At 35.3% G+C, this 72,089-nt stretch overlaps 1 protein-coding gene, 1 long non-coding RNA gene and 1 pseudogene across 2 annotated transcripts; 2 read left to right on the top strand and 1 right to left on the bottom strand.

Moving 5' to 3' along the window:
• Nucleotides 1–41,004: 41,004 nt before the first annotated feature.
• Nucleotides 41,005–43,218, top strand: LOC143637763 (uncharacterized). The gene is made up of 3 exons (XR_013154884.1): nt 41,005–41,091; nt 42,239–42,331; nt 43,079–43,218. It is a non-coding gene; the product is annotated as an uncharacterized LOC143637763 (long non-coding RNA).
• Nucleotides 43,219–45,130: 1,912 nt separating this feature from the next.
• LOC143640136 (transport and Golgi organization protein 1 homolog) lies at nt 45,131–60,213 on the top strand (annotated as a pseudogene).
• Nucleotides 60,214–64,435: 4,222 nt separating this feature from the next.
• On the bottom strand, nt 64,436–67,606 carry LOC143640139 (axin interactor, dorsalization-associated protein-like). Its single transcript, XM_077108052.1, has 4 exons — nt 67,519–67,606; nt 65,724–65,846; nt 64,792–64,909; nt 64,436–64,647 (listed from the first exon to the last, which is right to left on the bottom strand). The coding sequence occupies exons 1-4, from the start codon at nt 67,604–67,606 to the stop codon at nt 64,605–64,607; spliced, it is 372 nt and encodes a 123-aa protein (XP_076964167.1). The 3' UTR covers nt 64,436–64,604.
• Nucleotides 67,607–72,089: the final 4,483 nt, after the last annotated feature.

The raw sequence follows: 72,089 nt of genomic DNA, 5'->3' as shown, positions 1-72,089 counted from the left end.
TCCATAAAGATAGCAAGGAGTTTTGTAAATTGCCTACTTTGCTTAAAGTACTTCAAGCTGGGATTCTGTTTTGGATCATTAAAATTTGAAGTATAATTTCATCATCTTTCTTTGGTGTTCTATATTTACAGTGAGACATAAAAGTCACATCCACCATGAAAGTCGAGAAGATTTTTCCCTTATGACTTTGATTGTAACCAGCTCTATTTATTCATTGGCTTTTCAGTTCTGTTGTTGTTGTGTGTGTGTGTGTGTGTGTTTAAGTATTGTGGTTTTCAAGAACATTACCCTTATAGTTGAGAAAGAAAGAACCTTTCAGAGTCGCTGATAAGTTAGTTATTGATGTGTAGCTGATAAGAAAGGAAGACAATTATGAAGTTATCCCATATCTGAAATTAGTCCTCAAGAAAATAATTGCGACTTTAGAGTTTGCCTGTCATGTCATACAGTTTACCTCTGGCTTTGAACAAACTTATTTGATTGAGAGGAAGTACCATTTTGGAATAAGAAAAATTGAAGTCTGAGCAATACCAGAAATATCAAGTAATAAACCATCTAATTTATACACTCTTTATTTGTAATCAGGCTTTGTGCCATCAAAGATGGTAGTCCAGGAGAATAAATTTTAATCTAAATTTTGACAGTGATATGTATATGCAGTTTAATAAAATATTAAACACTACATGTTACTAAGAAATTATCTTTAATTTTGATCTTCTTTGATCTCTTTCATTAAAATTTTGCAATTTTTATCCTATAGATCCTCACACATTGTTAAGTTTTTGCCAAAATATTTTATTTTCCTTGACTAGAATTTAAAGGATATTATGTTTTAAATATTGCTTTCCATATGCTTATTGTAAGTATGCAGAATTGTGACTGGTTTTTAATGTGAGGTGAAGAGATCCTAATCTTAAAAGTAGCACTGTTTGTTCCCATATAAAATAACAAAACATAAAAGCGTATTTTTATTCAGTAAAAATCTTTAATTTTTTTGGTTACTTCTTTGGGTTTTATACAGTGTTCAAACATGTCATATAAATCATTATGGTTTGGATATGAGATTTTCCTCAAAAGCTCTTGTTGGGCAATGGAGCAATAATATCCATAGGTAAAATGCTTAGATTACGGGAGCTATAAGTTAATGAAAATAGACAAGTGGGTGGTGACAGTAGGCAGATGGGAATGCTGGTGGCAGTAGATCACTAGATCACTTTCACTAAAATTTTATAATTTGGGATTTATATTTTGTCTTGGCTCCTCACTCCCTTTTTCTTTTTTTCCTTTGTTGTCTGCTATGAACTGAGAAGCTTCTTCCACCTTGACCTTGGGCCTAGAGTAGTGGAGTTGTCTTACCATGGACTGAACCTTTGAAACTATGACTCAAAATACACTTTTCCTCCTCCAAGTTGTTTTTGTTGGGTATTTTAGATGCAGTGATGAAAGCTGACTAACACATAAATCATTTTAAATAAAGCACTATTTTGGAGAAAATTTTAGGAAGAAATATATCCATCCAGAGAAAATACTTTTCTGAAGGAATGCATGATCCATGATATGTAATAATTTTGGAATATTTGTAGTATAATGTATGCAGAAAGAATCATTTATGTTTAATTTTCCTTTGCTTTTTGTTTTGGCTAAATTTGTTTTGATTATCTGCTTGGTTTTCAGAAGTCAGCTTGATAAGTGTTGCTGCTAAAATTACTCAGTGTATTTACTTCTGAGTAGACACATATTCAACATAATGATTGGAAATCTAGTTAATGAAATTTAAATGAATTATACATATTGACTTTGCTTCTTCAATCATTTATTTAAAAATATATATCAGGTAAATTCAGTAGTCAGTACACACAGATATCGGAAGCCTTAAAGGGATTTACCTGTTGTTTTCTCAGTAGCCTAAGATTTGCAATTAGCATTGTGACTCTGTTATCAGACCAGCCTTTATTAGTTAATGTTGACTTTGCTGCCTTCACACAATATTCACTGCTACTCCTCATGGTTTGCAGAGTTATGACCACCAAAAATAAAGAAAGCATGATGAATAGGAAGAGATAGAATAGACAATTAATTTTTGTGTATTTTTGACTCTCATCTAAATCACAATTGTCAGAAGACAGTGGAATTTAACGGTCATCCTTAACAAGTTTAGTGGGGAAATGTGCATATTTTCTTCTTCCATGTTGTGTTTTGCGGCTGTATCACGTTTGGTTCAGAATAATGATGGTTCAGTAATGACATTTTATTATTCAGGCTTGATGAATTGGACTGGGAAGAGTAGTTTATTTTACCCTTCCAATTCACTTAGCTAACAGTTTGACAAGAGTGAGAGACACTGACTGATGCAGACAGAGACTGGGTTTAATGTTTTTTAATGAAGCGCTAGAGTTAAGATGGAAACATCACTAGTTCAATTCAGATCCTGGCAGGAAGGACTGTTCCTTCTACTGCTGATTGGAGATATGTTCTCATTTCACTTGTGTGTCCAGGATGATAAATGCCAATACATACAATTATATGTATACACACACACACACACACACACACACACACGCACCATATATTATATATTCAGTATTTTTTAAAGTTCTTTAATTTTGTTTTACATGCAGAAGTCTTCCTAAAGTGAAAATGTGTGAAATGTAGGACTTCCTGGCACACACATAGATGAAGATAGGCTGCTTGGATTGAGGTGGCCTGTGCAGGTCTATCCACTCGGGTGCCTCCCTCCTTTGGTCTCTTACAGTGGATATACATGGCAGGGGTTCATGCCAATTCTTCCCTCACTGTACCTTAGGCTTATTTCTTTTATACATGGTAGGTAAATCAATAAGTACCTTTGATTATAAAGAGGTTTAAAAGTGGTTCGATGATGTATCATAGCTGCCTCATTTTGTTTAATTCATGAACTTACACCACTGTAGGCAAGATGACTGTTTACATTATTTTTCAAGAAGTGAAATTTTTAACCTCTTTATTGGAAATGGAATCAAGCCAAGGAAAATGTATGGAATTCCATTATACCGATTATTTTGGTATTTGTTAACCAGCTTGTGTGGATTGTATGTTTCTTGTGTAGGTGGGGTAAAAAGGAAAGATAGATGTTCAACATGAATAGCATATAAATTTAACATTCATGTTTTAGACACCATTGTTCTATTTTTTATAGAAAAGTCAAATATTATAGGAATCAAAAAATGCAACACAACAAGTAGCATTTCCTTTTTCAATAAGGGGAGGTAGGAACAGATATTCTTTACTTGAAGTTTTAAACTGTTTTTTATATAGATAAAATTAAGATTGTGATCATTTCTTTTGACAGTTGGAGTAAAACTTTTAGCAGTTGGAGTGGGAGGCTAATGTGGCTTGTCTTGTGGCCAAGATGGGCTATAAGAAAATAGGCATTGTTTCTTCAGCAGTGGGTATGTGGACAACTGGCTTTTGACCAGTACAACATCCTTCTGAACGGTCACTCACAGTGACTTAAAGTACATTAACAGTAAATGTATTTGATATGTAATTTTAAATTATTTGAACAAAACTTTTATTCTGGAGTAATAAGATCATTACTATCATTTAAAGTGTTATATAAAGAAATTATATTTATAACTTAATGTAAGTGGAATTTCCAGACATGGCATTAATATGTAATTTGGTCTAAAAATTGAGTTTATGATAGAAATAAATATATAATCACAGTTGTGCCTTAGTGTCTGTGGGGATTGGTTTCAGGACTCCCTGTGGGATACCAAAGTCTGCAGATGCTCAGGTCCCTTATATAAAATAGCCGAGCCTTTGCATATAACCTCTGTGCATGCTCTCTAGTACTTTAAACCTTCTCTAAGTTACTTATGATACCTAATGCAATGCTGTGCTGTGTAAATGTTGCCCTCCTGTATTGTTAAAGCACCATGACAAGAAGAAATGTCTGTACATGTTCAGCACAGATGCTATAGTTTTTCTGAATATTTTCTGGGGTGTGTTGAATTCATTGATGTGGAACCTGCAAATAACAAAGGCTGACTTTCACAAAGCAGTTTAAAGTTCAAAAAGAAGCTAAGCAATTGTTTTTGTAATGTAATCTTTCAGACATTTAGAGAATAACATATCTCACCAAAAATTTAAGGAGTGAATGAATGTGTGAGTGTGCCTGCGTGAGCCTCCCACTTGTTTACAAGGGAATCCCTATATTTTCCTATGTAATAAATGGAAATAATAAAAATATCTATTAGATTACTATGAGGATGAAGTGAGATAATATCTAAACTGGAAGGTCATAATTACCCAATAAATAGTAGCCACTACTGGAGTTGCTCTTCTTACAAACAATGCACAGTTTCTATCTTTCCAGCATCGTAGGGAATTTCATGAATGTGGTCTAGTTATGGTTCAAACACCAGTGCTGACCATAGGCTTGTTCTCCTTGTTCTGTTTAAGGACTATAATTAGATTGTTGCTTTAACTGGATTCAGTACTTCATTTATTTTTTTTTCCTTAGGAGCAATACGGAAAGAAAAAAAAATGCTTATGGAAAACTGAAGGCAAACCACCTTCCCAGCCCCAGTATTTTTATCCCAATTGCAGATGTGACTTACAGGTTTACACAGAGGAACAAAAAGCACCAAGTAAAAATAATGATTTCTGAAATTATACTATCTAGAAAAATCCCCTGTTCACAATATTGAGTATTTCTTTTAATTTTATGTGGGCACATGATTCTATTTACTGTAATGGGATTCATAGTGTAGATGTAGTATAGTTCCCTTTAGAAATACTTGTGAATTATGTTTTTTATGTCATGTCATGTTCTTTGAAAATTAATTCTCTGCTTAAATGATGTAAAATAATTAATTTAAGCAGTCTTTTGCTCTGTTCTGCCGTTTCAATGGCAAGTTGCATTTTTTTATCTTATTAGAAACTCTACTTTAGCAGAGCTGCTACTTCCCAGTTTCTTCTTGACTGTTTATTTCACTTTGAACCAATTTTATTCCCTCATTTCTTCTTTTTTAATATGCTAACATGATTGATGAACAAGAAAGATTTATTTTAGGTTTATTATTATCTTTTGGCTCTAAATTTAACATACATATTTTGACAGGTGATAGATCTCAGTCTCTTCAGAACAACAACAACAAAAAAATCCCATTCTCATAAGATGTTGAATCTGAAAGATATTTGCAGGTAATAATAGCTTCATGATTACAAGGAATAGCATCATGAGTGGAGGCCATCCTTTAACTCAGGTGCTTTGAAAACCTTAAGAAAATGAAATTTGAAGTTCAACATTAAAATATTTCTTAAACAAATATTTAGCTGGATGCTGTTATGCACAACTTAGTTGCCTGCTGCATTTTCAAAGCTGAGGATGCACTCCTGGATAAGGCATGATCTGTGTGCTCATGGTTGATTGGTGGGGGATGAGTGAGACAAAGGCAGATCTTAAAGTAAACAACTGGAGCAGTGTATCTGGTGGCAGTAAAATCAAAATCAAATACAAAGATAAGGTGGTCCCTGAGAAGAAAGTGAGGTTGGTGTGTTGGAGGAAGAGAAGGGAGGGTGTGGTGTAGTGAATGATCAGGATACGCAGTTTCTCAGTAGAGTCATAGGAAGAAGAAAATTTTTGTTTATAAAATTGTATACATGATTTTTAAAGATTCTCATGCCAATTGTGTGGGCACACAGTTAACCACTTCTTCAATAAAAGCACAAGATCTGAGCTGCTGGATTTTTAGACTGCACTTCAGCTTTGCTATTTGGGCTGCTTTCATTGATGAAGGCTGGGAAGGACTCCTAGTTCCAGACTGGCCATTACTAACCATGGGAGAAATTGAGACGAATGCAGATGTGCATTTGTGTAGATGAAGGAGGAGAGTTCAAACTCTGATGATGCTGATTGTGACAGTGGCATGTGTCGGTCACTGTCTTCACTGTCTTGAGATCTGTCCTTAGATGGCTTCTTCAACTCTTACCTGAGAAGTAGGTCCTCTGTTCCCTGTCTGTGATGGATGAAGAAACAGGTACACAGAGATTGAGTGGCTTGCTCAAGGTCATCTGGTTGGTCACACTTGCTCCTTGCATGGCAAATGGCAGATCTGAGATTCAATCCCCAATCTGTAGTTGCTCAAAATAAAGCAAAAATCTCTATTAAGTCATTAATGATTTATTTCTTCTAATAATATGCAGAATTAAGGATTACAAGGTCTAAGTTTAGTGGTTTATTTTTATTTTAAAAATATATATACTTCAAACACTCTTAGTACATAAAACCTGTTTTTAGACTTGTAGCAAAACTTTCCAGGGAAAAAAAAGCGAGACCATAAACTTTTGTCACATTATGTTGTTCTTTTTAATGTAGTAAAATGCTTTTCATGTTTTAGAGTCTTGGATCCTATAATGTTTAAATTTACAGTGCTTGGGATCTAACATCTTCAGCATTAAATACATAATCCAAAACACAGTTCTGCAGAGGCAAATGCATTGAAGGTTTGCTGTGTTTCAGGTTATCTCAACATCACAGTTAACCGTTTACCTTTTATTACGAACAATTTCCTGAATCCAAACTAGTTTAAGATGAATAAGTAATACTTCATGTTCATAAACTCCACTATATGTCCATTTTTATTAAAATGCAATGACAAAAAGTAAACATGTGTACCAGTTAATAGTTGGAGATATATTATAGTGACCCAAGCTTATGTAAACTTTCCCAGGTATATTTTTTCTTAAGTACTACACAGTGTATGTAATGCTTTCCAAGCACTGCCAGTGTTTGCTATTTATCTGCCTTAGTGATGTTAATCTATAAATATGTTTTGAAAGCAGTATTTGGATAATATTTTTTCCTCTTTAACTGAAACTTCACAGTTTTATGGAGGGGAAGTGTAGAATGGGTTACAGGCTTTCAGGTTTTTTTTTAATGTGTTTTCTTGTAGTTTAGTGATGACTGTAATGTGTTAGATAGGCCTTTTCAAGTGAAAATTATTTACGAATTATATTGTCAGACTTTACAGTCATTTTCTCCAGAAGGCGTTCTCAGTGAATGATTAGATTTGTGGAATAAGTGGAAGTGGGGAGGGAACGGTTCCTACAGGCACCCTCCCTCCTCAGGACTCTCCAGCTCAGGGCCAGTTCTCCTGAATATCTGCTCATCTCACACTGTTATTTGAAAGCAAATGTAATATATTATTTTCATTCATAAGTAAGGAACATTATTAAAAATTTATTGCTAGTCTTAGTGTTTGCACTTAAGATCAGTGTAATGTATATTGCGCTGCTTCTTTTGAAGAGCGCTGGGGGGCTTCATTTGGCATGCATGAATTAAGCCAGACACCCAGGAAAGACGTGAAAACAGATGGGATTTTTATGTATTTTAGATGTGATCAAACGTGCCGCCAATCCTTCATTCTGTTCTTCTGGATGGAAGGTTATGTAATATTTGAAGTTTCCTTTTCCTCTTCCTTCTTTCTGATGTGTTTTCAACTACTGCTGCCACCTTACTTCCCTAATTATTATATGTCCCATAAGCCATTTTCTCTGATCCATTTTCCTCTCTGTTGCAGTTCATCTCCCAGACTGCCCTTCTAACTCTTGACATATCCCTTTGCAGTATCTATAGGTTGATTCCATCTGTTTAAATTCCCTTTTTTCTGATATTCAATTTCTTCCACAAGCTGACCCTGTCAACACCTCATCTTTTTCTGTTTAAACAACATCAACCTTTCATCTGCTCTCCTGAATGCCGTTCTGTGTGCTGGACCATGCTCACTCTTACCTCTCTGCTTTGACTTACACTCTTTGCTCAGTTAGTAAATCTGTCCTCTCTTTCTTTGATCTATGGTCTCCTTTTCCCTCAGTCAGTCCTTGTAGATGACTGCAAGCCAACACACCTTTTTCCCTTTCCAGAATTTCCAGAAGTGCAAATAGCTGATGCTGTGAGTCGGGGTCTCGAGTTGTATTTCTTTTTTGAATCATCTTCCAATGGCTTGTGGATTTTACACATCTTGGGTACAGTGACTTTACAAACAGTGTTGGACACAAACTGTGTGTTTCTGATATCTCTGTTGATTACAGCTCTTGCATAGGATGAATACTTGGATTATCTTAACCAACCATGGAGGTCTTATCATAATGCATTTCCTTTGTCCTTTTTTAAGGACTGTTCCCTTCTAGCTGTCCCATCTGCTGCTAGTCTTTGAGGGACTGAGGCTTTTCCTTTCCTGTGAAGGTGTATGGGGGCAGGGCCTTTGGCGTTCTCACAGACTGGCCACTGCTGTCCTCCTTTGTCATGTCATCCATCCCCCTGCCTCTTCCCCGGGTGGAGGGCACATGTGAGTGTTGTGGTAGTTAGTGGTCCGTCTCAGCCTCCTATGTCAAGAAGCAGGAAAAGAGGAAGCTCTCAGGCTAAACCCTGAGAAGACTCTTTAAAATAGAAGGTTCTTCAAATGAGGGTTCTTCTGTAGGAAAATGTGTCATATTGTAAGAGGCAGATAAGGAGAGGAAGTGAGAACTAAAACTAGCTCTGTTTCTCTCTGTGAGAGAAAAATTAGTATCAGGAAACAAATGTAAACATAAGAAGAGTTGATGCTAAGATCACTTTTTAGCAGTCACAAAATTTTAAAAGGTCTTCCCGAGAACTCTTGGGAATTAAACAAAGGCTGTGCCACTAAAAATCTGAAGTGGCTGGTAGTGGCGGTTGTTGTGTTTGTCATTTTGCGTTACTTACTGGTCCTGCTGTCCTGTTTGTAATGGTGCTCAGTGGCTTCTCAAAATCACCTCAAAATGAACAAAAATAAACTTTTAAAATTTATTTTTTATTCTAATCAGTTCTGTGTAACAGCAGAATGGTCTTTGATTCTTTGTACACAAATGATGTACAATTTTTCACTACTCTGGTTGTCCACAAAGTAGGGTCACACCATTCGTGCAGTCATACATGTACCTAGGGTAATGGTGGCCGTCTCATTCCACCATCTTTTCTACCTCTCCTCCCTCCCCTTTGCCCAATCCAAAGTTCCTCCACTCATCCCATGTGCTCTGTACCCATTATGGATCATTACCCACTTATTAGAGAAAATATTCAGTCCCTGTTCTTTTTTGAAATTGGCTTACTTTGCTTAGCATGATATTCTCCAACTTCATCCATTTACCTACAAACCATGATTTTATTCTCTCTAATGCTGAATGATATTCCATTGTGTATCCGTTCATCTATTGAAGGATATGTAGATTGCTTCCACAGTTTGGCAGTCGTGAATTGTGGTGCTATAAACATTGATGTTGCTGCATCACTGTAGTATGCTGATTTTAAGTCTTTTGGGTATAGACCGAGGAGTGGGATAGCTGGGTGAAGTGGTGGTTCCATTCCAAGTTTTCTAAGGAATGTCCATATTGCTTTCCAGATGGTTTGCACCAATTTGCAGTCCCACCAATGTGTGAGTGTGCCTTTTCTGTCACGTCCTTACCAACAATTATTGTTGCTTGTATTCTTGATAATTGCCATTCTGACTGGAGTGAGATGAAATCTTAGTTCTGATTTGCATTTTTCCAATTATTAGAGATGTTTAACCTTTTTTTTCAATATTTGTAAATTGATTATATATCTTCTTCTGAGAAGTGTCTGTTTAGTTCCTTAGCCCATTTATTGATTTTTTTTTTTTTTGGTTGTTGCTGTTGTTAAGGTTTTTGAGTTCTTTATGTACTCTAGAGATTAGTATTCTATCTGATGTGTGAGGGGTAAAAATTTGCTCCCAAGATGTAGGCACTCTCTTCACCTCAATGGTTGTTCCTTTTGCTGAATAGAAGGTTTTTCATTTGAATCCATCCCATTTATTGATCAAAAATGAACTTTTAAATGTGAAACCCCTTTATTAACTGAACCTGTGTGGGTTGCATATGGCAGCTGCTAGTCACATGTAACCATTCAAAATTAAACTAATTAAAATTATATTGAAATTCAGTTCCTTTGTCTTCCTGCTAAGTTGATAGAGGTACTATTTTGACTGCACAAGATCCTGACCATTTCCATTACCACAAAGCATTCTCTCTCTCTCTCTCTCTCTCTCTCTCTCTCTCTCTCTCTCTCTCATAAAATCTAGAATATAAAACAAGTAGAAGAAGCCACATGTTAATATGATATTTAGTGGACAAATATTTTTGCTTTTGTGATTAGAGTATAATGTTCATATTTTAAGCAATTTGTTGTTACACTAGGGAAAGAGCAGAATAGTTTGTGAAGTGGCATCCCAGTTGCAAAATGTTTGTTGAGAAAGTGTTTGAAATAACTCACTTTCTCTGCATTTCAAGAATTGTCTATTTTTCCTGGACAGGTTCTTAGATTCCTCAGAGTCGTCTGATGGAGGCTGAATGTGCATATAAATCTCCAGGCCTCCTTTGTTTTGATTCATAACAGAAGTCCAGGCATAGGAATATTTACTCTTAAAAAATCTGCATTTTATTTTGTAATGGATTTGAAACGTCTTTATGCACCCTGTATAATTAGTAAAATGTTTTCTGTATTCTGACTAAACATAATTCCTCTTAATTGTATTTTTAAAAGAAGGGCTTCACAGTGAAAGGAAAAAATATGCAGATTTAAAGAGCCAACACATAGTTTGTGGACCACCACTTGTATTCTGTTATGTGTTTATTATTTTAACATCCATATCTGCAATGTAAAGTCCTGTAAATATGCAACAAAACATGCATTTTTAAAGAGTCATCTCCAATTGGAGACAAAGTGAAACATTTATACATTTGTAGTGGAAGGAAGGAAGGAAGGTCGGACAAGAGGAACAGGGTTACGTTGGGATAAAGAGGATCAAGAGGAACAGAGGACAAGAACAGGAAAAGAGGAACAGGCTTACGTGGGGATAAAGCTGATGGAAACAGCAATGGTAGGACCTTCTCTCCCTCCTCAGGCCCAGGAGGGTCAAGGCCTTTGACACCAGACCTCTTGTCACTTTGCTTCAGATGCCACTGGATATTCAGGGCCAGATCTGGCACTCAGAGGAGAGATAACATGGAGAACTTTCATTCACAGTGGAAAGGTAAACAGTGACAGATTCAGGGAATGAGTACCATTGTTTCTGCCCTTACCGTTTTTTTTTTTTTTTTCCCTGAGAGGGCCTGAACAGGATGTAGGCCCTCAGTGTTCTCAGCCTGGGAAGGTAAATTTTTTTCTTGGCATTACATGTCAGATAGGTTTTAGACTGCTGCAGATATTATTCTGTCCAGTGTTAAGTTATCTTGCCCTTGGCTAATTGGAACTTCTTAAGTTAGTTCCTATGTCCCTTTTTTAAAGTATATAATAAAAAATTATATATAGCATATCATTATGATATATGATAAACAGTGTAATTCTGAGGTATGACTATCATACAACAGATTTGTAGATCATGGGTGTTAAATTACATGGGTCTGAGACTTAGTTACAGCCTGTGATCATCCACCCTCTCAACATGTTGCCCTAGTCCAGAAGACCTAGGGGTCATTACCAGACAGGTTCTTACCCCTAGGCAACAACTTCCCGGTTTGTATCACTATAAATTTATTTTCTCTGTTACTGGATCTCATACAAAAGAAATCATATAGTATATACAACTTGTGTCTTGTTTTTTTTCTTGAGCCCATTTTTGAGATTGGTTCATGCATTGGTAGTGTCTCTGTTGGTCAGTAGATTGACTATGTAAATGTACCACAAAGTGGGTATGCACTGATGGGAATCAGCTGCCCTTTGGCTTGTTTCCAGTTTTTTGACTATTATAAACAACGGCATATTAGCCATTCTCGGGCAGATGTTCTGTGAACATGTTTTAATTCATCTTTGGCAGGTAGTGAGGAATGGAGTTTCTAGGTTGTAGGGTTCATATATGTTTAACGTTCTAAAAATTGGCACATTGGTTTTTTAACGTGGTGGTACCATTTTTCATTCCTGTCAGCACTGTTGCATTCCTCCATAGGCTCACCCATATTTATTCTTTTTCATCTTTTTGGTTTTAGCCATCTAGTGTTTGTGAATGGAATTCTGTGATTTTAATTGCTTCTCTCTAATGATTAAAGACATTGAGCCTATTTTCATGTATTTATTGACCGTCTGAGTGGCTTCATTTGTCAATTATTTTTTATTTATGATAATATAATGACTTTGTTAATTTTAATAATAAAAACTTAGGCCCAGTCTCAGGTCCTGTCCTGTACTGGATTCATTAAACCATCCATTGCATTTTATTGATTTTTTTTTATTGTGATAAGAGCACTTAACCTGAGATCCACCCTCTTAACATGTTGTTAGGTATATCGTGCAATACTCTTGACTTAGATCCCTGGGGCTCATTCACCTCCTTTACCTGAAATTTCATCCCCTACTTCCTTCAGCTCCTAGCAACCACCATTCCCAGACTTACTCCATCAGTTTAACTCTTCTAGATGCTTGGCATCAGTGGTCTCATGTAGTGCGCTTCTTTCTGTGTCTGGCTTATTCTACTCAGTATTTTTCTAGGCCACCCCATCTTTCATGTTTGTATTTCTTTCAAGTCTAAAAGCAACGCGCCTTCATCTGTCAGGGTTTGTTCTTATAAAAAGTCCTAAGTGCTTTTTTTCCTATTGTGAAAATAACAAATGATAATTGAATATGTATGTGTGTAAGGGGAAACAAAGAGAAAAGATAAAGATTATCTCTTCTCTCTTATTTCTTCCTAAGTAGCCAAGAGCTTCTTTGAGCCTCCCTGTTGATTCTTCCTTTAGAACAATAGAAAGTATGACTCACTTTTCTGTAGTTACTTGTTCAAGTGAATGTAAGCTTAATTGTATAAATTCCCCTTTTCTTAAAAAATCTTTGTTAATGAATGTTTGGTTTAGTTATTCGATTTGTTTTCCTTTAAAGTTTTGAGTGATCTTGATGGATGGGACATTAAATGGAGGCAGGTGGGAGACTCAGGAAAATATTGAATGGGCATTGCCAATGACAGTTTGATCCTAGCTTTCCACAGGGATTTTAGAATGAAGAGAAATAAATTTTAGGAGACTTCAGTCTTCACCTTCTCCTGTACTCCTAATTTGTTGCTTTAATAACAGTAAATGAGGAACTTGAAGGTGGGGCACCAGGAGTGTGGGACGGTACTCCTGTTTTGTAGCTCCAACCTGATAATGACAGAAGTCTCCCGATTCTACTCTGCTAGCCTGGGATGAAGAAGGCCTGGGTGTGCTCATAACATCCTTCTCCTGTGTTCATAGCTGAGATGGTGGAGCAGGCAACAGGCCCCAGTGATCAGAAGGTAGCAAGCTACAGCGATGGAGCCCCACCACAAAGCCAGAGAGACAGGGTCAGCTTGTTTCTAGGATTTTTGTAGATCAGATTGTTTTCCATCAAAGTGATAGGAATTAGACATTTATTTTTCTAGGGATGATTTCATTGATATTGTATTCAGTTGGGAAAGTATAAGTTGTCCACTTTAGAAAGAATATGGAGAGACTGTTTTCTGTGTATCAGATTAATATCAATTATGGAAAAGTTAAGTCCCTCTTCCCCCTGGGACACCATCACCTTTTTCCCATGCGAAAGTTATTCCTCCTCAGAAAACAGCTTCAGCACCGGGGGGTTCCTGACCAGGGTCTGAAAAGCAGTCAGGTGTGTCAATTGCCATGAGGGTGGTTACAGAACTAAAAGTGCACGAATCCTGATGTGTAGCTCAGTGACTCTTCACCACAGGGACCACACCCATGAAAACTCTGCGGAAGCCTTCCTCCTGACCACTGCTGTCTCCGTCCTCCCCAAAGGAACCCCTATCTGACTTCTGCACCTCAGACATTTGCCTGTATTTTAACTCTATATAAGGGAATTTTTCTACATTGAATTTTGAGTGTATTAACATGTTTCTGAGAGGGGAATTTATAGCTCTCTAAATCTGGAAAAAAATCAGGAAACATTGGTGTATGTTAATGTTGGATAATTATGATCACCATAATCCACAATTATGGTAAATGGCGAGGGTGATAGACTCAAGAAGAGGAGTATAAGTATCATGTAGAAAAACTGGAGTCATGAAATCAGTGGCTCAAAAAAAGCAGTGTGGCAATATGGGAGAGTGTGTTTATCTTCATCATTCCTTTTAAAAATAAAGCTTTTCAATATAGTTAGAAATTTGCAATCTCTAGTCTCTTAGAAAGTTAATATAAACTGATAAAACAACAACAAAAACCCAAGCTTTGGAATGAGACAGAATCTCTGTTATAAACTAGTTGCAGAAATAAGAATGCAGCAATTAGCTTGTGATTCCCTCATTCATGCATTTATTTCTATCTTCAGTAGTCAGACACTTTGATAATCACTATGAATACATGTTATGTATATCATGTACATATAGTTCATAAAACATACAGTATAATAGAAATGAAGACAAAATATCCAATGTTCTGGGTTTATAAGACTGTGAAGAGAACATTCTAGTTCCGTGTGATAGGTTCTACGGCAAGGCAGACGTGGAGGATGGACAGTTAGCCCAGAATGGAGGTACTAGAGAATGCGCTGAAGATCTTAATGGTGTGTGAAAGGTTAGGGCCGCTGAGGGGTATGTGTGTGTGTTTGTGATGTCGTGACTTGGGTTTCCAGAGGGAGACTTTCCCTTGTCTCCTGCAGAAAATATCAACTCATTACCTTGAGATTCAAGGTCATCTTTCCAGGCATCTTAGTCAAATAGAACTGCTCAGGGTCCTAAATATGCCATGCCCCTCTTCCTTCTGCCTTGTTCAGGCCCTTCCTGGTGACTGATCTGGTACACACTGGTGCTACCCAGGATCCTCCTGAGTGGCTGCCATCTTGCCTCATACCTACAGGTAGATCCCCGGGCTGCACTGATGCTCAGACGTTTGTAAGAGCACACGCTAGCCCCTCTTCTAGCTCTGCCGTCCGCACCTCAGTGCTCAGCTCTTGTGCCATGTGCTCCAGGAGGACAGCCTTGCCTTCCAGCCTGGTATCAGGTGACATCTCTTCACACATAAAAATACTTAAGTCACAATGTTACATTCACATTTTACCTTGATTTAGAGCTGGGAAGACTTATGTGCTTTACTAGAGTATAAATTTCCAGTGATCTATTACTCTTTAACTTTGCATAATACTTTATAATTATTTACTTTCTCATTTTATCTTGTGACTTAGCTATGTGTAGACATATCTTATATCCTTCACTAGGTGGTGGACTTCTGGAAGGCAGCAATCACAATTAATCATCTTTATATGCCTCCTAATATCTAGTACACTAGTGAGAATCTGAGAATTTATTGAATTAATGATTTTCTTCATTGATATCTTAGCAAAGATGCCATGAAGACTAAGGTTTATTCTTGCCAGGGATTTCTGAGATGTAGCATCAGTTATCAGAAGTATCTTGATGATAAAAAAGACTTTGGATAATTACATATTTTCTTATTATGTGAAAACTAGAATATGTCAAAAAGATTACACATTTTTTTTTTTTTTTTTTGCCTAAAATGACTCACGGTGTATGTTCCACTTTTTCCACAATTTCTCATATTACATTGCTTTTTAATTCCTGTCTGCATAAGTCTTTTATCCTGAAACTAAGGTCCTTGCCTTTGAATTCATTGGTATTTTGAGAACAATATGAACTATGACCATGAATGTCAAAACCTAAGTTTCAGAGGTTCATTTTAGTAATTGTGACTTTGTGGAACTGATGGGTTCTTAGACTCTTTAGCAGAATAGTCTAAGAATTGCTATAAATTTTGGTGTTGTGAATGATATCTGAAGTGTAGGCAGCATTGTATTTGGTTTGTTTTTTCAGAGTTAACTGATGAATATAGAAATCCAGAAGGAAAGTCTTCCAGAAGATTCTTGATGTAGAATCATTGTTTTATGCAAACTCAAGTTAATTTAAAAGATGAGCATGCCAAACAAAAGTCTCTGCTGTGTAACAGCGACTGCTTCCGTGAGCACTCTTGCACAGGGTGGGGTGGTGAGGAAGACCCAGTCAAACAGGGAAGCAAAGTGCAGGCCTGACCTCTTATTCCTCTCACACCACCAATTTTCTCCTGTAAGATTTCAGACTTTCAGCTTTATATATCCTTGTGACTTTCTCATCAGTAGATCGATAACACTTTTCAGAGTGATCAAGTGGGAATAGAGGATGACTGTCGTAACTCTGCCTCTAAAACTAACTGTGCCCCAGCCTGCCCAGGTTCAAAATATTATTGAAATAACTGACAAATGTGGGAGGTCAACTCTTAAGAATTAGCTTCTACAGCCTGCATCAAGATCATTAACCCAGGCACCTGAGAGCAAGTGTCTGGTACCCCATTGAAGGAGTTGGTGAATGTCATAGGTCATTCAGAAACATTTGCTCTCTCAGTTGGTTTCATTGCAGGTGGCTGGGAGTGTAGTAATGGGGGCATTAGATAAGGGTTCAAGGTCTAATTGTGCCACTGTTTTACTATGACACAGTAACTTCACTTCTTTGAAATATACTTTCTTGGTCTATGACCTTTCATAAAGAGATCACTGTCTTTGGAGTATTCAGAGAAAGTTCCATGAAGAACCTATGGCTTTGACTAATTAGAAAAGATTTGGGTAAGCCAAGAGTTACCGTGGCCCTTCAGAGCTGGGATTAGACCAACTATAGACTACCTGGATGTGCAGTTTTGGTTCCAGAGCTGCAAGTCTTCTTGTTCACAGTTGCTATTAAGCATGTGATCATTGTGCTCCCTTTAGAAAGATTATAAGCATTTTATTTTCCTACTGTGGTTGGAATGAAGGAATACAGTGTTTGTTTTCTGATTCCTTTTAATTTTTATTCAGTTTGTTCAGGTATAGTTTCACATAATAAAATTGAATCTGTTATGCATAGAGTTCAGTTATTTTTGAAATGATATGTAGGTGGATACCCACCACCACTGTCAAGATTAAAACAGTGTGACTTCCCCAAAAGTTCCTTTCATCCTCCTCCTTGCAGCACTCCTGCCTCAGCCTTCTGAGTTGCTGTAGTGACAGGCATGCACTACCTCACCCAACTCAAAATGTTTCTTTTTTTTTTTTTTTTAATTAATTTTTATTGTAGGTTGTTCAAAACATTACATAGTTCTTGATATATCATTGATCCCCTCTTACAATACTCTCCACAGCCTTCTAAATGGAGTCATATGCTGTCTTTTATGTCTAATATTTTTAAATTTATCAAATGCTTTTGAGATTCATGCACATGATTTTGTGTATCCATGGTTTCTCCTTTGTTAGTGCTTAGTAGTATTCCAGTAGGTAGGTATCCCACAGTTTTGTTTAATCATTCACCATAGTCTGTGGACCTAATTCCTAAAACATGCTCTTTCATTGGGATGTGTTACCATTCTTTAAGTGGTTCTTTGGAAAGTATGTTAGTTTCTTTAGTTAGAACCAAAAAAAATTCTTATAATTGACAATTTAACCCTAGAAACTCTAAAAACAATACTAGAGACTATATATAAGGCTTAAATTTGCTGTGTCTTAGTGAAAATTATGGAAAATCTTACTCAATTCCCTTAAGGCTCCTATGAGATAAGGCAATAAATATAAATCAGCTATAGAATAAGTTTGAATCAAGTATAAATAAAATGTGATCTCAATAGTGTCTAATATAATTGACATTAATTTCAGTCTTCCAGTCACTGTTCTGACTAGTTTTTCCAGGAATTGGAATTTATTTAAGCTATTTTCAAGAATTTCATAGTCAAAAAATGCAATGACAGTGTGCTCTGATATATGTGTGTGTGTGTGTGTGTGTGTGTGTGTGTGTGTATAATATATATACATATATATCTAATATGTACATGATGAACTTGGCTTATAAAAAAACCAAATGTCTTTGATTCCTCTTGATTCTTATAAGCCTCACCTTAGCAATGATTAGTTATTTGCTTTGACAAATTTCTATTAAAAAGTATTTATGCAATCAAATTTCTAAGCTCTGTAAGCATGCAAACATTATTGGGTCTTTGAATCAAAATGATGGAAGGTAAAAATGATTAGCACATTTAAAAGAAAATTTACAACACAAGTCTTGGTATTAAAGAACCTTACACAACAAACTGTGAAGGCATATTTATCTCAAATTATTGATTAGATTAGTTTAGTAATATATTTTAGTCTGTTGGTTATCAAATGCTATAAATCAGAGATCTCAAAGCTATCCATGCATAGCCATGAATCATTGGGGGCCCTGCAGGAGGGAGGAATGTGTATGCAGAGGTGCCATGTTTGCCACATCATGCATGAACTGAAAATAAATTTCAGAGTGAGATCATTTTTAGCAGCTGCAGGAAGTCAGTTTACAACTAAATTAAATCAGAAGCATTGTTCTTTATGGCTATTCTATTTCATAAAGAATGTTCCTGACAGAACCCTTTTCCTTTCCAGCTCTGTGGATGGAGTCTTCAGAAATAAATTACCTCCTAGCGATTTTTTCCAAAGAAGCTCAAATCACTTCTCAAAAGTTTTGAGTAACATGTGGCTCTTTTAGTTTTACTTTTTTTAAAACAAAAAGTTTGGATTCTTTTAATGTTACATTGTATGAACAATGTGAGGGCTAATTTCTTTGTCACTTTTTTGCTTATTTTCAATAGATTTTTAATTACTGAGCTAAGAAGTAATGGTTGAGATAATCCTATTGAACCAACATGTGCAAAATTGTTTTTTTTTAAACTTTCAGAACGGTCCTGGTCTGGTTTTCATATACATGTAGGGGAGTGCACATGCATGCCTGTTGCTGACACACATCGGAGACTTCTGCATTGTTTCTTTATTATTAAATTTTGGGATTTGTGTTATGACCACCAGTCAGCAGAGAAAATTTAACACTACTCTGGACAGCATGCATAATTTGGTGACACATCATTATAGGACCTGAAACTTGAGTTGATGATGGGATTGCTACTGAGCCAGCCTTGGCCTTCCAGTTGTCAGGAGACAGAAAAGTGGCAGCTGGAATTCAATTTTAAACAAGGACTAGTTAGTAAACATTACGGGAAAATGTCCAAATGGCAATTACACCAAGAGGAGCCTTGGACTATCACTTACAATCCAGAGATGTAGCTCTGAGAGTTTTTTGACTTGTATTCCTTAAGACTGCAGTTTTGCCTCTGTAACCTGAAAGTTCAAGAATATGCTGAATGATCTTGAAAAAGGTATCTAAACTTCAACGGAAAATATTTTACAACCTTAAGAAAAAAACTTTTTGCGTGTGCACGTGCTTGTGTAAAATAGGTATTAAAACAGCTAGATAAGAGGAGTAAGTTCAGTAGGGCAGCTACAGATTTTGAAAATTTATTACCTATCTCAAAATAACTAGAAGATGGTCAAAGGTTCCTGTCACAGGGCTAGGGTTGTGGCTCAATGGTAGAGCGCTTGCCTAGCATGTGTGAGACACTGGGTTTAATTCTCAGCACCACATACAGGTAAATTAATAAATGAAATAAAGGTCCATTAATAATTTAAAAAAATATATATTAAAAAGGTCTCTAGCACAAATAAATGCTCAATCGCCCTGATTTGATCAGTATGCATTGTACACATGTATTGAATTATTACACTTTTCCCATGAATATGTGGTTATTCTGAGTGTCATTTAAAAAATTTAAAAACGCTGAATCATTGGGATTGCAGTTGTGGCTCAGTGGTAAAGCACTTGCCTAGCAGGGGTGATGCACTGGGTTCAATACTCAGCACTACATAAAAAAAAAAGAAAAGAAAAGAAAGAAAGAAAAAGCTGAATCATTATCCAAACCCCATAATCCTGAATTCCAGTTGGCCCTTTGGTTGATGAGATCTGCAGTTCTCCACTTGGGCCATGGGAAGGTGATGTTGTCTGCGCCACAGGGCTTCTGCCAGAAACACTTGGCTTTCCCTTGGAGGGCAGGTTCCCTCCACATTTGCAGGGTATCGCACAAGGGCCCTTGACACCTGGGGCATGTGATTTGGGGCTAGAGGTTCCATGAAGGGAGAGGTGTTAAACATTAACGCCTCTTAGAAAGGGTTACTTAAAATCTTCCTTCCATCTGAATACTGATTTCCTACTTGGCTTATAATGTTCTAACCATTACAGTGCCCCTTGAAATACCAGGATTGTGTTTTAGCTTCTGATGGAGAGACCTCTATACAGAATAGTGTCTGCTCCATTTCTGAGCCATCTCTGCTTTTTTTCCAAACTCTGCTCATGTGTTCTGTCTCCCCAGAAGTCTTTCCTGAAAAAAACTCAATTTCCACAGGACCCAGGTTAGGAAAAAAAAATCATTTGAGCAACCCTTCATGTAGTGCCACATTATGTTTTAACATGCATGAATTCTGTACCTGCTTCTACCTTACTGCACATAACTCCTTGTACTTATTTTGTTCATCTTTAGAAATATTCCCAGCAGCCAGGACCAGGTTTGGTGACTGACAGATGATAAATAAGTAGTTCTAATTAAAAGTGTCCTTTCTTTTAGGTGGCTCTTCCTGATAGTGACAATTTCTCCATGGTTCTCATCAAGCTAGTAGATGGCAAATGCTATGTGACCTAAGGGTGTTTGGGGACTGAATGTCTCACCCACTTGTGTTCCATTATTACCAGCCTCTTTTACTGCACTTGTCTATGAGGTGCTTTCCAAGTGCGTTCTCCTGCCCAGCACTTCCTGCTGGGAGCCATCAGCCAAGTAGGTATGACAAATTCCTTGCCAGCTTACTCCCATGCTGTCTAGTGGAAGGACTTCTGAAAGGTGACCTTGCTCAAGGACCAGGGCAGGATCCGTGTTTAGGGTGTTCCCCCTTTAGAATAGGGCGTATCCTGCTGCTGAGTTCCTCTTGAGTGCTTAGGGTCAGACAGTATATTTTGGGAGACAGAAGCCCATGCGGAGTGGATTTTGGAGGAGTGGATTTGGGCAGAGAACGTGGATTCCCCCAGAGCGTGTTTGTAGACGGCCGGTGTGAGTTCGGGAATAAAGAATTGCTGTTTGAATCTACAAGCTGTGTGGAGACTCGTGATTTGTGCCCAGCCAGAGACTGCGGCATTTGGTGGCTCGTACGCGGAACGCCTGAAGCTTGGGGGTAAGTGAAATTACTCACCCCTGAAGGAGAGCGAAAGAATGGGTGAGCATTTCAAAAAACAATGTGTTCTTGTTCTAATTTATTTTGTTTTTGTTTCAAGTTGCCTGTTCCTAGAACTTTCTCAGGCAAACTGGGGAAAATGGTTGACTCAAAGTTTGAAGTTGTTCACCTCCGAGGAAGAGAAATTGTTAGAGAAAGGAGGCAACCCAGTAAGACCAAGAACAATTAGGGCATATGTTGATACAATACAAAAATGCAGCCCATGGCTTTTAAACGAGAAGTTATTAAATATATCAAAGGGACCATCATGGTATCCTGTAGAAGGATTTTTCTTCAACAAGAAAGAGATGGTTAGTTCTGTTTACTACATTTGTCTAAGGTCTTGGTTTCTACAAAGTTCTAATTAATTTACAAAACTAAAGTGTTAAAATATCAACCACTAAATATGAAATCAAGTACTCTTTACTTATTAAGTTCCATAAGGTAATATATTTAATCATTATGTGTATTTTCATAAATTGGTAAATGGAAAAATGTTTAATATTGCTTTGGTCTATGTCTTTGCTGAAACAAGGTTACTAAGTGTTAAGATTCTATCATGTGTAATTTATATACAAAGAGTATAAGAAGTTTCAGTTGGGTTTCAATTACAGTATTATAGTACCATAAAAAACATGAAAGTATTTCATCTTATTAAAGTGGAGTAATTTGTCTAAATCAGAAATTTTATAAGGGTTGTTTCAGAATGTGAATTTATAAAAAGGGTTAATGGCTAGAAAAGAGATAAATAGATTCAAGATGTGAAAATATATTTTAATATAAAAGGTTAATAGAAAAAGAAATGTTTCTAGATGAGATAATCTCTGTGTGGTAAAGTAAAAAGTTGTAAATGCCATTTAAAAAGATTTTGAGGAAACTAGACTTACTTTAAAAGCTTGAGAAAGGAAGAAAGAAAGAAAAAAAGGTATTTGTACATGGCAGATTGAGACAAAGCTTCTTAATGGAGTAAAAAAGGCCTTTGGTTGAAGGGCAGCCATGTAAACTAACATGAAAGCGATTTAAACAGAATCTAAGCCTCGTTTAAAATAGTGAAGCTGTAGGTAGGTAGTGAAAAAGTACATTTAAAAGTACAGTATAGATGATAATTAAAAGGCTTTAAAAGGTTAAATTGAAGGTGGTTAAGATGCCTTCATGACAGAGAAAAAAAAAACCCAGGATAATGGGAAGATAATAGGATAAAAGATATTTAGATAAAGAAGATTAAAAATTTTAAGTGGAAAACTTTAAGACAGAAGTACAGAAAGGTAAGAAAAAAGAGAGAAGATGTAGGAAGATAAAAAAGATAAGAAGACAAGAATTTTAAACCCACAAAATAGGGAACAAAAGAAAACTAGGAAGAAAAAAAAAAGCAACTAAGGGTGAATGTACAAACCTTAGAAAAAAAAAACTAGAAGATAGAATTAAGATAGAAAATGGTTAAAAATGTAAAGTAAAGGTATTTCAGATAGAAAATGCAAAAAGCTAAGACAACTATTAGATACAGACATTCAAGACAAAAAAAGGTAGAAGAGAGGTTTAAAGTCAAATATTGGATAAAATAGAAGATTTAAATGTACTTATTAAAGCAAAAGGAGGGAATTGATAAGGGGCATATATCCCCCAAAGATAAACTTAAAATAATGCTTTTTACTCTAAACTTTTTAAATTTGGATTCATCAGGACTTAGTGCTGCAGAAAGGCATATGTATCCAAAAAATGTGCATAAGCCTAAAGTTCTTTGGAAAGATATTCTAACAGGACAATGGAAAGGTCCAGACCCAGTGATTGTCTGGAGTCGCTCTGTTTGCATGTTTCCACAGGGAGAACAGCAGTCGATTTGGATTCCAGAAAGACTAACCAAAATGATTTCTACAGATCGAAAAGAAGATGATTTGACTCAAATTCATAACAGCTGATATCCAGAACTCCAGCTTGGCCATTCTTACATCTGCGACTGTGATTAACCAGGATGCTTTTTTCAATATCTATTTTATTATTGCATTTTTCCACATCATAAGGTTCTATTTTTATTTTTTGAGCTCATACAAACCTAGGTTAATGTTTTTCTGATCAGTTTTATTTTTTTGACTGTGGAGTTTTTAAACATTGCAATTGAGATTTCACCTAGGTAAAGCTACAAGGCCTTTATTATTATCTTATGTGTTGTACGTTTGTTTGCACATTTGTGTTTTGTGTTATATGTCTGTGTGTGCGTATGTCCATATTTCATATATGAGGAGCGCTCATGAGAAAATGGATCCGAATTATTTTTTTATTATTCACGTGATTTAAATGGCTTAATTTAAATTCGGTAAACAGCTGTTAAAGATTGTTTTTAAAGGTGGTTAACAGATCTGCTTGTTTACTAATTTAAATCAGGTAAACAGCTGTTAAGGATTGTTTTTTAAGTAGGTTAACAGATCTGTTTGTTTACTTTCACCTTTCCTTTTCATTATATTTAATAATTCTTTTCAGGTTAATGTCTTTTTAGCATCATTGCCAGAATTCCTATCTTCATCCCAATAAACATAACTCAACAAGTATGCTCAATCAAGGAGCCAACTTACTTTGGGAGGAAACGGACTTTGGGAAGAGACGGACAGATTGATAGATTCCTCCCCTTTGAACTGCTTACAGAACTTGCCTGGACTATGTAACTACGTTTAGTGCAGCAAATTGTGGTAATGCTGGCATATCTTTGCTGATGGTGTCACCAGTGATCTTTGCTGATGGTGTCACCAATGATGCAATTTTTCCAAAGGAACTGTCAATTGGCTTGGGGTCGTGGCATTTCTGTATCCTCCTCCCTTCTGCTAGTGATGGTCTAAATTTGGGGGCCAATGGCTATATGCTGGACCGGTAGTCAGTGACGGGTATGATCCAATTGCAGTGGTATCAACCTAAGACAGGAGGCTGACGCCTAATGGTCAGTTGCCTAAAGGTCAGTTTTCCGATGACGGGTAAGAACCATATGTTGAATTGGACAACCTACCAGGCACGGTCCTTAAGCCACATTAACCTCACTCCCCCACTGGCACCAAGGCCAAATTTGGGGGCCAACAGAGGTGAGGCAAAGAACCTCACCCCCCCACTGGTGCATAGACCTATCCACAAGTATGGCTGTATGCTGGACCGGTAGTCAGTGACGGGTATGATCCAGTTGCAGTGGTATCAACCTAAGACAGGAGGCTGACGCCTAAAGGTCAGTTTTCCAATGACGGGTAAGAGCCATATGTTGAACTGGACAACCTACCAGGCACGGTCCTTAAGCCACATTACTTGTTGTTTAATTAATCAGAAGGGGGGAGATGCTGGGAGCCATCAGCCAAGTAGGTATGACAAATTCCTTGCCAGCTTACTCCCATGCTGTCTAGTGGAAGGACTTCTGAAAGGTGACCTTGCTCAAGGACCAGGGCAGGATCCGTGTTTAGGGTGTTCCCCCTTTAGAATAGGGCGTATCCTGCTGCTGAGTTCCTCTTGAGTGCTTAGGGTCAGACAGTATATTTTGGGAGACAGAAGCCCATGCGGAGTGGATTTTGGAGGAGTGGATTTGGGCAGAGAATGTGGATTCCCCCAGAGCGTGTTTGTAGACGGCCGGTGTGAGTTCGGGAATAAAGAATTGCTGTTTGAATCTACAAGCTGTGTGGAGACTCGTGATTTGTGCCCAGCCAGAGACTGCGGCAACTTCCAGCATCCCAGCATGTATCTTATCACCTGGGAATCATCCCACTACAGATTTCCACCAGATTGCTTGCTCATCTATGGCATTTGCACTATTTCAGTCTCAGCAATTAGATCATGATGTGCTAAATATCTGATTAAATAATGATTAGAAATGGTCTTCCACAGCAATGTAAGCATTCCACTATCACAGCTTGAAGGCATGTTTCTGACCCAGTAAAAAGTAATTCTTAAGGTTATTTTTATTCAAGAGGAAAATCAGAGACTGATACAAAAGCTCTTCTGTTAACGTTCGGAGTCTCTTTTCATGCTAGGGTTTGCAAAGATAGGTAGGGATAGCCAAATACAAGTAGAAACAGACTGCAAATTCCCCACCAATATCCATCCACAGTATCATCTGTCTCCAACGCTATCTTCATGCTCTGGGACAATTTGAAGATCTCTATGAATCTTCTCCTTAGTTTCCCCACTGTACTCATTTCTCTAACTTAATACCATGCTGGTTGTGATGTAAAATGCCCTAGTTAGGAATTTTTTTTTAAATTCCTCAATGACAGTGAAAGGGAATCAAATGGTCACCTGTTATGCATGTAAGTGGTAAAACAGCTGTCTGGCATTCTGACAAATTTAATAATATTTTTCCCAGGTTTTTAAAAAGGATATGAAAGTATTAGGGTATAATTGTTCCCTGGTTTTATAAAAGTGTATTGTCAATCAGAAGATTCTGTGTGTTTTCTCGGACTTTAATATTTTTTTTCTAAGTAAATTCTTAAATTCTACTCTCATCACTCATAATTTTCCTGGGGTGGTTTGTAAATTTGTTATTTTAGATATCCTTTGCTTTTTCAAAAATTTTTTTCTTACTTAGACAAGCTCATGTTGTACAACCTAAAGCTTTTGTAGTCTGAATCATTGTAGCAGTTAAGAGGATTAAAAATATATTTACAATATGTAATATGTAAAAAGGTTTCAGGACTTTAAGGTAGAGCTTTGCTTTAAAAATAAGACAAGACATATCAAAGACATTTTATAAATATTTATTTTTAAGGAAGTTTTCTCAGAAAAATATTTTAATAAAAGTATTTCTTTTATTAAAAATATTTAAGGAAAGTTTATAGACAGGAGAAAATGTTTCCTGACTTCCAGCTTAATTGTTACAAAGGCCACTTATGCCTGTAAGCTTAGAATGCAGTTTTCTTTGTAGAACTATTATGATTTTTTTTCCTTCATGCAAAATTCACTTATTTATCATGAGCAGCCTCTAGTGTGTATTCAGTTTGCTCCTGCTTGGCTGTACATTAGTTCGTTATTAGTGACTGGAGAGCAGTTCCATGTGTTCGGAACAAGAAAAACAACTGCAGTTTCTGTCATCTTAGCATTTTATCAGTCAGTGAGAAGAGCATTTTCGCATAATAGTGTGGTCTTATGATTCCTATTAGCAGTAATAGGGCTTTCACAGTGAATTTCCTTCAAGTGGCAGTGGCTCTCCAAAGCTTGTTTCTGATGTGGGAGCAAGAGGGAGTGGTCCCTATCATGCTAATATTCTCCATGGTTTTAGCAGATTGCTTTCAGGCAAGGGTGCAAGTTGCCATGATTTAGCAAAACAAGAGACTTGAGGCAAATCATAGGGCTGAAGTCTGAACTAAACTCTTCTTACTTGTCTTATTTCACATGAACTGTATTCAGGCAATTTTTAATGCAGTCAGAATTACAAATAAATCATACAAAGGCAAGATAGTTTAAGTTTGCCAAATTGATATTAGTTAATATTCATCCTTATTACCTTTATTCTTGTTTTGAAAAAAAGACTTGTCTTCCACTATTACCTCTGCTCCCTCTCCTTATAGAAGTAATATAAGTTCATTGTAATGAATTTGGAAAATACAGGAAAACACAAAGAAGAAGATAACCTGAAATCCTATTTTTATGAATGACTATATTAATATTTTTACAAAAAATATGAATAACTCTATTAATATTTTTACAAAATTTTTAACTGAGTGTATGTATTTACATGTAATAAAATAGGGGTTTTATGTATATATTATTTCGCATCATGCCCAATTTCATTATAATATATTAAGAACATATAACCATGTCACTATAAACAGTTACATTTTTATCACTATTCTATATATATCAGAAATGCACACAGTTTATAATTTTTTCTAAATAAAATTTGATGAACAATATAAATAAAACTTTGAGTTTCTGACACTTAGGTAATTTCCTAGGAATAAAAGACCTGGGTCAAAGTAATGTTTCAAAAACAAAGTTGAATTCAGTTTGATAGCTTCATTTTCAGAGTGTTTATGCTCCTCTGCTGTTTCACAAACCAAGTGAAAAAACTTACATTTCTCTGTCCTCTTGCCAGTGTTATTAACCTGGTATTTGTGTGTGTGTGTGTGTGTGTGTGTGTGTGTGTGTGTGTGTGTGTGTTGCAGAGCCTCCAACCCAGGCCTCCCTGATGCTCAGCATGTGCTGAACCACTGAGCTACATCCCCAGCCCAAACCTGGTTTTTAATGATTTGTCATATGAGAAATTACATTGTTTCATTGATATATCATATGAGAAATTATGTTCTTTTAGATTATGCAGCCAAGCTGTGTGACAGACCTTACTGTAGGCATTTGAGATACCATAGGTAACATAATGCCTGACTTCATAGAGATAAGTAAATTAAAATGTGATATGTGTTGCTAGTAAACAGGAAGAAACTGAAGCTGGAGAAGGGGTAACATGTTTGTGGTAGGTCAGCAGCAATCGAAGGGAGGGGCCCTTACTGAGGAAGTGACCTGAGTTAAAACCACAGAGGTGCAGAGTGAGCCACCTGAGATCCAGTGATGGGCAAGGTGGTATCAGCTTTTGCCACATAGCTGACCACCCCAAAGCATCGTGGCTTTAAACAATGACATTTATTTTCTCACAAGTCCAAAGGGTCAGCATAGCAGATCTTCTGGGCTCACTCATCTGTCATTCAAGTAATTGATAAAGGAAAACTTTATCAATCCCAGAGGTTCCCAGAACCTCTTCCTCAATCCTGTGCTTTATCAATACCTGTGTACATGACCTTTCTGAGAAAAACGTGTGGATTTTACACCAAATAATTCTGTGGGTCACTTCAAGCCCCCAACTAGGTGTCCTACAACTAATTCAAATTAATATTCAGTGTCCGGAATGAGCATTGACCCCACAGGTTAAGGGGTTGGTCGCACAAAACTGTCCCTTTCCTTAGAAAATCAGAATTAATGGGTTCCCAGGTAACTCACCATTCTGTCTGTTATGGTTTGTATGAGGTGTCCCCTAAAAGCTCATGTGTGACACAATGCAGGAAAGTTCAGAGGTGAAATGACTGGGTTATGGGGTAGGGTATGGCTAGAGGAGGTGGGTCATTGGGGGTGTGCCTTTGGCATATATCTTTTGTCTGTGGTGAGGGGGTCTGCTTCCTGGTGCCATGTCCCCAGCCACTTTCATCTACCACACTTTTTCATCATGATGTTCTGCCTTATCTCAGGCCCTGAAGAAGGCAGCTGGCTGCCTGTGGACTGAGACCACTGAAACTGTGAGCCCCCCAAAACATTTTCTCCTCTCAAATTGTTTTTATCAGGTATTTTTGTTATTTATCCAACAACAACAACAACAACAAAATGCTGACTAAATCATGACTGCTTCAGCTCCAAATTGGGGGTTCACAGAACCTCTTCCTCATGTTTCACAACTTGTTGTAACAGCTCACAGAACTGGGGACAGGAAGGTTGCTAGGACAGGAGCTTCTGTCCCCCATGGATTGGGGATATATCGCCTTTCTGGCATGTGAATGTGTGCACCAACCTGGAAGCTCTTTGAACTCCATCATTTAGGAATCTTTATGGAAGTTCTATTATGTAGAAATGACTGATCAAGTCACTGTCCATTGCCAATTAACTCAGTCCCCAGCCCAACTCCCTTCATTTGGGCAAGGGACGGGGGCTGAAAGCTCCAATACTCTAATCATGCTTTGGTCTTTCTGGGACTAGCCTGCAACTTGGAGCTATTCTAGGAACCCTGAGCTACTAGTCATTGCATCAGCAAAAGGACACTGATCGGTGAAGACTCCAATGGTCTTAGAAGTTCTTATGTCAGAAGCCAAGGGATAAAGACATATATTCCTTATAGTGTCACGGTATCACAGTTGTGCTGATGTAATTAGCATGTGGATGGGACTTTCTTATAAGTTTGGAGGTTAGCCAATAATAAGGTGAGCAGCTGACTCTTCTCTTTCCTTTTCTGTCCTTTAGGCTTGCCCAGTACTGCTCTCAGAACAACAGTGAGAGTTCTCAGAGACCAAAGGGAAGGCTACAGCTTCTTTAAGGTTCATAACTGACACACTGTCATTTCATTTGCATTTTGTTGGTCAAAGCAAATGACCAGGTTGATCCAAATTCCATCATAGGGAAACAGACTCTGATTAGCACCTTCTGATAGAAGAATCGGTGAAGTTATATCATAAAGGGGTTTATTGGAGAAGGAGAAAAAATCACAGTTAATTTTCCAAATTATCATGAAGAGAATAAGGTAAAGATTTCAGGAGGGAGAGTGGTTTAGAAGAGTATGTGATCGTGAAGGGATTCATTGTTAATGGTAATGATTTACTGTGAAACGGGAAGCCACTGTGGGGTTTTGATCAGTGGAGTGGTAGTAGCTCTCTTCTTAGCGTTGTGACATGGTGGATGGTAAGAAAGAGCCAAATGGGGAGTATATTTTGAAAGAAGAACCTGTGGAATGTGCAGACAAGTCAATTATGGTGCCAAAAGAAAGAGTCAAGGATGACTCCAAGGATTTTGGACTAAGCAACTAGAAAAAAAATTGTTTTAGGTAAGATTGATAAGACTGTAAAATGAGCAATTTCTTTGGGGGAAAGAGAAGAGATTCAGTAAAGTATGCATAGAGTTTCAGTTATTTATCCACAAAACTTTGAATGGGCCACTTGAGTTGGATACTTGAGTCTGAGCGGAGAGAAGCTGCAGAATTCGTAGTCATTAGCATGTAAAGGCCCTTAAGTCCATAAGAGTTGGTAAGATACCTAGAAACTGCAGAAATCAGAGCATCAAAGTCCAGGGACTGAGCTGTGGGAATTCAAGTGTTAACAAGTCTGAGATCATTGAAGACTAACAAGGAGACAACAGGAATAACCATTGAACTAGAGGTAGCCAAGAAACTGTGGTCGTCATCCTTAAGTCACATGAAAAATGAGAAGGAATAGAAAGTGTCCATTGGTGTCCAGTGGTGCTTCTGTTGAACAAAGTAGCATGGGAAAACTGAACATCAGATTAGTAATCTGGAAGTCTTTGGAGGTTGGAAATGTGTGTGTGTGTGTGTGTGTGTGTGTGTGTGTGTGTGTTTATAATGATTTTAGATTATTTATATACTAAGATATTTAAATTTGGATGTCTTTGGTGTCATGTCTATTGTCTACATTATATTTTCTATTTGATGTTATTTCCATTTGAAGCATCAACTCTATTTGAATGAGTACCCTCACACTTTGTATTTTGGATTTAAGTTATTTCCCAAGTAGTCCTTTTATTTTTGTTAGTGATATTGATCATCTAATGATTCTATGGTTTTCAGCAAGACACACATAAGCCTTTGTCATCTGAATGCATTCTTTGGGATTCCTGTAATAGAGAGATCTTCATGGGGAGAACTGGGAGGCTTTAGTCTCCATCTTTTAGGAATATAGTTTACACGGCCATGTGCAATGGTTGGAAGCATTAAGATAATTTTCTATCCTTGCCAGTGTCTGTTTTTAAGTATTTACTATATATTTAGCATATTACTTAAGAAATATTTTCCTCAACATTTTCTTAAGTAAAACTTTAGCTCTTGCCATGGGGGAAACTGTGGAAGTAAAAGCAGGATTGAGATTAAAAACACCATATGCCAGCAGAAGCTGTAGCCAGACAGCTTATTGCACTTGGCAATAGGAAGCTCAGGAGGAGCAGACAACCTATTAGTGACCCTAATGGCATTTATCACTGGCTATATTTATTGAATTCTGTATATTACGTCTCAGCTGAATCACAGAGAGAAGCATAAAGCAAATAAATTACACAAAGTGATTCACTATCAGTGAGCTCTCTTTTTATATTTGTGAAGGTGAAGAATTGGCATTAACCTCTGTATGTTCTTTTGGGTTCTTTCCTATTGTAAATAAGAGGAGACCTTCCATTCTGCAGTGCATTGGGCTGCTCAGCTATTCATGGCACTTCCTGGCACTTCCTGCTGCTGACCACCACCACTTCCTTCTAGGAAATAAGCACATGCTTTGCTTTCCATTCTTGTAGCCACTCTCATTCCCCTCCCCACCCCTTCTGCCTCTTTTGGAAAACAAATAATTTCTTCAAAGAGCAGAAGGGAAAGGTGACCTAATACAACTTTGACTGAATATAGTATACAAAGGCCTGCTCTGAAGGGTGCCCGAGACGTCATTCTCTCATCCTTTAAAGATTATAGCACACGAGGGTACAAGTGACTGGATGATAAAATCTTAGTCTGTTTGGGCTGCTGTAACAAAATAATGTAAATGAAACTGCAGACAAACAGCATTATTTCTTCTCTTAGTTCTGGATGCCCAGAAGGACAAGAACAACATTCCAGCAGATTCTGTATCTGGAGAGGGATGTTTTCCTGGAGCACACATGGTGCCTCCTGTGTGCTCATGTTGTAGAAGCACCAAGCAAGCTTTGGGCCTCCCCCAAAACCCCTACCTCTGTTTCTAGGGGATTACTGGGAGTTGCCCTTATGGCCTAATCATTTCTTAAAACCCTACCTCTGAGTGCCATCCTGTTGGGGATTGATTTCTACCATATGCAATCTGGAAGGACATAATCAGATGGCTGGTCTAAGAACTTAAGAAAGTGCCTTCCTGCCATCCTGTGACACTCCATGCATAGGATTTCCTGGACTGCCTTTGTTTTTTTTTTCTCTTCTTCCCATTGTTGTTTAAACCTCTGACCTTCTTCCCATGACTTCATGTATTGATTTTAACTTTCCATGCTGTACCAATTTAGGATGCATCTTTCCTTTCTTCTTCCTGTACTTGTTCCCCAATCCTGGCTCTTGGCTCTTGTGCCTCTGCAGCTTTCTGTAGAATGTTGTGTTTGTAATGCTTACCTGTGTTCACTCTTAGACTTCACACCTTTAAGGACTGTGATAAGTCTTATATTCATATAACATGCTAAATGAATATCTGATAAGTTGAACTGAGTATTCTGTATGTGGAGGATTCACCAGTTTTTGAGCAAGGCACACTGAAGCCTTTGTCATCTGAATGCATTCTTTGGGATTCCTATAATGTGTGGTCTTAGCTCTGACTTTCTAGCTCTCTTTCTGCATTTACAACTCTTGCTATATTACTGGGCACCCCAACAGTGATTACTATCACCTCCAATTCCAACTGTCTAAAATCTAGTTTTTCTAACTTTGTTTTAACTAGGATTAAATCAAATTTATATAAGACATAAGGACTGAGGTGTGGCTCAGTGGTAGAACACTTGTCTAGCATGCCTGATACCCTGGGTTTAGTCCCTAACCCTGAAAAAAAAAAAAAAACTTAAGTATTGGCTTCAATCTTTTAAAATTAAGATTGTGTAATGATTCTAGACAATTTTGAAAAGATAATTAGAAAGGTTGACTAAACCAGCTTATAGAATGACACTCTTAGAACAGTCGATGGTGGTGATTTGTTAGAAGTGTTTTGCATTAAAATTTTCCCTTGTCACGTGTTTACAGGGACAGCAAAACCCTTAAGTCAGTGGTTACCTGCTGTATCTTACAACTCAATTTTTGAACAAAACTCATTCCCATTCAAAAATTTGGTAGTAGGTCTTTTAAGAATATCATCTTGAAGGAATATTGAAAGAGAATGAAATCACTACAGTCTATATGCTTAAGTGTAATTTATATTCTAAATTTTGTTTTCTAGAAACACTTTGTATGATTTATGTGATTTAGTAGAAAACCTTTTTCTTTTCATGCAAACTTATTTTAGGTCATAACACATTTTTCAACTCAGAATACTTGTGAGGTTGCATGCAAAATATAAGAATTTATTTTAATGGATTGGCTTTTTATATCGGTATTTTATATAATTTCATATGCATACCATCTTTATACCATCCTTGTTTATAATGCAAATATTCCTGAGGTTCTCCTGACTTATTTATTTTACTCTTTTAAAATGTTTTATTAGTGCATATTAATTATACAGAATAGTGGGTTTTATTGTGGCATATTAATGTGTGCCCATAACAACTTCATTCCCCAGTACCTACCTCCTCTCTCTTTCACTCATCCCTACCCCCCCAACCCATTGTGAATTAGTATCTGCATATCAGACAAAATATTCAGTCTTTGGTTCTTTGGGATTGGCTTATTTAGCTTAGCATGATATTCTCCAGGTCCATCCATTTGCCACCAAATGCCATAATTTCATTCTTTAAGGCTGAGTAATACTCCATTGGGAAGATATATAACACACTTTCTTTATCCATTCATCTGTTGAAGGACACCTGGGTTGGTTCCGTAGTTTAGCTATTGTGAATTTAGCTGCTATAAACATGATGTGGCTGCATCACTGTATTATGCTGATTTAAAGCCCTTTGAGTATAAACCTAGGAGTGGGATAACTGGGTCAAATGGTGGTTCCATTCCACGTTTTCTTAGGAATCTCCATGCTGCTTTCTATAGTAGTTGCATCAATTTGCAGTCCCACCAGCAATGTATGAGTGTACCTTTACCCCCACATGCTTGCCAACATTTATTGTTGCATATTTTTTCTTTTTCTTTTTTTGTGGTGCTGAGTATTGAACTAGGGCCTTGGTCATGTGAGGTAAGCAGTCTACCAAGTGAGCTATGTCCCTAGGCCTGTTGCTCGTATTCTTGATAGTTGCCATTCTAACTGGAGTGAGATAGAATCTCATTGGAGTTTTGATTTGCATTTCTCTAATTGCTAGAGATGTTGAATGTATTTTCACATATTTGTTGATCGATTGTATGTCTTCTGTGAAGTGTCTGTTCAGCTCCTTAGCCCATTTATTGATTGGTTTGTTTTTTCTGGTGTTTTCATTGTTTTTAAATTTTTTTTAGTTGTTGATGAATCTTTATTTTTTAAATTTATTTATATGTGGTGCTGAGAATCAAACCCTAGGTCCCTCACACATGCCAGGCAAGCACTCTACCACTGAGCCACAACCCCAGCCCCTGGTGTTAAGTTTCTTGAGTTTTTTATATATCCTGGGGATTAATGCTCTGAGGTGTATGTGTGGTAAAGGTTTCTCCCATTTGGTAGGCACTCTTCATGTTATTGATTGTTTGATGTGAAGAACCATTTTAGTTTGAATCTTTTTATTGATTCTTGTTTATAGTTCTTGTGCTCTAGAAATCTTGTTAAGGAGGTCAGTTCCTAAGCTGAGATGGTAGAGTTTGGACCTACTTTTTCTTCTGTTAAATGCATGGTCTCTGTTCTAGTGCCTAAATCCTTGATCCACTCTGAATTGAGTTTTGTGCAAGATTAGCGATAGAGGTTTAATTTCATTTTGCTTCATGTGGATTTTCAGTTTTCCCAGCACCATTTGTTGAATAGGCTATCTTTTCTCCAGTGAGTATTTTTGTCACCTTTGTCTAGTATGAGATAACTGTATTTATATGGGTTTGTCTCTATGTCTTCTATTCTGTATCATTGGTCTATGTGTCTGTTTTGGTGCCAGTGTCATCCCATTGTTTTTTTGTTGTTGCTGTTATGGCTCTGTATTATAATTTATGTTCTGGTATTATGATGTCTCTTGCTTCACTTTTCTTCCTAAGGATTGCTTTGGCTATTCTGGGTCTCTTTTTTCCAAATGAATTTCATGATTGCTTTTTCTAGTTTTACAAAGAATGTCATTGGAATTTTAATAGGAATTGCATTAAATCTATATAATGCTTTTGGTAGTATGGCCATTTTGACAATGTTAATTATGCCTATCCAAGAACATGGGAGATATTTCCATCTTCTAAGGTCTTCAATTTTTTTCTTTAGTTTTCTGTAGTTTTCACTGTAGAGGTCTTTCACCTCTTTTGTTAGATTGATTCCAAATATTCTATTTTATTTTTTGACGCTATTGTGAATGGGGTAGTTTTCCTAATTTCTTTTTCAGCGGCGTTATCACTGATATATACGAATGCATTTGATGTATGGTTGTTAATTTTATATCCTGCTACTTCGCTGAATTTCATTCATTAATTCTAGAAGTTTTCTGGTGGATTTTTTAGGTCTTCTAAATATAGAATCATATTGTCAGCAAATAGTAATAATTTGAGTTCTTTTTCTATTTGTATCCCTTTAATTTCTTTCTTCTGTCTACTTGCCCGGGCTAGTTTCCAGGATTATATCGAATAAAAGTGGTAAAAAAAAAAAGGGTATTCTTGTCTTACTACAGTTTGTAGATAGAATGCCTTCAGTTTTTCTCCATTTAGAATGATTTTGGTCTTGGGTTTAGCATGTATAGCTTTTACAGTGTTGAGATTTGTTTCTACTATCCCTAGTTTTTCTAGTGTTTTAAACATTAAAGGGTGCTTTATTTTGTCAAATGCTTTTTGTGCTCCAATTGAAATGATCATATGATTCTTCTTGAAGTCTATTGATGTGATGAATTACATTTATTTATTTCTGTATGTTGAACCAACCTTGAATCCCACTTGAATATGATGCACTAATGTTTTAGTCAGATTTTTTATTTCTGTTACTAAAAGATCTGACCAGAACAATTTTAAGAGAGGAAAAGGACTCATGGTGTTATTTGAGGGCTCATGGTGTTTAGATGTCTTAGTCCATAGAAGGCCAGCTCCATCCCTTGGGCTTTGAGGTAAGGCAGAACATCTGGAAGAAGAGTGTGACAGAGGGAAGGAGTTCACATAGTGATCAGGAAACAGAGACAGAGACGACTTCACTCTCCAGATACAAAATATATACCCCATATAGAGATTCCACTCTCCAGTTAAAAAAAAATGTGTACTTCATAGCCATCCCCCCAATTCCCATCTCCTCCAGCCATACCCTGCCACTTCATTTAATTCCTATCGGGGATTAATTCACTGATTGGGTTAGTCATTTCTCTTCTGAATCTTCTTGCATTGTCTTATGTGAACTTTTGCAGGGATACTTCACAACCAAACCATAACAACTATATTTTTAATGTTTTTATATGTGAGTTGCCAGAATTGTATACAGAAGTTTTGCATCTATGTTCATTAGGGATATTGGTCTGAAGTTATCTTTCCTTGATGTGTCTTTGTCTGATTTTGATATCAGGTGATACTAGCTTCATAGAATGAGTTTGGAAGAGTTCCCTCCTTTTCTGTTTCATGAAATAGTTTGAGGCTTATTGGTATTATTTCATCAAAGGTCTTGTAGTACTGGGTAAGAATCTGTTTCGTCCTGGGCGTTACTTAAATGGTTGGCTTTTGATGACTTCTTCTATTTTATTGCTTGAAATTGATCTGTTTAAATTGTGTATGTCCTCCTAATTCCATTTTGGTAGCTCATTTGTCTCTAGAAATTTGTGAATGTCTTTAAATTTTTCATTTTTATTGGAGTATAAATTTTCAAAATAGTTTCTGATTCTCTACTGTATTTCAACAGTATCTGTTGTAATATTTTTTGTGATTATGAATTTTAGTGATTTGAGTTTTCTGTCTTCATTAGCACGATTGAATTTATCAATTTTATTTATTTTTTCAAAGACACAACTTTTTGTTAATTTTTTAATTGTTCCAATTACTTCAATTTCATTTATTTCAGCTCTGATTTTAATTATTTTCTGTCTTCTACTGCTTTTGATGTTGATTTGTTTTTATTTTTCTAGGGCTTTGAGATCTTATGTTAGGTCATTTACTCATTGACTTTCCATTCTTTTAATGAATTTAGCTTAATAGTGTCCCAGAGATTTTGACAAGTTATATCAGTTCTCATTTATCTCTGGTAAGTATTTTAAAAATTTCATCCCTGACTTCTTCTTATATCCATTGGTTAGTCAATAGCATATTATTTAGTCTCTAGGTGTTGGAGTTTTTATTTTTTATTGTATCAATGATTTCTAATTTCATTCCATTATGATCTGATAGAATGCAGGGTATAATCTTTTTTTCTTATTTCATAATTGTTGTTTTGTGGCATATTTTAGAGAAGAGTCTGTGTGCTGCTGAGAAGAACATGTATTCGTTGATGGATATAATACTCTTTATATGTCTGTTAAGTATAAATTATTGATTATATTATTAAGTTCTATAGTTTTTTTGTTTAGTTTTTGTTTGACGATCTATCCAGAAGTGAGAAAGGTTTGTTAAAGTCACTCAGTATTATTGTATTATGGTCTATTTAATTCTTGAAATTGAATTATGTTTGATATATGTAGATGCTCCATTGTTTGGGGCATAAATATTTAACATATTATGTCTTGTTGATGTATAATTCCCTTAAGCAGTATGAAATGTCTTCTTTGTCCCTTCTGATTAACTTTTGGCTTGAAGTACACTTTATCTGATATGCGAATAGAAACCCCTGTTTGTTTACTCAGTCCATGTGAGTGATATGTTTTTTCCCGTCCTTTCATTTTCACTCTGTGGATGTCTTTGCTTATGAGATGAGTCTCTTGGAGACAACAGATTTTTGGGTTTTGTTTTTTTAATCCAATCTGCCAATCTATGTCTTTTGGGTTTATTAGTTTAGACCATTAACATTATTTTTGAGATATGATTTGTGTTCCCAGCCATTTTAGGTTATATCTACTTTTTACTTTGAATTAATTTCTCCTTTGATTGATTATTCCTTTTGTATGGCTCCTCCCTTTGTTGATTTTGACTTTTTTTCCATATTCATGGAATATTTTGTTGGTAATGTTTTATAGCACAGATTTTCTAGTTATGAATTCTTTTAACTTTTGTTTATTATGGAAGGTTTTTATTTCATCTTTAAATCTGAAGTTTTATTTTGTTAGATATAAAATTCTTGGTTGGCATCCATCTTCTTCAGAACTAGGTATATATTATTCCAGGACCTCCTGGCTTTGAGGGTCTGGGTTGAAAAATCACCTGAGATCCTAATTAGTTTCCCTCTATATATAATCTGATATTTTTTCTCTCATAGCCTTTAAAATTCAATCCTTATTTTCTATATTTGACCTTTTTTATGATGTGTCTTGATGTGGGTCTGTTGTGATCTTGTACATTTGAGGTCCTCTTGTATTTGATTTTCCATTTCATTCTTCAGATTTTGGAAATTTTTTCATATTATTTCATTGAAAAACTGGGCATTCCTTTGGTTTGTATCGCTATGCCTTCACCTATCCTGATAAATCTTAATTTGGTCTTTTCTTGTTATTTCATCATTCTTGGAAGTTCTGTTCATGGTTTCTTACCATCTTCCCTGTGTAGTCAACTTTATTTTCAAAATTATATATTTTGTCTTCATTGCCTGAGGTTCTATCTTCCAAATGGTCTAGTCTATTGATAATAATTTCCATTGAATTTTTAATTGGTTTATTGATTGTTTCATTTTGACGATTTCTGGGGTTGTTGTTGTTGTTGTTGTCATTTTCTGAGAATCTCTGCCTCTGCAATGATCTTTCACCTCCTCAAATTTATCTCTGATTTTATTCCCTATATCATTCTTTATGTACCAGGTCAGTCTAATATGTACTTTCTAAATTCCTTTTCTACATTTCTTTTACTGTGTTGTCTATGGGTTTAATTATTGGATCATATTGGTTTGTTTGGGCCACTTTGTTCCATTGTTTTCTCATGTTGTTCTTATGTCTGTCCTTCTAGCAGTGTGGATTTCAAGCAGTACAGTGTCTACCCTGTAGATTCATAGTGTCCCTGAAGATTTCTAGTACCTCGCCTTTAAGGAAGACACAAATAATAACTGCACCCAATACAAACAATATACAGCCTTAAACCAAATAGCTCCTATTAAGGCATCCACAGTTTCGTTCCATTAAACTGAAATGATGTGTTCAATTATTGTCTACAATATAAACAGTAAGTTTGCAAAAAAGTTTACAGTTTCCATTGGTGGACAAAGAGAGAACAAAAGTCATGTAGGGTGTGATGTTTATGAGGAAGGATCAGAAAAGATAGAAGTTAAAAAATTATAGGAAGAATGAAGGGAGGACTTAATAGAGGTTGGGTGTTAGCAAGAGAAAAGTGAGAAAGACAATTCAAGGAAACAGATAAATGAGAGGGGAATGAATATATATATATATATATATATATATATATATATATATATATATATATAATGAATATATATATATATATATACAATTTTTAAAAAGAAAATAATAAACAACAAAACTGTAATGTACTATTCAGATATCCTAGTACTCAATAAAATGATCCATGAAAAATACTTGGTTTCAAAAATGGTAGACATGTGAGAGAAGAAAAAAAGAAATTTGGATGAAAAATTGAACACTTTTTTCCATTGCAGTTCAAGTTTCTCAGCTTCTCTTCTGAGCAGTTAGGTATGTTGTCTGGAATTTGATGCTAGCTCTACCCTCAGGGTAGTTAGGGTTGCTAGGGTGAGAGTGTTAGTCCTGGAAGTGGAACTACTAGAGACAAGGTGTAGGCTTAGGTACATTCCAATCTCTTCACTGTGTGCCTATTGGTCTGAAGATTTTAAGTCATCACACCTCCAAGGCTCAGCAATTGTCTGTCCACATTGGAAGATCGTACCTCGGGAATCTCCTTTAGGTTCTACACATGTGATGTAGGAATCTGTTCTTAGCCCACTACTTTGCCTGCAGACCCCATGAACCCTGGTCGTCATTTGGTCTCCAAACTTGATCTCTTCCTTTGCTTGTCCTTTCAAATTCACAGTCAGGCACTTCTCTTCCAGCCAGTACTGCAAGCAGCTGATTGGATGGGGAGGGGAAAGCCAGGTGGGTTTTCTTGATCAGTATTCTCCTGTGTAAATGTCCCTCCATGCTTGATTTTCTCCTGGTCACTTTGGAACACTCTCTATCACACAGCATGGGTTTGCCTTGCACATTTTTGGGGCCAGACTTCGATCTGCCAATAATTGACTCACCTAGCTGCAGGCCCCCCAGCCACTGCTTCACAAGGGTTCTTTCTGCTGTCCTCCATGCATGCCAAGAAAGCTGGTGGATTCCCTCCTGTACACAGATGCTGTGCAGCACAGCTTACTGTTTTTTTTTTTGTTGTTGTTGTTGTTTGTTTGTTGTTTTTTGAGCAGTATCTCGGAGCTCTTAAGCTCTCCATACCGCAAAACACCTCTGTTTTCCTAGGAATGGGGGTTCCTTTATTGCTTTACTACATTCACATAGGGATTATTCTGGTTTGTACTTCCAGCTATTTTACAGCTCTGGAGCTGGGGATCTTTCCCCCTTATTTTATTATACAAGATCTCTTGAGTCCATGATCTGTTTTGAGTATCCAGTATTAAATTCCAGTTAAGTCCTTCCTAGTTCTGGACCATTCACCCATCTTGTTGAAAAAAGTGACCTTTTTGCTTTTCTTGGTTCACTCCACAGATCTGTCAGGGACGCAAATACTTTATTCAGCCATCTTCCTGCATTTCCAACCCCCTTTTTTTTTTTTGAAAGAGAGTCTCACTAAATTGCTAAGGCTCATCCTGAATTTTTGATCCTCCTGCCTCAACCTCCCAAATTTCTGGAGTTGCAAGCACACACCACTGTACCTGGCTCTTTTAATATATTTAATCCAATATAATCTATTCTATATTATTATATGTTTTGTGTCTGTGTAATTTAGATATCCATGTAATATGAATAATATGTATCATATATCTTAGGTATATAAGTAATGTGTAGTATCAGTGTATATACTGTGTTATATTATGTACACTGTTGCTATATAAGCATATCTAAGATGTTATTTTTAAAAAACTTATTAAAAATGTTTTTTTACATAATAAATTTTTTATCATACATTTATACTGAAATTCATTAAATGACATAATATTCATTGTTACTTTTAAATGGAAAACTTAGTCAAAAATGTTTTAAGTTACAATACTTGTAACCCTGGGGGAACTATCATTTTTGTCTCCCCACTGCCTCAGTACACGTTATGCATGGCAGAAACTTTGGATAAAACACACAACACTAATTTTTTTTATACTTTTTTATTTATATTTAGCTTCTCTGTTGATTCAGTGGTAATTAAAGAATCTGATGTACAGAAATCAGTAGTACATCCTGGAAGTTGTCTAAAAAAGAATATTGATCATGCAATAGAGGTATGTTATTTTTAATCTTCATTTTTAAACAGTTATGTACACTGATACTTTTTCTTACTATCAGTTTTACGTCTTCAGTTTTGTAATTATGTAGTAAATATTTGGCTAAGATTAAGCATAAATCATGAGGATAATACCTTATGTAAAAGATCCAGAATGTCTACAGAAATATTTTTCATAGCATAGGAAAAACACAGAGAAAGTTAAATTTGAGAATTTTCCTCCCCTGTTACAGTTTAAATTTTTTCTTTGTAACATTTCTTTATGAACTGTGTAACAAATCAGCTTCAGTACCATGGCCAACATAGTCTTTTCTTCCCCTTATGGAAGCAGAGGGTATCTTCAGAATGGTGTATAGGATTCCCTAAAATCCAAGGTGCTAGGGCTGGAATAATGGATTAGGCCATCTTCCAACAGAAGTAATGATAGAAAAACGCTTTTTTTACCGTGCTTGCCACTGAGCCACTCTCTGCCTGTCCTCAACATTGTATTATTCAAAACTTTTTTCAAACCCCCAACTGCATCTTCATCTTCACTAAATAATTCTAAATTCTAGTAAAAATTAAAATCACTGACTATTGCCCATTCTCATTCTGGATATTAAGAAGAGATATGAGCCACACTCATCCCTTATTAAATGTCTGTTGGATGAAATTCAAATAATTGGCAAATAAACAAATACTTTCATGTTGACAGTATATCTACATTTCTAAAAGAAGATTTATTTTTTTAATTGATAAAAATAATTTGTATGTGGAAAATTGTGTTCTTTTAATAAATACCCAGAAGAAAATTTGCTCATGATTTCATTATCAAACATAGCCACTTGTTAACATTTTACTTAAAATAAATATACATTTATACATAAGTCTTATTAATTATATTTAAGTATCCTTAACCCACCCTAGAATTTATGCTAATAATTACAGATATGTAAATATTTTTCTCTCTTTGCATCTTTAAGTTTATAGTAAGTGTAATTATTTTGTAGGATTATTAGATTAAATGTTTTTAGTTAAAAGATAACTGAAATTTATTTTTATTTGAAAGTGTCCAAAAATAGTGATATTTTTGGAATATTGACTACATCCTTAAAATTAATGGTATAAAATCAGTGTAAATTGTCATATTTCACTCCTCAATTTAGTTTTCTAAGGAATGTGGAATGAAACAAGAAACAAATATGGTTAAATTTTTGGAAAAACAATACCAAGAAAGATTAGAAGAAGAAATAGCTAAGGTAAGTTTATAGTTTATCTGCAAGGTTTTTTTGGTTTATAGATTTTCTTGATCTTTGAACTGTCAAAAAAAGCATGGATTTTATTGATGGTATGTACTTTGTTTTTATTTGTGACTTTCATTTCAAACAGTTGTGTAACAGCATCAACTATAATTGCTGCTTCATAGAATGTTTTGCGGTGCTTTTCATTGAAAAGAACATTTTTTCTTGATATAGAATAGTAATTACAATTTTTCAGAATGCCACAAGTTTTTATATATGTGGTACATTGTAAATAGTTACCTTGTGAAGGAGTTTGGCATTCTAAAAATGAGGGAAAATTTATGAAGAGAAAAAGTAGTTGTATTACCCTGATAAATTATTGTAATGTTAGATAATAACTACAGATACTGATGGAGGGTTGTCACAGAACATTATCACTCATGGCCAAGTGAATTTTCTTGGAAGGAAGAAATATAAAGACTTTTATTTTTTTTTTATTTTTGTACTGAGCATTTATTAATGTTATAGTTAGAAAAGTTTTGCTTGTTTTATTTTAAAAGGCAGGCAGTAAAACACTTTGATGTTAAATTTATTGAAAAATAGCCTATCTCTGTATCACTTTATTAGAGGATTTATTTTTGTTTTTAAAACTATGAGGCCAGGCTTTTTTCTAATTTATATAATTTTGAGTAATTACCCACTTTTTAAATCCAGCTGGTATTTATAAATCTAATCCTTTTTTGTTTGTTTGATTGATTTCTTTAGGTCATTGTGTCAATGAGCGTTGCATTTGCTCAACAAACTGAACTATCTAGACTATCAAAGGGAAAAGAAAATACTATGTCATCAAAACAAGCACTTACTTTCTGTCAGCAAAATGAAAAACATTATTTTAATGAAATGAAATTATCTCAGGATCAAATTGATCTTCAGACCTCTGATGCTTTGGACATGAAATTTAAAGAAGAATTTAAGCCATTTAGTAAAGAGTTAGGAGAAGATGGAGAAGTTCTATTACCAAACAGTGATCAACTTGATATAGTAGAATCAGAGGTCCACCAACTAATTATTTCAGAAGAAATGTTCTCCAAAGACAAAACATTTATAGTTAGTGAATCTGTAAGTATGCTTCTTTGAATATAAAAAAGAAAAACTTATAATAATATCTTCAGTTTAAAACAGTAGCAATAATGCTGATTAATAGAGAATGAAAGTATGAAGTCCAGTCTTGACTTTAATGTATTTTATTAATTATTAGGTATTTGATTAAGTGAAACAATATTGGTGTGAAGTATAAAATAAGTCAGGTCATAGTATTCTTGGTTGTCTTATGGACATAGTACATGTTAAGTTCTCATTGTAAATTATACCTGTGTTAATTTTATTTAAGCTAATTGAAGATTAATTATATTATAACTAGGTAATACCTGTGGCCAAATGATTTGCTCAATTAAATGTAAGAACATAAAAGGAAATTGCTACGATTTCAAGAAGACAATTCAAAGTATCTTATTATCTATGAACTAATTCTTTTTTCTTGTTAGTTGAGGATCTGTTACCCCAATGAATTGCAGCCTTTATTAGAAAACAATAAATTCTACTTCTTTTAAAATTATCTGAATTTCAAATTTATTTTATGTGTTCACGATAGATATATCTTGTTCAGAGGAGTATTCAAATAAAACTGTCAGCTTTTTATGTAATGCAAAACTTGTGAAATGTTTATGAAAACTAATTTAGCTGTAGCTGTTCAAGGCAGAATGATTTTAATTAGTATCTTAAGGGATTGAAGTATTCATAGAACCTATTGACTTGTCATGAGTGTGAGAAACTCATAAATGTAAAGCATTTATTTCCAAATAAAATTTATTATATTTTTCTTTGAATAAGCAGTTTTCTATAATACGGTGATGACCAATGAATAAAAATTAAATAGGCAAAATTCCTTATATTTTGTGAACTTAATTTTTAAAAATATTTTTCTAGTTGTATATGGACATAATACCTTTATTTTATTTGTTTATTTTTATGTGGTTCCCAGGATTGAACCCAGTGCCTCATGCATGCTGGGCAAGTGCTCTACTACTGAGACACAACCCTGGCCCTATAAACTTTGTGGGTGTGTGTGTGTATGTGTGTGTGTATATATTTGTTGTTGTTGTTTATATTATTTCCCCATTATAAAATATCAAGAGATATAAAGGAGTTATAACTTCATTAAGAGAAGGGGCTGGAGATGTAGCTTGGTGGTAGAGCACTTGCCAGGCATGTGTGAGGCCCTGGGATCAATCTCTAGTATGGGCGGAAAAAAAAGTGGATGGGGTGGGGGTTGGAGGGGGTGGATAAAGAATCTTGAGTATTTTGTTTTTCTCTGTTAGAATTAGATTTTAGCTAAACTATCTTGTAAGTAGCTGTTTCCTTTTGGAAAATAACATATATGGTGGTAATAAATTAACTGCATGTTGTTTTGGAATTATAAATAAGAAAAATACTTTTTTAAAAAAAGTGATTTATGGGCTGGGGTTGTGGCTCAGTGGTAGAGTGCTTGCCTTGCATGGGTGAGGCACTAGGTTCGATCCTCAGCACCACATAAAATAAATGAAAAAAAGGTATTATGTTCATCTACAACTAAAAAATATATTTTTAAAAAAGTTATTTATGCTTTTGTTTAATAATAAAACTAAAACTCAGATGCTTTATGTTGTTAATAGAATTGTTTTCATATTCAGTTAAAATATCAATGCTGACTAATTGCCACAAAATATGTTATGATTGAGTTTTTTGCTGGGGTTTTTGCCATCAAAGATTCATGGTAAGATGTTGACATCAAGCATGGATGCTTCTAGACAAATGATGTCAAACGAAGAACAGTTGGAAGATATGAGGCAAGAACTTGTACGACAGTATGAAGAACATCAACAGGCCACAGAACTGTTGAGGCAGGCACACATGAGACACATGGAACAGCTACAAGAAGAGATTAAGAGACTTAATAGACAGTTAGCCCAGGTATGGGAACTTTAGAGTCTCTTTTCTCCTCAATTGAAATAATGGTATTCTTTATGTGGATTTTTTTAAAGTCAAAATTAATTTTCCTAGATACAAATAAATTACAAATACTTAACATCAGGAAGTTCCTGTGATCAACTTTAGACCTTGTTAGGCACACCTAACTCAACTGATATAATGTGCATTATCATTTTATTTAACTGCCTTTCAGGCACTGGAAATGTGACTACAATATAAATTTAAAAATTCTATTGACCATACATAGCTAAAGCACTTTGAGAGTTTTGGAAATATTATACTGAGGTACTTGAGTATACAGTTGCTGTCATTCACTTTTTCAACGTTCATTTATAGTTCTGTGAGTCTACCAATTACCATCTCCAAGGTTTATCTTTATCTATCTTTAATCCATCTTTTTAATCATGAATGGAAATCTTCTGAAGTAATCTGTTTCTAGAACTCTCTCCAAGGACACATCTCTTGTTGATTAGAGAAATTCAAATTTATATAACATTCTTTTCTGAATTTAAATATCTCATGGTATTTGGGAGCTATATTCTCATCAACTGCTATATAAAATATACTCACAAAATTATTGCAGAAAAGCAAGAAATAATTACATGAAAGTTCTTATGAAAACAAATTTATTGAATTTAATTTTGAAAACTAAAACGTGTATTTTTTAAATATAAAATAATAGGAAAATTGATATTTGAGAATAAAATACATCATTTGAAAAATCAGTTTTGCTTTTCTTCATTGCATTTTGTGAATTTATTCTTCTAGAATTTCAATGCAAAAATTGACAGAAAATATTACTCTAACTATACGAATTCCTGAATATTTAAGTTTAAATAACTTTTTTTCTAAAGTTGCAAATTTTGCATTGAACTTCATATGTGCCTTTTAATCCCTAATAATGAAATATGAATCATAAGGTAGAACCAACGTCTCTTGGTCCCAAGGGGTTAAAAGAAATCTGCTTGATATTTCTGCTTTTTACCTCTATCGCAATCAATATTCTTCCATGACCTCTTTTCTTATTTAGAGATCCTCATTAAATAACGAAAACCTGGTTTCAGAAAGAGAAAGGGTGCTTTTAGAGGAGTTGGAAGCACTAAAGCAGCTGTCTTTAGCTGGAAGAGAGAAGCTGTGTTGTGAGCTGTGCAGCAGCAGTACGCAAACACAGGTAGTATTGACTTTGGTGCATTTAGGAACAGTAGATCAACAATGCAGTAGGATTTGTTTGTCTTTATTGTTGGTAGGTGACGTATTTTTATAGTTACTGAGCTTAACATATTGGTGATCACTTAGATGTAAGGTAGGTGGAGTCAAAATGCCTTGCTTTCTGTTTAAGATAATTTGAATCTGGCATTGCTGTAGGAGAAACTGTTGTTCTACCAAGGAGCAACCTTCATTGACAACCCTTATTGCCACACTATATAGAGTATATTAGTTTGAAGCCATTAAAACATTTTTCATCTCTACACTTGAATGATTTATCCTTTTTTTGATACTGCTGATCTCTTGATAAATTGTAGTTAAATAATATTTCAAGCACTTTCTGTTTCACATCATACCAGTATAGAAGAATGATATGCTGTTTTTAAGATGACAGGTTTTCTTTCTGTCTTTTCCTCTCTGTCGTTGCACAAACTTAAACAGGATGAAAATGAAAACCAAAGGGAAATTGAGGAACAGACATTGAAAGAAAAGGAAATGGACAGAAAACCTGAAGATGTACCTCCTGATAGTCTGTCCAGTGAAAGCTATACAAAATGTGTATTTTTTCAGTGCAAAGTCAATTAAAATGGTTGTTCAAATGTAATAAACTTTATTCATCCTGATTTTTATCTTGTACATGTGTATTTTCTTAAAATGTCAATCAGTTATTAACTTGCATAGCCTCAAAGAAACTTTTTAAACTAGAAAATTAAGTATTTTATGATCCTCTTTTGAGTAGTTACTGATTCACCTGCCAAGGGAAGATTACATGATAAGGACTATAAATTTAGGAGATAGTCATATGTGCCCAGCCATTCCTGCTGGAGGTAAATTATTTGAATTGGCAGCAATTTTCTGGGGAATGCAATAAACAGGGTCAACTTCCTGAGAGCTCTTACGTTCTTACTGCAGCTGTGAGAGTTGGGGCCACTCTGCCCTCTTCCTTAACCAAGGTCTCAACCCCCTCGATTGAGGCAGGCCACCGAGGAGTATGGTTCTCTATTTCTTTGTCTAAGTCTTGTAGTCCTGATGTATCTAGTGCAGAAACCCCTCCCTAACCCACAGGAATTCATGTGTTTTGACTTTTCAGTTGCAGCAGGAAGTCAAAGACTGGTGTACATCACACGCTGAGCTCAGTGAACAAATCAAATCATTTGAGAAGTTCCAGAAAGATTTACTTGTAGCTCTTAATCACAAAGATGATACTATTAATGTAAGTTTATACTCCAAATACATGTTTCATCTCATGAATTCTCCTGAAATCTTCTGAATTAAAATCAAGAGTCTTCCAACCTTTTGCTTCTTTTCTAGGCTTTGACTAATTATATCACACAGTTGAATCAGTTACAATGTGAATCTGAATCTGAGGATCAAAATAGAGAAGATGGGTCAGATGAATTAACCAACGGAGAGGTAGCAGGTAAGATCAGTCTCAGGGAGGTTGAATCCTTTTTTTGCTTTCCTGTCTTTAATTAAGTATTTATGCAGATGCCACTTTTCAGCTGGCTGATTTTCTTCTTAAGCTTCAGGGTTGTAGACACATATCACTGGATCTATAGTTATGTCTGTTGCATTGGCAGAGGTGGGTTGCTGGGGTATAATGTAGCAATAGGCATGTGAAGAACACTGACTTTTTCTATCCCATTGAAAACTAGTAAGTACACTGCAGCTACAATAGTCACATCCTATACCTCTAAGTATTGAACATTGTACAGTAAGAGAAATTTATTTCTTAACTTATGCAGATGATAGTTGATTTTGATACTCATCATCTCTATGGCTCTGTGGTTTTAAGGTCCACAGTCAGTCTTAAGAGTCCGGAGGTAGTTGGAACCATAAACTAAGGCTGTGAGAACAGAGGCTAGAGACTATCAGAAAGCTAGAGAGAGGGAGTGTAACAGTATTTACTGATGAGGAAAATATTTCCAGATGTTTTCTCCCAAGTTGGATATTGCTTACATAGCAAGTATTTCAAACCACACCTGGTAGTAGATTCAGGGAGAAAATAGAGGATTGAATCTTTCTAAATAAGACACTTACTTGCCCAAGTGAAGATAGATCTGAGAGAGAAGAAAAGCTTTTATCTTACAAGAATAGCATAGATAACATTTTAGTTGTGCAAACTAGAAATTCACATTTTTTTTGTTTTGTTTTTAAGACAGACACAGTACTTTTATTTATTTTTATGCTGAGGATCAAACTCAGTGCCTCACACATGCTAGGTGAGCACTCTACCACTGAGCCACAATCCCAGCCTGAAATTCACCTCTCTCTTTTTTTTTTTAAATCTAAGCTTGCAATTCTCTTAAAAGTCATTAGTCTAATCAGTTTAGTTATTTAATTGATTTTTTTTTCTTCTGGTGTTTGAACACAATCATTATGTAGTTTGGGGAAGTTAGGAGAATATAGAGTTAAAAGTAAGGAAAGAAAAAGCTAAAGTCTTTTGTTTTTTTAGGTGATTGGAATGAGAAGATCAAAGATCAAATTAAGCAGATGATGGATGTCTCTCGGGTATAGTTCTTTGTAAGAGTCCCATAGTGCCTGTCAATTCTTCCTGTGCCTCACTTTTAAGAATACCTCTCTTTTCTGCAATTTTTAGACACAAACTACAATATCAGTAGTTGAAGAGGATCTAAAACTCTTACAACTTAAGCTAAGAGCCTCGATGTCCACAAAATGTAATCTAGAAGGTGGGTTCTTCTTGAGAAGAAATTGTCATGTTGGAAAGACTTAAAATTTTATTGGAGAGATAAAGAATGGCTTCTTGCTTTCATGCTTCTTACTTTTCTTGGCACTACTCCCTCAAACAAGTTCTTAAGTCCTTGTACACATATAGAGATAAGCTGTTTTATCCTTTACAGACCAAATAAAGAAATTAGAAGGTGACTGCAATTCACTACAGTCTTCTAAAGTTGGACTGGAAGAGGAATGCAAAACTCTAAGGCAGAAAGTTGAGATTTTAAATGAACTCTACCAGAAAAATGAGATAGCACTACAAAAGTAAGATTTTCATTGTTTGTTATTATTATCACTGTGTGAACTAATAGATAATTTTATCTTTTCTTAAGATTATTTACAATTTCTTCTATTTGTAATAAGTAGAGATTTGTCTTTTTTCCTTTGTGTTTTGTGTCCTATAAGTTGCATTTTTCTTTCCATCGTCAGTCTTAAGAGTCCTGAGGTAGTTGGAACCATAAACTAAGGCTGTGAGGACATTGTAATCAACTGTCAAATTCATATGAAGGCAGGAAGTGGTAAAATGGTATTAACAGTCACTGATGTGGAAATACCTCTCAAAGTTCTAGACCCTTTCTTTGATCCCCCTATTTATTTTAATTACCTTTTATTGTGATCAGTTATGTAATTCTAATGTTTTGAACTTGTGTCTCTAACTCTGGACCTTTAAAAATACTGAGTGATTTGGAATGACATGTTTTAGTAGAATAAAAACTTCAAAAAGGAATAATATTTACTTATTGATGGTACAAGTTTTGGACTTGAATATCTCAGATGTTCACACAAAATGGAACTGTGGCAAGGACCTTAGGAGTTACGATTACAGAAGTACTTGTTTGTAGCATATATTTATATATTAATCTTCTTAGTGTGGAGCTAGTTATTTTTTGAAAGTTCATTTGAAGTTTTTAATCCACAAAAATACTTGAATTCTCTAAAAATAGGTTGTGTCAGATTTTATTTGTTTGCACCTGATTTTACTCTTCGGTGTGTATATATATATATATATATCTTGTAAAGCAAAGACAGTCCTTTTTACAGACCTAACTATTTTTAGGTATTTTGACTTCTGTTGCCTAATTAATGCATTAAATATTGAAACCTTTCCATTAACTTTTCTAAAATTCTGTGATCTCCAAGCGACCTTTTTAGAATCTCAAATTTTTGTTCAGGCCAGTTCTAAATTCCTGGCCTGTTTCAAAGAAACATTTCTCATTTTATCACTTTTTTTTAAAAGAACACTTGTTTTCTCTGTCCCTACTAGTAATCTGAATGACCTAAATGTCAATTAATTTTCTTTGTAATGCAATTAAATTGTAGCACTATTTTTCTCAACTCCTCCAAAATTTATTCAGTCATCATCTGTGGTTTGTACTCTTTTTACTCATCCCCAGGTACTATGTTAGTTCTTGCCTCTAACCTAGATTATCTGTCTTCATTCTCCATTTTTTATATTTGTATATAACTTATTTCAAATTCTTAGTAGTTTACTCTATAGCCGCTTGAGTGGACTTTCTAAAATATAAGTCTGTCCATGTCAATATGTGCCTGTGGTTTATGAAGAATTTGCTTTCTATTTGATGACCTGTTCTTTTTTTCTTCCTTGTATCTTTTTAATAGTTTAAATATTTTTAATTATTTTTCTCATCCCCTGTATAAACTTGATGTAATCATAAATTATAATGGAATTATAATTATATAAATATAATTTTATTCATCTTCTCATAATTTAAAGGCCATGGTATATATTCTGGATTTAATAAAAACCTGACATAGATTAATAGGTTTATTATTTTTTTATGGGCTTTAAGTAGCTCCTGAATCCGATAACTGTTGTGGCATTGTATGTTAGTACTTCATATACTGTGAACTCCAAAAGACATTCATTCAATTTATACACATATTTAAAGTTTCTGTAGTTCTGCATTCTGCACTGTTGGTTTCTTATTTGAAATTATTTTCATTCTATTTGAACATTGTCTTTTAATGATAGATTTGATTAGTGTATCAAAGGTAGTACAAGGATAAACAGAGAATAGTATTTTATCCACTAAATATTGCTACCTTTATAATCTGTATTAGGTTGACATGAACTTCATGATTAGAGTTAAAACCAGTTTCCATTTTTAAAGGATCTTTCCTTTGGCTACTGAATTTTGACTGTTACTTAGTTTTAGCAATTTAAAAATATCCAATTAATTACCATCTGTTTTAAATTTTTTCTTTAAGGAGTCCATTATCATTGTTGTTTGGTCTTATCCCTCCCCTAGTTTCTGTAGTCCTTTCTCTGTTTTTTTAACAGTTGTATTGGGAAGTGCCTAGGTGTAGTTTTCCCGACCCCACCCACTTTTCCTCTTGCAGTTATGTTGCTTGGGACCATTAAACACTTCTTGAATTTTCGAGTCTTTTTCTAAATGTTGATTTTACCTCATTCTCTCTTCTGATTATAATAATGCATATTAGAATTTGATTTCCCCTGCCTCCTACATTCTGGATTTACTTCTTCTGGATATTTTCTTCTGACCTGTCTTAAAAGCGCTAGGATTTATTTTACTTCCCAAATCTGCTGCTAAAATCATTCATTGAGTTTAGGATTTTAAAAAAATTCAGGGTTTAAAATATTATTTTAGTTGTAGATGGACACAATATTTTATTTTTTATAGGATTTTTTTTAAGAGAGAGAGAAAGAGAATTTTAATATTTATTTTTTAGTTTTTGGTAGACACAACATCTTCGTTTGCATGGGGTGCTGAGGATTGAACCCGGGCCGCACGCATGCCAGGCGAGCATGCTACCGCTTGAGCCACATCCCCAGCCCGACACACTATTTTATTTATTTTATGTGGTGTTGAGGACTGATCCCAGTGCCCCACACATGTGGGGCCCGTGCTTCACCACTGAGCCACAACCCCAGTCCTATTTCAGTACTACAGCTCAAACCCAGGACCTTGAGCCATGTGCTCTACTATTGAGCTACCTCCCCAGACTCCTTGCTCTTTCTCATAAGGGACTAGGGTCTTACTGCTTTCCAAGCTATCTTTAATCTCATAATTCTGCCTCTGCCTCCTGAGTATCTTCGACTGTAGGTAGGTCACCACACCCAACTATTTCTTGGTTTTATAGTTTCTAATTCTTTGACAAAATTCGTAATTTTTTTTCCTCTTTTGTGGTGCTGGTGTTTGAACCCAGAGCCTTGTGCATGCAAGGCAGCACTCTACCAACTAAACTATATTCCCAGCCCTGAAATTCATAATCTTGACTTTACTTTTTTGACTATATAAAGCACAGTGATTTTAAAACATGTGCAGATAACCCCATTAGGTGGTTTCCTTTTCTGTGGGATTTTTTCTCACAGAATTTTGTCTTATGGAGTGCCTGGTCAGTTTTGATTGGCCAACATTTTTGTGATAATTATAGATGAAAGTTGAGGACTAAGACGAAGTTATCTTCTTATAGAAAAGTGTTGAGGTTACTTCAGTAAGATTGTCACTTTAAACTTAGTCAGCAATTAAGATAATTCAAAAATGACTTGTCTTTTCAATGTTTCAGTATTGTTCCTTTTGGATTTTTTGCCTGTTCATCACTTAAGTGTGCAGTACTTTCTAATCTAAACTCAAAGGCTAGGGCTTTTGTTAAGGGTCCCTTTATTGGTAGCCTCTTTTTTCCTCTAAGCCCAGGAATTAAATGAAGGCTTTGTTCAGACTCATATCTTTGTGTTATCTTCAATAGGAGAAAAGTACCTTAAAGTGCCAGCCTTACTTGTAATTCTGAGATTCCTTTTTCTAATGGATCTTGGCCACATACATATATCTTCACTGACTTTTTAGCTTGGATTCCTTCAAACACAATTTTATATTCTTATAAAGATGTTTTGATTGTTCTTAGTGCTCTCAGACTAACTCTTTGATAATTGGAAACAAAATTCTCTCTTTTCTTCAATATTCAGTTTTCTCCATATTCATTCTTAAGCCAGTGGGGAAAATTATTATATTCCTTTAGACATCATTTATACCTGAAACAGTGAGCTCTTTTATTCTTTAGCATCTTACAAGGTAACTAGTATATTATAGCCACTCATAAAATACTTGCTGAAGAATTAAATGAAAAGCTATATAAGAATATATAATCCCCTTTTTCTATTTGGTATCAGTAATCCTTTTTTACTGTAGTTCTTCTGATTTATGGAAAATTAAGTTTCAAGTTAATTATCTTTTGAATTGAACTATGGCTAAAGTAGTACAAGGATAGCAGAAAATAGTATTTTTTAAATCATTAAATGTGGCTACCTTTGTGTCAGTAGATGAACATCTTGAGTTTCATGATCAGAGTTAAAACTTGTCAGTAGATAATACTCTGATAGTGGGTCAGTTTGGCTTCTTTTTCTGGTTGATAGACATTATCAAAACTCAGATTTGTCTTTTTGCTTAATTTACAATTCTTTTGAAATAGATATCTAAAGTTTGAAAAATGTTCTGTGGTTAATTGCATAGCTAAAAGACATATTCTAGAAGATTTTTTCTTTGACTGACTATATCTTTATTATGGTACCAGTCTTGGATTGAGAAAAGAGTTCCTCCATGACAAAGATATACTTAGTGTCCTACCCATGGCAGAAACGAGAAAAGAATTATCCCCTGCTTTATCCTAATATGTTTATTTATGTTAGGTTGATCAGTCCTGATCTTCCACATTGAAGTAAAGTGAGTTTTTATTATCTTACACACAGAAGACTTGCCCTTGGGGCACATGTTGTTTTCACATTTATTTTATTTACTGATAAGTAGAGAATTAAGAGGAGAAGTTAGAAAATGTAAGTGATTTGCCAGAGTTTGATTTATGAAATTGCAGGTTTGAATTCCCATTTTATGTGCCTAAGCATTTTATAGAATTGTGGGAAGTGATATTCACAAAGAGAAACTTTTGATTTGATAACTGGCTTTATTATAGGAAACTGAGTCAAGAAGAATGTGAGAGACTAGAAAAAGAGCAGCAGCTGTCAGCTGCAGATGAAAAGGTGGTTTCCGCTGTACAGGAAGTTAAAAATTACAAGTGAGTTCAGTTTCTAAAGGAGGGTGTCAATGTCTAATGAATTAGTTTTAGCTTTGTTTTTAATCTTTTTTTTTTACATTATGTAGATAGAAGAAAATAGCATGGAAGTATAAATAACGAGAGGATATGAACACATTCAATTCACACAGGAGAAAAAATAAATTTCAACTTCACAAATGAGAAATGTTAACAAAAATTTACTTGTACCCATTGGGCAAGACCATAGGGAACTTGGTCAATGCAAACACTTCTGGGGGTTTTGTATGTTGTAGTAATTCTTTAAGAAATCAGTTTTCTGTGTGTTATATCAAGACCCACAAAAGTGTGGCATTTGATAGACCTTGGAAATCTTCTATGGATATAATTTGAAAAAAAGAAAAAAAGTTTTAAGGAGGAAGATATTTCTAGCAGAATTACTTGAGAACACACTGATGAACAGTTAAGGAAATTATAATTTATCAATTCAGAATCTCTAGCAATTAAATGATAAAGAAGTTATTAGTATTAGGGTTTTATTTATTTATTTATTTATTTATTTATTTATTTATTTGTTTGTTTGTTTATTTATTTTTGGTGCTTTACTACTAAGCTACATCCTTAGACCTTTTTTTTACTTTGAGACAGGGTCTCAGTTGCATAGGTTCCCACTTAATTGCTGAGACTGACCTCGAACTTGTGATCCTCCTGCCTCAGCTTCCCAATCATTGGAATTACTGGCATGTGGCATTGCACCTGGTCTGTAGTATTAGTTTTGATCACACTGGATTCATATAACAATAGAAATGTTTTTCTTATGTATGATAAAAGTCTTTAAAAGTATAGCTGATGGAATAAAGGGAAAATGGTCAGAATGTTTCAAATTTTATTCAATTGTTGTAATTCTTAGGCAGAGAATTGAAGAGATGGAAGAAGAATTACAGAAAACCGAGTGCTCATTTAAAAACCAGGTAGTAATTAATACTGTCCTGTAGTTGCAGAATTCTTTGATATCTAATACAGACAATTATAGGCTATTATAAAGAGTTCCTAAAAACATTTTTTTAATGTGTTGTCTTTTTCAGATTGCTATGCATGAGAAGAAAGCTCATGATAATTGGGTAAGATTTTTTCCCCCTTTTCTTTATTTTTTGCATAGCCTACCGCAACTGAATTTGAATATTTTCTCTTTAATAGCTCAAAGCTTGTTCTGCAGAAAGAGCTATAGCTGAAGAGAAAAGGGAAGCTGCTAATTTGAGACAGAAGTATGTGATTTTTGTGTCTTACTGTATGTTTTATAGTGTTTTAAGGTTATGCTAGATACTATCTATGATTGCTGTTTCATAATTTAGCCCATTCTTTCTCAATATTCAAGACTACTGGAAATGACCCAAAAGATGGCAATGCGGCAAGATGAACCTGTGATTGTAAAACCAATGCCGGGGAGACCAAATTTACAAAATCCTCCTCGGAGAGGTAGGGGGCACTTTGTAAAAGGAGCTATTTTATTTCTTGGTGCAGAATGTATGTAAATTACTTTTTATTTCTGTGTGTAATGGTTATGAAATAATCTGAATGATTTGCTAAAGCGGGAGGTGTGGGGGTTGGTTCAGGGAGAAGGCTGCCTTAAAGTAGTAACACGGCATTGTTGTCTTTAGGTCCACTGAGCCATAATGGCTCTTTTGGTCCATCCCCCGTGAGTGGTGGAGAATGTTCCCCTCCACTGACAGCAGAGCCAGTTGGGAGACCTCGTTCTGCTACTCTTAATCAAAGAGATATGCCTAGAAATGGATTTGGTGAGCATTCACATGTTGCTTTATAGTAAACTGCTTCAAGGTTTTGTTTTTTTTCCCTTTTAAATATTCTAATGAAAACATAGAATTTGGGCCTGTACAATATATAGAAGATAATTTCTTACTTTATCTTAGTGAATGTTTTCTGTAAAATCTGTTCTAGAATAGAAAACATTTTTTTTTTCCTGGAGGTCCCTGTATTGTTTTTTTCTATTAAATTTTACACTGTGAAGTGTAAACCTTTATCTTTAAATTAAATCTCTATGGTGTTCCTTTCCCAAATATAAAAGTAGCCTTAAACTTTATGTAGCATACATATTTCCAATATGAAATACTGAGTCTTACTTTCAATTCTAAATAGGACTGTAGTCTTGGTAAGATTGGAAGTCAGGTTATACAGACTAAAGAAAAGCCAACCTACACATACTTCAAGTCTATAGCTTAAAGTTTAGGACCAGTACGTATTAATTTGCTGTTCTATCAACCCAAGGCAGTTCTTTATTTTACTTAAGTCTCTTCATAAATTGTGATTTTCGTATTGGGCAACCCATTTTTTAAAAAAAAAATTTTTAATTGTAGATGGTGTGGTGCTGAGAATCAAACCCAGTGCCTCACACATGCTAGGCAAACACTCTACAACTGAGCTATGACCCCAACCCCTGGGCAACCCATTTTTAATGTTGCTTTCTAGTTATTGTTGAGCCCTGACCTGTCCACCAGTGGTTTATTTCTTCTGAAAAATACATACAAGGGCTCTGATCTTTCTTTCCCAAGGGTCATTGGATAGACTTTTACCTCGTACTCAATGGTCTTCTGAGGCATCTGGGAAACCCGTTGCCTCTGGTAAAGAGACCAAGTAATTTCAAAGAATCTGTAATTGTGGATGCAGGATTTTTATTCTCTTCATGTTAGAATAAGTCTGAATCCATTCTTTGATCTCTAACAGACCCAGGATGTGGTCCAGCTCACATGAAGAGCAGCTCCAGAAGTTCTTCTCCAGCTAAGGTGATGGATGAGGGCAAGGTAAGTTCTGTAGTTACTGTGAATCACGTGGTCGTGCAGGAACATGTAGCTTTCCTACAGTACTTGCTCTTTGCTTTATCCTTCTTTGTGTTCTATTTGTACTATCCCATTTGTTTTTTAAAAAGCAAACTGTTCCCCAAGAACCTGAGACCCCCTCAGTTTCTACCATTACTTCTTTGACTGAGCATCCAGTTGGAGTAAGTACTTAGAGGTTGAGAACTGAATTGGGTTTTATTCTGTGCATTTCTGGGAAGGATATTCAGAGCATGACACTGATCTTGTTTGCTTTAAACTGCATGCAATATTGAGCTTACTTTTCTCCTTAACTTGGAAATGTGGCTTAAGTGTGTACCACTATAATGAACTACAGAATGTGAAAAGTTATCACTCTAACTTTACATGGTGTTTTGTGTTGAATGTTCAAAGGCAAAGTAAATTCATTAAAAATTATATAATTCATCATTTCTATTTTTGTTTGGAAGAATGCTATTTAAGAATTCCTCCATTTGAGCAAACCCTATTTTGAGTTATTTGAATTAGATTGGTATCAGATTTTATGAAAGTGAAATACTGTTTCAGTGCAACAATGATAATCTGAAATGACCTCTTGAGCCAGTCCCAAGCAATGGTCCATTTGTTCACATAAGTGCATTCTCTTGAAACTGTGTTGCTATTATATCTGGTAGGTCTTCTGCAGCTCTATAATAAAATAAATTTTTAATTGTTTAGTTTCAAACCCACTACTCATAGGAAATGATAAATCAATATCTCAAATGGTGTACAGTAAATGAAAGTAAATATTAAAGCCTTGTCTTCCTAATTTGTGTATATAGCATTGTATTGGAAAATACTTCTCAAGTTCCAGTGTATACATATTCCAGGAATATACATCTCTGAAGCAATCTAAGGGCAGCTTAGATAAGACCCCCAAACCCCTTTGTAGTAGAAGATTTAAAAGAGAGCAAAGACCCGTTGTTAGAGAGGAGTAGAGGTGGGAAAAGCATGGCTTGGAGGTAAACATGGGATTGAGATCCTTTAATATGCAGAGTGGCCTTCAACAAATGATGATAATCCATTTGCTTTTGTTCCCTCTTATTTAAAACAAGACAGTCTATGTAAAGATCTCAGAGGTTGAATAATATATGAAAGACTTACTGAAGATACTCTGAATTGTAGCAATTATTACATGGGTAAAGAATGGATTTTTCATTTTATTCTGTTCATTCTTAATATAGAAGTAATGAGCTATTGTGACGAAAGGGAAGTGATGGGGAGGGGGGACTCCCTTTGAAATAGGTTGTAGTGAATACAGCATGACATACTGGTCAGAAATCACCTCTGTTAATAACCTCTGCCAGTCCTCTTGCCTTTCCCTTTCCTGTGCAGATATAATCAGTAACAAACTGCTCCCTCTTGTGGAATCCTTCTAACTTCTGTAAGCTGTCAGTGGGAATACACAGGAGGGGTGGGTAGAGTTTGTTGCACTGATGGTGTTCTGTGGACAGGTGCCTGTTTGGGGTTTTAGCTTTTATCAGTGTTGGTACTTTGTCTTAATACATAGGAATTTTAAAACTTTTAACTGCTTTCAAATCTTAAATTGCAGGTTAATATGGCTATGAAAGGGCCCCCTCCTTTCTCAGGGGTACCCTTCATGGGCCCCCCTATGGGACCCCCGATGGGACGGCCTCCACCACCTCCCTTTTGGTATGGACCACCATTTCAGCTCGGTGGGCCTTTTGGGCCTCAGCCAATTCCTCCACCGTTTGGTATGATGATCTGAACAGTAGTGATTGACGTATAAATCACATTCATCTTTCATTTCTATTGCTTGCTAAAACAGTTGGTTGCTATCTCAGGTCTTAACAATGAAAGGATACAGCTGAGTACATTTTAACTTTTCCTCCAGTTTTCTGGGACATATAGGACACTACATAATCTTATACTGAGATAGGCAATAGCTATCTCATAGACAAGGATAAGGGGCTATAAAGAGAAAAGCCAGAAATATTACTTCTGCAGATGTTTGTTGAAAATATGTTGATATGCACTGCAATAGATGGAAAGGTGGATGAGACACATGACATAACTTAAAATTTTGTCACAGATATGAAAATCCTATAGCATAAAGTTTGTAATCACCCATAATGGAAGCATAAGCAGTAGGTTATAGAATATAGAAAAGGAAAAGTCAAACCCTCCTTACCTTGAGAAAAGTCAGAGGGAAGTGTTAAAGAGGAGGATTTAACAGTGACCTAATAAATGTTGCTGATTTAATTAGGTGGCTGTGGAAGGCCTTTTCCAGGAGGGCATGCCCCTTGATTCTGATGGCATGTGTAAAGTCCATGCTGAAATACTTCATGAATTTTTAATGGATACAGTAATAAATAGTGGGATTTCCTTTTATCAAAATTTCTTTGATGTAGTAAAGTTCTTATTTCATAATCTATCATCTTGTCATGGTAATATAGTACTTCCAAATATAAATGGAGCTCTTGTGAGATAGAAATAATTCTGCAATTATATAGTAGGGAAAGAAAAAAGATAAGCCTGGAGCTAGGTAGAGCCATGTTTAAATCCTTAATATGTTGCTTCATGGCTGGTTGGCCAGGCTATAACCTAAACTTGTTCCATTTCAGTTTGCCTCATCTGGCAAGTCAGGATGTTCACCAGTTGATGTTCTAGGCTTGGGAGAAATTAAAGACTATATTAACATACTTGAAATCACCCAAGTTCAGAAATTTCTGGGTATTTACATAACTTCCTTTTTATTTTCCAGGTCCTGGTATGCGTCCACCAATAGGCTTCAGAGAATATGCACCAGGTGTTCCACCTGGACAATGGGATTTGCCTTTTGAACCTCGTGATTTTTTTCCAGGACCTGCACCATTTAGACCTTTAGGCTCATTTGGCCCAAGAGAGTACTTCATTCCTGGTGCCCCATTACCACCTCCAACTCATGGTCCCTGAGACTATGGGCCACCACCTGCTGCAAAAGACTTAATGTCTTCAGGCTTTAAAGATGAACCTCCACCTACACCCAATTCTCAGAGTAGTGAGGGCTGTTCACAGGCCTTAAAACAGGGCCCATAAAATTAACCTCTGACACTTAGTCAGAAAGTGGACTATGAACTATTCATTGTGTTGAAGGATTATTGGCTTCAAAATATAAAAAGTTTATTTTAAATGGTTTATGTTTTTAGAATAAAGCTGCCTTGGTGCAGTACACATTTGGAGCCAAAATATTTTCCCCCTAAATATCCCCCACTTAAACTAGAGTATCCTTCCAACTTTAAAATGTGCAATAAGGAATACCTTTGTTTTAGTTAATGTAGCATATACAATTGCTAAATGATTTAGAATGTCATAATTATGGACATTTCCTGTGGAAATGCTTTAAGAACATGGATTTCCATTATCCTATTTTTAGTGTATTCCAGTTGATAACGGAGAAATGGTGTTTTATAAGCTTGATTTTTCTCTTTAAATATCTGGTCGCAGAGACTGTTACACTAAAAATGTTTACTCAAAGATCATAAACTTCATTTTCCTTCTTTCTGAAGTTCTTTGTTGTAATAGTTCATAAAAAAATGTTTATTAATATTTCCCAAGTGTCTGTTGATTCATTGGATCGTCATGTGACTTTGTGCCATTGGGGAAGCATGTAAACTCACTCTCAGAACTGAAGATGGTGACTTGGCAGCATATTTCCTGTTGCTCACTGTTCAGGAGGCTAGACCTTGGTCAACTGTGGACTTATACAGAGGAATTTCTTTTACTTGTGAGAAGTCTTCTGGCTCTATTTTTGTAGCACATTCATGTACTTTTTTCTAACCACTGTCCATGTGAGAATGGTTTTCTGAGAATGAGTTTACATTAGTAGCAAGAGTTGTTTGACCTGAAGTTCTACTGCTTTTGCCATTATTGCATTATAACAGTAAAATATAGGGTGGTATGTTGTGTCTATAAAAAATAAGGAAATTTCTTTTAAAAAATGTACACACACACTCTTCTCTTTCCCATACCTTGCCACTGATTTCCAAGAAATATGATAAAAAAAATTAGAAAAATATAATCTTCTGAGAAAGAATGAATGAAACTCTAAGGCTTATAATGTCTTTAATCAGCAACTATGGGCTGAATTAAATTCTTTTTTTTTTACAGATACTCAAATATATTTTATTTAAAAATCAATTAAAGCAAATCCTGAATCTGTAACTACTGTCTTTAAAACAATGTTTCTAAGAACTAGCTCTCCAGAGCTGTAATTTTAATTACAGCAATTTTAACAGTACATTTTAAGAGGTTTAAGATTTAAATAAAATTATAAAAGCCTGGTACTTTTATTTACTGCTAGACCATATTCTTTCATTCTTTAAAGTTCTAGAAAGTAATAGGATTGTTGAAACCTAGAACATATCATTGTTCTTTTTATGTCCCCTAAGTATTCTCAAAATAGGGGCAAAAGCTTCAGTGTGAAACAAAATCTCTGTGAAACAAAATCTCTAAACTACTGAAGATGACTCAGAATCAAAAAGAATTTGAGTCTGTTAGGAAGAATTCAATCTACATAGCCTCCATTTAATATCAGAAGCAGCAGCTGTGTGTAAGAGGAAAACCGTATAATAGCTTATGCCATTTTTAACCATGTAAAATAAAATTGAAGTCACAAACACCAATTTTGAATGTATCTTTCAACCTCTACAGGACACAAGGCAATGCTGAAGTTACTATAATTTCTAATTTTAAAATAGCATTTAAATAAAGGTGATGTCAGCTAGGAAGATAGATTTTCAAGGAAAGGCAGATTTATTCTTTTTATTCAAAGCAACAGTAGTTTTCCCTCTAAAGCCTTTTTTGTATTTATTCTATTAGTAAGCTATAATGCGTTCTATGTAGTTTATCTGAGCAGTTCTGAACCCACCCATAGTTGCCTCTCCTTACATCCATCTGATTGTACCACTTCTGTAGCAAAGCCCAAGGTAGCTGCCCATATACCGGTTGTGAGAGAATACTGTCCCTTGATTCCATTATACTTTTGTATCTCAAAAGTTTTAGAAGTTCTCTCCAGCAAATTGTGTTTGAGTTTAGTTACTAAAATCATTTCATTTGTGAAGCAGTAGTGTTTCAACCTGAAAGTACTACTGCTATAGTTGTAATTATTGTCCAGTGACTCATCCCCTCCCACACTAGAAAGTAAATTTAAACAACTAATTTGTGAGATACAGATTGTTTTGTGTTAATTGCTTCAAGATAAAACCACCTTTTTTGGCAGGGGAGGTTTGGTCATTCAGGTCTGAATTAAAGCTAAGCTGATGACAATGTTCAATTTAAGTTTGTTTAATGCTGATGAAAGACATTCATACAAAGCATCCTCTTTTTTTTCACATAACCCCATTCTTTGGTGGCAGCTGGGGTTGGGGCTCAGAGGTAGAGTACTTGCCTAGCGCAGGCAAGGCCCTGGGTTTAATCCTCAGCATCACACAAATAAATAGAGGTTTAAAAAAACATTCTTATGTGAAGGATGCTAAATGTTTCTTCATATAAATTATCACTTTGAGGGGCTGGGGTTGCGTGTGAGGCACTGGGTTTGATTCTCAGCACCACATATAAATATAAAGGTACTGTGTCCATCTACAACCAAAAAAAAAAGGTATGTTTTTTTTTTTAAATTATCACTTTGATATACATGTTTTATAGTCTGAAAAAAACAGAAAGAACAATGTATCAGTTTTGCTACATTTTAATAGTAGATTTTAAGGGAGCAACTTCAAACATCAGTAACATCAAACAAAAAGGTACTGAGTACTCCACAGGGTACAGAGTGCTGCCGAAAACCTTGGAAAGTTTACATGACATGGAGAAGATGAGGCCCTTCTCTTGAGAAGTTTACAGTCTGGAAATTTTGACTACTCAGAGTTTCAGTTGAGTGAACATTTTTTTTAAGGCAAATTCTTCATTTCCTAGAACTACTGTAGACTGAACTATTTTTGCACTTGTGAAATTAACCCAATCCAGATGAAAGAAAAGATAAATTTGGTTGAGAATTCTTTCAGGCTCATATAGTTTTATTAACATTCATCTAGAAAACAAAATTGACCTAACAGACAACTGAAAAATTAAAGACTAGATCTCTTGAAGTGCAAGGGCTAAAATAACTGTTATTCGTTTTAAAAAGCAAACAGATGGTATGATTAGGGTTTACACTAGTTTAAAAATAGGCCAAGTATTGCATTCCCTTCATGCATTGTTCTTTTAAAATAGTGAATATTAAAATACATGGGTTCTACATGTAACCCACAAAAAAGCTCCTCACAAATCTTTATGTTCTGTGTATCAAATATCCACCTTGTGTACTCTGAAAGTTTTATTTATGTCTCATCATTAAGTTAAAAGTAATGTAAATGGTGAAATTATAATAGGCTAATGACCTGCATATTTTCTTATGAATGTCACTATATCTAAATAGGAAATAAATTGCAATTGTATCTACCTATATTTAAAAAAATAGAATATCTTTCCAGATTTTGCATACTCATCACTTTATAAAGACAAAGTATGCAGGTTTTAAGGTTTCACAATCAGTTGTCAGAAAAACAGCAGTTGTTCCTGCAGTATCTCATTAGCATCTGACTCAATTATTTCTAGATGACATGATTTAAACCCACCCAAAAATTTGTAATTATTCTGAGAGAGATGGTTTTAATGTTAACCCTAGAATCATTAATGTTAACCCTGGAAACAATAGCAATGTGATGTACAACAACTAATCAACATGACTAAATATATGGTCACTTTCAGAAAAACAATCTGGTCATCTGGAAAAAAATCACAGCTACAATCTGGGGGGCACTCCCATATAAGATATTGATCTGGTAAAGGCACACTATTTCAAAGTAGAACTATCAGATTAGGGTGAATTTAGGCCAGCTCTAAGGAACAGCCTATAAGACAGACCATAACTGATCCAATTTCCTTTCAAAGCAATCTGGTACTATCCTACCCACTTCAATTCAAAAGTTTGAAGTTAATTCAAATCAAAAGACCATATTGGAGCAAAAGTGAGCAAATGTGTAAACTCTAACACATTCTTATTGCTGTATTTTAAAGTTTGAAGATGAGCATACCTACCACAGCAGTATTGTTCCAGGAAGCAGGGTAGAAACAGTGGTAAATTAGGAAAAAGACTATGAATTGCACAATTAATAGAAAAGTAAAAACATGTTTCAAAATCTACAATAAACCTTGTATCCAAAAGAGTCATAACAATGAGGTGCTGGACTTTAGTTCTGTGGTACAGCGTTGCAATGGACTCACTGGCCTATAGGTACGGCTCACTTCCTGCCTCCTGAAGGATGAATATGCTACCCAGAGCTATGATGGTTTCTACTGAGTGGTAAAATTCACAGAAATTCCACATTACTCATGTCAGAATCATTCCTTGTGCAAAGTTTGATGTAGATGAAGATAAAGTGGTTTCTTGGTCAATAACTGCAATTTCTTTTAAAGTCAGTGGGTTTCTTGTATCTGTAACCACAATAGAAAGATGATTGTTTAAAATACTTTGATGATTGATTTACTTCAATGTTACATTCTCGGTAAGAGGGACTAAGGAGAAACATGAACCAGTAACCATTAGAACAGTATGAATCCTATATGTATATCACTTACAGTTCTATTACAATTGGCCCAGGTTTAATCTCATCCATCTCCATGAAAGCAAAACACTTGGTGCTGGTAAACCTTTTTTTAGGCTTGTAGTGTTTGAATTCAAAGAAGATAGCTGCACCTAAAGAATTAAAACAAACCACATATGCCAGAGACCACATATTTCTTATGTGTCACCAGAAGCCTATGATTTTACAAAGTAACATGTGTCAAACAGTCTGATGACACAACTGTTGATAAATCACTGTGGCTGTCACTCCAAGCTCTTCTACCATGTCTGAGTGACATTTCTCCATATCATTTAATTCTACAAAGTACAACAAAATTGTATAGCAAGAATGTAAGTTATGTACACATGTAGAATCATAAACTACCAAAGAATGTAAAATATTAAATACCACAAGAAAAACAGAAGTTACTTAAGTATCAGTAGTACCTATAGAAATGGTTTCAATAAGCACCTATATTAGATAGAATAGAAATTTAAAAGAGTTCCTTTGATATTTTATTTCTCTCCCTCCTGAAACCACCATGCTCAGATTGTCCTTTCCATATTCTTACAAACTAACTGCCAGTTATAGTATCTTTTTACCCAATGCATCTTATTGAAAGAAAAAATAATTATTCTTTAACTGTTAGAAAGTAATCATTAGGTTCCTAAAAGGACTTAAGGTAATTATTAGAGAACCTGCTTCCTTAACTCTGTATTATGAGAAAAACTTCCCTGTCAAATAATATTTAACCACATTATTACACAACTAGATAATGCAACTGCTAATTCTCATATTTAAAAAAATTGTTGATTTGACTTTCTTTAAGTCAATATTCATAACTATGTGACATAAGATCTTGTGTTAAGTACACTATCAACACAAACCCAGATAAGTACTGTTCTTAAGAAGTCCTTAAGAAGTCAGTAACTGATAATTACAAACCTCTGGTTAATTTTTCAATATGCTTCTGGAGCTCAATGTCCACATTAAAATGAACATATGTATCTTCTTTTCTTGAAGCCACAGCAGTATCTGGCACAGGAGTTAAATCTATGCCATTCAGATCTGGAGAATCAAATAAGTTTCTGCTTATGAGCATTCACATATACAGACGGAAAATCTAGAAACTGCAAAGGTTACAGTTCCTAAAGAGGCATGGAAAGAGCTGAGAGGAGATTCTCAGGCTAAGAGATTCCTATTTGGTGTGAGCAAGTATGTGAGAGTTGTGGAAGTTCATGGGGTATGTGGAGAGAAATGAATATAGACTGGATAGGAGACCTCATGAAGGGGACAAGGAAGCCTTTACATGGCCAAGTTGACAAAACTTGATCTTCATAGTGAAGTGGTAAAAAGAACAAACATGTTTTCCTTAGGGAATAGCCCACTATATTTTGCTATGCAAAAAAAAAAAAAAATCTGGAGTATATAATTTGCCACAATGGAGCTCTGCCACCAATTTCTAACTTTGATCAAGTATATGGCTTATTTAGAAAAGTCTTTAAACCTAACCTTATCATAATTTCCCTGTTAAGAACCCAAAATGGATGAGAACAGCCAACAAAAACCCTTTTGTTAATGAATAATTTTTCATACATATTATCTAAATTCTGGTTATACTGTTTACAACATACCCTGAATTTACAACAACCAGATGGTACGTTATATATAGTTTTAATTTTCTGGGTTTTAAAATCTCAGTTTAATCAAATTCAACATGGACTCATTTAATAACTCTTCAGTGTTTATGTGTTATTCATTTATGTGTCTCAAAAAGCTCAAAAACAATTTAGTACATTTAATAATTAAAAAATATTTACATAAAATTATTTCAGTTTAACATATGCAAAGGTAACTTAACATTTACAACATCATTAAATATTTTTGTGTTTTAAGTATACTTTCTGAATGAGTATGCAGTTTTTCAAATGGTCTATCAAACAATGTAAATATTTTCCAGTACACTATATATTTGATAACTGGTAACATCGGAATTTAAAAGTGTACCAGTATTAGTGCTGTGGATTATGTTCTTTAATTAAATCTTTTTCTTTGTGGTTCTATTTTTCTTTTAATTAGCACTAATGAACCCATGGATCTGACTTTATTTCTGCAATTGATAAAAGTTCCTCCATTTAATTTCAGCACCGATCTGTTCCTTTGGTGCAAAACTACAGATTAAAATAAGCCATTTGTACTAACTATAGTTATTTCTATAAAATGGTATAATTTATTCCTTAATCACATCATCATCCCATGGGATTGCTTTCAGGGCATGGATGTTATGGACGCACCCTACTTCCCTGTCCCCTGATTTTCATCTGCCTCTGTAGGACTCACCTATGTAGATACCTCAGTAGCACAGGAAAAAGAGGGGCTGAAGCAGGAGAGATGGGAAAACAGGAAATGGGGCTTTGTGTAGAAAACTACACACCCATGGAAGGTGAGGAGTGCTATTGTTAATCTACATCCTGAAGGCTGTAGCTGCTTTTAAAGACAATGTGCATGTTTAGTCCGCACGTTAGCTGGAATCTGAAGAGCAAAAATCTATACAAACTCAAAAGCAAGTAGGAAATATATTTTGTAAGTCTTTCAGAACTATGTTCTGTTATGATCTCTTCTAGGATTTTGCCTCATTATAGAATGCATTAAAGTAAGTTGTCACATATACAAGACCATCCCCTGTCAAAAACTTTGTCCCATATGAGAAAAAACATAATGCAATTTGCCAGTTATTTACCCTTTATACTAACTGTAATATAGGGATCGATGCACTGTCCAGCATCTTTCAGACCAATTTTCTCAATCCTGATAGTGAGTAATGTCATTCCCGGTTCTGATGGCAACCTTGGTAATAAAGTACCTGGCAACAGAGAAACCTCAATAAAAGTTAGCTCCACCAATAATTCAGAGTAAATACTTTGACAAACAGAAGATATAGCCTACCTCTTAAGAACTAGCTTGGCATTATGTATTTTTATTTCCAAAATTCATGAACATCTGATTTATACTTTTTTAGAAAAATATTTAATTTTACACATAATATATCTGCATTTCCCAGCCATACAATCACCTTTAAGCAGAAATAATAATTTCTATAATAATAGTGTATAGTATGTATAATAAAAGTTTGTTAAAAACATCACTTGAGGAAGCCCAATTATACATAATAGTATAATATGCTCACATAATATTTATATTCCATATGTACTTCTATATTATTCTCAGCATCTTAATATGAAGTGGTAGAACAAAGAAAAGCTTTTAAAATACTTGTTATTCTGTTCTAAAGTCTGAGACATTTAATATCAGAGTTGATCAATACATTCTTTCCTTTAATTACTCCTAATAAAGAATAATTTACAATTTGATATTTATGTTTATTTTAACTTTATAGTCTAACTTCTATTCTTCATTCTATTTTGTATGATTTATTCTCAGAAATTATTACTATACAGACTGCCATATAAAAGGGCCATTTGTATAACTGAACATTTTCCCCAAAACTAACTAAAATTTTTAAAACTAAAAACCCACCCAGAACAACATGACAACATTCACCCACCAAGAACATATGAAGGAAGAAATCAACTGTTAAGTATGTTCCCTTTTTTGAAACTACCAATAGAGAACAGATGCAAATAAGCTGATTTTAATCAAGTATGTATACAGAACCTCAAAATACATTTAACAAAAGATTTTGGTTGATGTTTTTCAAGTTTCTATTCATCAATGTGTTATGCTACTTTTAATGATGAGTTATTTGAAATACATGAAGCAATTAACACACTATATTTGAAAATACACATTTGATTGATGGCAAATGTGGCTTGAGGAAATTTTGGGAGGTGATGGGAATGTTCTGAACTTGTATAGTGATGACAGATGCAAAACTCAATAGAGGTGTCAAAAATCAATGAATTTTATTCTTACAGAAGGGAAATGTTATGATATACAAATTATATCTCAACAATGCTGTTAAAAATGTATTACTTTCTAATTTAAACAAATATGAAGACAATACAGACAAATGCAAGAATGGGAAGGCCTGGAGGCTGCATTCCACTGTTGCATTAACAAACCTAAATGGGCTCAGGCTGATATCATTAAATATATACATAATACCTTTTATGCATCTTCTTTGATTGACAAATGAGGGTACTTTTAGAAGAGGGGCTTGTACCTGGACATCTGGGATGAACTTCAGAGAGCTAAGAAACACCTCTGAAATTTTATGAAAAATGTGAATATGTATACATTTATATTTATATTCACATGTATGTATATCACATGTACATATTCACATGTATGTATATCATATATGAATTTTTCTGCAGAAAAGTTCATTCTATTATGTAGTACATGGCTGTATAAATATGCTACAGTTTATGTACAAATTCTTGTGTTGATAGATATTTGAATTACTTCAAGTGTTTGGATATAGTTAACAAGGCTATTATAAATACTCTTCTGAACATCTTCTGGTGCCCATAAGCACCCATTTCTGAAACAGAGAAATCACAAAGTCACCTGGCATGTTACCTCCATACCTACTATGTAACGACAATCCATTTCCCAAGGTGGTTGTGCCAATTTTTATTCCTAGCCCAAGTGCAGTAGTGTTCCCATTGCTCCACATCCTCACTAGGTACTGTTTTCTCAGATTCTTCATGTTAGCCAATTTTGGTATAAAGAAATCAATCATTTTAATTAGCATTCCTCTGAAGATTAATAAGGTTGAGCACCTTTTCGAATAAATCAAATAAATGATTTCCTCTTTTCTGAAGTGTGTTCAAATATTTTGCTCGATTTTTTATTGAGATGTCTATCTTATTGAGCTGTAGGAGGTCTCTATTATTTTGCTGGACAAATGATTTACAAATAGCTTCTTAGTAGTTTTCTTTTATAAAGACTTTTTGTTGAAGTAGAGCATATACATTTTAAAATGTACAAATTGTTAGCACAGTTTGCTGAACTTTCACAAAGTGAATACACCTGTATAACTAGCATCAGATCCAGGAAAGATATGATCAGCCTCCTGGGAGTGTCCTTCCCCACACCCTATTCAATTCACTCTTCCAAAAGATAGCAACCGTTGCTAACTTCTAACACCAAGTATTAGTTTTGAATGTTAAGAATGACTTTTGTCTGCCATGGTGTCTTCTGATTATGATAAATACTTATGGCTAGAATATAAAATTTCTTAATATCTTCCTTCACAATCAATGCTTTCTATGTTATATTTAAGAAATCTTACCCCACTTCAAAATCATAAAGGTATTATCTTGAAAGCATTTTATTGTTTTGCCATTCACACTTAATTCTATATGTCACACAGAATTATTGTCTATGGTGCATAGTAGGAGCTTTAATTTCATTCAATTTCACATAAATACTCAATTGTCCCAGCACTACTCATTAAACAGACTGACATTTTCCACCACTGATCTGCAGTCCCACCTCAATCATAAATCATGTGGCAATCACTTTCTGAGTTTTCTGTCTTACCGAACTGTTTATCCTATCACTAATACAGTATCTTAATTCTATAGCTGTATAAAAGGTCCAGGAACTGCAATAAAATTTCAGATGAGTTTCAGAAAGAGTCTATCTTTATGAATTGCTTCTTCTAATTTATGAACTAGTATATATCTTTACATTTTAAAAATCATAACATTTATTTAACAGAACTTTATTTGACCTAAAAGCCTTCAGAAATAAAGACCTACAGATCCAGGGAAAACTCCTGTTTTTATGTTTATGTTCCATGAAGAATGAATGGCCATGTAGATGACTGGAAAGGGGGTGTGAGCTACTGGTAAAAGCCTGCCAGGGTCCTAGCAAGCCCTGTCTGTTCAGATTCTTCTTGGCCTCTTTGTATAGCCTTCTTTCCTTCTGGACCTAAGGCAGGTCCTGTCTGGAATGAGGGTTTTTAAGGGAGGGGGGAAGGGAGGGTAAGGGGACAGAAAGGGAATAGCATGGAGGGTAGGGGAGAGAGAGAGAGAGAGAGAGAGAGAGAGAGAGAGAGAGAGAGAGAGCTTTCTAGGTTTTATGAGAAGGCTTTGGGAGAGAAGGGTGAAGGACAGGAGGGCAGGAGGAGGGCAGAGGCTTTGCTGCTGAGATTGCTTTCGGGATTCCAATCTCCTTCAGTTAGAAGTTCTCAGCAGGCCAAAACCCCACCCTTTGGGCTATCATACTCTGATCTGACCCTGCCCACCTTCCCCCTCTCCCTCCCTCCTCCTCCCTTTCTCCTTTTAAAAAGGGAATGTGTAGATCTTTCCATCTTCTAAGATCTTCTTTGATTTCTCTGTTTAGGGTTCTGTAGTTTTCATTGTATAGATCTTTGATTTCTTTCGTTGATTCTCAAGTATCTTATTTTTTTTTAGGTTACTGTAAATGGGGCAGTTTTCCTCATTTCCTTCTCAGAGGCTTTGTCACTGATACACAGAAATGCCTTTGATTTATGGGTGTTGATTTATATCCTGCTCCTTTGCTGAATTCGTTTACTATTTCTGGAAAGATCTACCTTGCTCTTGGGATAGGCAGAATTAATATTATCAAAATGACCATACTACCAAAAGCACTATATAGATTTAATGCAATTCCAATCAAAATCTCAATGGCATTCCTCATAAAAATAGAAAAAGCAATCATGAAATTCATCTAAAAAAATAAGAGACCAAGAATAGCTAAAGAAATCCTGAGCAAGAAGAGTGAAGCAGGGAGTATCGCTATATGAGACCTTAAACTATACTACAGAGCAATAGTAACAAAAACAGCATGGTATTGGCACTAAAACAGACTGGTAGACCAATGGTACAGAATAGAGGACACAGAGACTAACCCACAAAATTACAATCATCTTATTTTAGACAAAGGTGCCAAAAACATGCACTGGAGAAAAGATAGCATTTTCAAAAAATGGTGCTGGGGAAACTGGAAATCCATATGCAACAAAATGAAATTAAACTCATAACTCTCACCATGCACAAAACTTAACTTAAAATGGATCAAGGACCTAGGAATTAAGCAAGAGACTCTGTGTCTAACAGAAGAAAAAGGTAGGCCCTAATCTTCATCATATGGGTTAGGCCCCAACTTCCTTAATAAGACTCCTATGGCACAAGAATTAAAACCAGGAATCAATTAATGGGATGGATTCAAACTAAAAAGTTTTTTCTCAGCAAAAGAAACAATCCGTGAGGTGAGCAGAGAGCCTACATCCTGGGAGAAAATCTTTACCCCTCACACATCAGATAGAGCACTAATCTCTAGGGTATATAAAGAACTCAGAAAGCTAAGCACTGAAAA

Source organism: Callospermophilus lateralis, unplaced genomic scaffold (assembly GCF_048772815.1).
Source record: "Callospermophilus lateralis isolate mCalLat2 unplaced genomic scaffold, mCalLat2.hap1 Scaffold_123, whole genome shotgun sequence".
Classification (NCBI taxonomy): Eukaryota; Metazoa; Chordata; class Mammalia; order Rodentia; family Sciuridae; genus Callospermophilus; species Callospermophilus lateralis.
This window is presented reverse-complemented; position numbering and strand designations above follow the sequence as displayed.

Coding starts and splice junctions, on each gene's coding strand:
- LOC143640139 (XM_077108052.1), bottom strand. CDS start 67,606: ATGACATTACTCACTATCAGGATTGAGAAAATTGGTCTGAAAGATGCT. Junction 64,910..65,723: donor TATTGAAAAATTAACCAGAG/GTTTGTAATTAT, acceptor TTAATTCTTTAG/GTGCAGCTATCTTCTTTGAA. Junction 64,648..64,791: donor GGGCCAATTGTAATAGAACT/GTAAGTGATATA, acceptor TTGTGGTTACAG/ATACAAGAAACCCACTGACT.